Raw genomic sequence first — 72089 nt, 5'->3', positions numbered from 1 at the left:
CATATGCCTTGCGACGCATATTTTGTTGCTTAATAGTGCGATCTTCACATACAAAACATTTTGTATCCCTCAAATAGATCCAACTATTATCAAGGATAATCTTTCGCTTGGTCTCATCCGGCATGGTGCATACAATTGGCCGTTCTCCCGAGCGAGGAGCTCCTTGCTTCCCCACTCTATGTGCTCCATAGACCATAACTCCGGACATGCCAAAGTGGGTTTTGAAGAAATCTTCAATAACAATGGCAAGAGAAGGAGGTGTCTCTAACTTCTCTTCGAGAATTCCACGAATAACAATGTTCTTGGAACGTCGCTCCCGTTCCTTCAACTCCTCCACATCCACATTCTCAACATTCTTTGTTTGAACCATAGCTTGCATGAGTGAGGAATTAGAAACCACATTGCTACCACATACATCAGCCCAAGACTTGTTTGTGCATACATTTTTCATGTCGCATACATCCCGGCTCATAGAGAGAGAGAGAGAGAGAGAGAGAGAGAGAGAGAGAGAGAGAGAGAGAGAGAGAGAGAGAGAGAGAGAGAGAGTAGTGGATGATGGAGTAGAGTGAAAAAATGATACAAGAGAATCAAAAAGTAGAATCCATAAATGCCCTAACTTAAATGAAACAGGTAAACCATGAATTTATGCTATCAAAAATCAATACATCATAATCTTAGTATCAAAATTGACTTGTAAGAGCACTATAGTCAATGTGGGATTAATCAGTCTACCCATTTGTCTGCTTCTACCAAAAATAGACAAAATTTCACTTTGCTGGGAGTGAACAAGAACACCTCCCTCCGCTAGGGGGTATACTATTGAGGATCCCCTGTATAATGTGCATTTGGGGGGTATTTTAAAACACCCTTTTCTAACATTTTTGAATGAATAAAATGACCCCTTGTTTTTGGATGTTTTTCAAAATGGAATATGAAGACCCTTTTTCTAATGTATCTCCATTAGTTTTCCTAAAGTTTTTGCATTAAAAACCCCTCCTTCTGAACTCACATTATACATTAGCATGATAACAACTACATAGTGCACCCCCACAAGTCCATCCATTTTGCCAAAATGGAATATAAAGTCTCCTTTTGTTAATGTATCTCTATTAATTTCCTTAAATGTTTGCATTAAAAACCCCTCCTCATGGACTCACCTTATAGATTAGCATGATTAACAATTACATAGTGCACCCCCCCAAGTGCATCCCATATCCCCCAACAAATGAGGCTACTTTGTCTCTTTCCATGAACCCAGGGTCTAAAGACATTCCAAATACTAGTCGAAGGTAGGATATCAGCACCAAATATAACGGTTTTAGGTGCCATGATTCTTTGGTGCCACATCGAGTATTTAGGCTAAGCAGAGTGTAGATGGCAGGAGCAGCCGCCAGTTAAAGGAATTGGCGGGCAGCTGGGTTGGTAATTCCTAGGAACATTTTCTACTAAGATAATTCGCATAATGGACAATCAATTAGAGGTCCAGTCTGGAAGCTACATAGGGTCCACTAGCTCACTTTTGGAATCTTTAGATCTCTTGCTCTCTTCTCCTCTAGTGCTTTGTCTCTTAGATCTCTTTACGCTCTTGTATCTTTATAACCATAATTAAGCTCATAGTAGACTTGATTCACTTTCTTGTATTGGTTTACTCTAATCTTAATATATTCCAATTCCAATCTCCAATTTCTAGCTCCAGTGTTTAGTCTTATTTCTAGTTCAGTCTATATATTAGTTCCAATATTTACATTTTATTCCAATCTTGTCTGATCTAAAGTTCTAAGTTGATTTGAACTAACTCTAACTACCAACCTAGAATAACTGTCATAAGTGTTCATTCTATTTTGGCAATCACAATGGCCTAAGCTAAGTTGACCTTGATAGACAAACTATCTCCTAATTGGTGTTAGAGATATTAGAGATCAAACATGAAATCAAGATGAGTTTCACATCAAAAAGGCTAGCTCTACCAGATTCACGAATGATTCGGACCGTGTCACCGCAATCCAGGAAGATTCAAAGCGAGGCGTTGCTACTAAGAGAGAGCTTGGGAATAAGACATACATTCCTTTAGGACCAAGAATAGTTGATGAATCAAGGGATTATAAACATTCAACCCATTCCATGTGAAGGTGTGTAGAAAGACAAACCCAATTTCATGGAGATGGAAGAAGACACCGTAAAAAAATCTAACGACAACAATGATTGGGAAGCTGATACATACCATTATAGTAAAATAATATCTAAAGGTGGGAAACTAACTTATAGAACCAAAACTAATAACCGCAAACATTCTACTGACCTGAAAATCTCATTTTTAGTTTTATAAGGAGGCAAGAAGGATGACCCAAATTTCCACATCCAAGTCTTTGAGTAGTATTTTGAGCTCTAGTATATTGAGGAGGATGAATTGGGGGAATATTTTTTCCAAGCGCTAAAGGAGGCAACCAAAAAAAAGCACTACCATTATCCAGCTTTCCAACCCACATCCTATAATGATTTGATTAAATCTTTTTGAGTGGAGTATCAGACAATAGGGGTGACGCGGACATACTATGAAAACTAGATAAAAACAAGCAAGTCAAGTTTTGGTTAGAAGCTATGTGGAGAAGATCACGAAAAGGAGGATGTGAGCCTAGTTTTTGAATTGGTTCAAAAGAAAGAAGTTAAGGGACCAAGAGATTCTAGCACCCACAAATAAATTTAATGATCTGGTTTAAATAGCACTAAAATTGGAGTTGCAAGTCAAGAAGAAAAAAGGCCACAAGAAGAGACAATCTACTGATAATGAGTCATCAAGTCAGAGTCCAACACTTATACTTCCAGCTTATCTAAGAGTACCTCAGATGAAAAAGGAAAAGCCAAGAAGAAGGGAATTTAAAGGATCCAGTTTTTGTAAAAACTAAAAGAGACATTCTGAATAATTAGCATTACAACTCACTTACACAACACTGTGTACTCTCATGATTTCTTCTCAAGCGCATAACTCCCTTGTGAAGTGCTTGTTTGAAGTGTCATCTGCTTCATTGCATTTGAACTCAAAGCTCTTTGCGACATTGTGCTTTTCTTGCGGTAAAATTTTATTTTTGTTTTTGCTTACCGACTCCTTAGTCTGCTCATACCTATAGATTTCCATATTGCATTTTATGCATTGGAGGGGTGTAGTCGCATCATTTCTAAGATCTAGGGTGTATTTGGGGTCAAAAACAATTAGGTAAAAAATGCCTTGTAGATAATATGTGCGATTTTTGTAAGTAGCCAAAAGGGGTATTTAAGGGTTCAAGCAGGTGTCTTGAGATATTTTTGACCCATCCTATAACTTTTGTCTTGTTTAGATTCTGTTTTCTTGGTGAATTGATGAGATATGTTTGTGGTGTTGTAGATAGCTTCTACTACTAGACATGGAGTAGAGTATAGATTTGGGTGAGACAAGGATAGGGTGTGTTTTTTGAGATATTGACAACCTCTTGTAGCCTCCATGCACTAGTCCAATGGAATTCGTCCCACGACATGACATTTCTGTTCGTGGTTCTAACTGCCACTACAATAATATAGTGAGGCTCTGCATTCGGAGAGCTCCACATTTTGGAAACATTGTTGGGGAAGAGGTAACCAACCTAGTAAAACCTCAGTGCTCAGTGTTTTTGTCCAAAATGTTCTCTAGGTTTGCCTAGAGTACCAAAAAAAAAACCTTTAAAAAGCACACGATTGAAGTGTGTCTACTTCCACTGTGTACAAGTGTCTTGGGAGAATTTGTACTCATTGAGGACTTTTAGGCTTGGATTAGGTCAATTTTCAGTGGTTGATATCTTGGACTATGTGAGAGTCTAAGGATTGATACACTTTTCAAGTAGAAAACATAGAAAAACTAGTGCGGGTGGACACTTCCCACTATCTTTTGGTATATGAGATTAGGAGTAGGGTAAATAGAAATTGAACTTTCCAATCTGTCTCCCTCTCTGAGTTGATATCAATGAAGTGCTTGCATGAAATTTCAAATTTTCTAGGTACATGACTCATAAGGTGAGTTTAAAGCGTCAAAATAGCATTTTTGGTCATCATTGATCTTCGAAAATCTATAGCAACCCACGGGTAAGTCAAAAATCAACTTTCAAGAAAATTTTCAAAGTTCCACCAAAATTTAGCTTATTATCTTCCCAGTGATAGATGCATCCAAAAGCGAGTTTAATTGGTTTAAAGTGTTTGTATTAGCTTGTATAAAACCTGAATGTCATCAAACTCTCACAATAGTGCAGATTTTTTCCTCTACATAATAAGCACATTTTTTTCACGCTTGAAACTGGAAAAACTTTTCACGTGAATAGCTTGTTCGGATGATAAGGGAACACTTTTCTAAAGGTACAAGTAATTATAACTCCATTTGGATGCCAAATTTGGCCAAAAAAGTCCTTTCACTGAATAGACAGACGACTGAAGGTGAAAACACTTGAAACTAAACAAACCTTGACCAAACCTCTTGACAGGTCTTTACACATCTTGTTGCAACTATGGGAGGTGAAAGATTGGGTAAAAGTGCTAAAAATCACCACCTAGTTAATAAGTGTGCTTAATGTTGAGGAGGCTAAAAAAGAAAGATTTTATCTTTTTTCAACTTCACTAGTATCAAGATAGTGTAAGGAGGTTCCAATTGAAGTTTGGTAGAATTTGTACTTGTAAGTTGTTAGATAGGCTCACAAATAATTGAATCCAAACTGCAGACACAAAATTTGACTTACAAACCTCAAAATTGAACTAGAGGCTCTGATTGATTTTTGGTAGAATTTAGACTTGTAAGTTGTTAGGTAGAATCACAAATCTTTGAAACCAAACTACAGACACAAAATTTGACTTAGAAACCTCAAAATTGAACCAAGATTCATGAAACTTGGGTTGTGGCTTGATTAGAGTGTATACAACCAGTGCAAACCAAAAAAGTTAACACTAGGTTGGTAATGGGACACTTTTATGTCCCGGGACACTTTTATGTCCTGTTAAGTGACCATTTTCCTTCAATTATGTCAAGAGTTTCAAAATGGATTTTGAGGTGCTATCTGTCTAGAAAGTTGTCTCATGAGCTGAAAAAAACTCGACATTTAATTTCTTTGGAATATCAATTCGATCTTTAACCTTGTCCTTGCACAACATTTCACAACCTAAACTGTGTGAAAACACGGGTCTTGTTTTTTTCTTTTTTCAACTTTTTGTAACTATACCACTCTAGAATTCATGTTTGTGAGGTCTATAATGCTCGAGAACTATCTTTAGTAGTCCTCAACATGTCTTGATCCTTCTAGGGAGAAATAAATGTTAAAGTTGTAAGTTATGACCAAATTACAAAAATTGTCAAATCTTGTTTTTTAGCCAATTTTAGCTCTTCTATGATTTTTTTGGTGGCTTTCATGATATCCAAATGTAGTTTTGATTTTCTATGTCCCATATTGTAACATAAACCTAATATTCCTTGAGTTTTTGGGCACCTAATACCCTATTTTGCATAGTAGACAACGATGGTTGATTTTTTCAATTATAGAAGAAAACGAAACATTCTAGTATATCAAGTATAGCTTTTCAATATTGTTAGTTTCTTGTGACACCTACATGCATTTTGTAGGAAGTAACCATATCTAGTCATAACGATCAAATTTGGCTAGATATTGAATAGTTTCTATGGGATTCTACAACTCATAATGTTGAACCCAGTTTTTTCATGTTTGCTGTATTTAGCACTTCATCTTTGTCCCCAAGATTCCCCTTGGTAAGAGATGTATTATTCTTTTGACATGCTCCATGGCTCCTTATGAACCTAAAGGACAATAGGGAACTAAGAAAACATGCTTCTATTATTGTATTGAGAATGGCTATAGAAACTTTGATGATAGGTTTGCAGAATGGTAAAAATTCAACTTTTTTGTACGTATTTCTTTTGGCAAAACAAAAAATAGTGAGTGAGAAGCAATCATATCTTCTGATCACCAACCCATTGAAGTTAACTAGGGAATTTATCTCAAGTCCTACAAAAATCCCTAATCTTATTTTTATGCAACAAAACGTAAAAAATGACTGTTTTGATGAAAATGTACTGGTCCATCAACTTTGGAGGCTTGGTGTGACCAAAAGATGAGAAATTTTACAAGTTTCTTATTTTTTACATGTGTAGTAGGCCTTGAACTATAACCTCATGAAAGGATTTTACAAAATGAGTGGATCTACTATGGTTTTGGAGGTTTAGTTCAAAACCCTGAAAGGACACTTTTATGTCCTGTTAGGTTACCAACCTAGTGTTAAAAAAGCACCTCATTTTGACCCTAGAGATAATAAGCCTGCTTAATATCTCTTGCCCTAAAAATTGAACTTTTGCAAGTTTTTTCAAATGGGATTGATTCTAGGGTAGAAATAGAGCGCTTGAAAGAAGTTTCAACCAATCTAGACATCATTTGACTTGCATGAAAAATTGCATCTGAAACTGCCAGATATAAACAATATTAGGGATTGGGACCAAATTGACAAAATTTTGAAATACCCTCATTGAGGACTTATTGGGATTATACTTGACCAGTGTGGACAAGAAAAAGTGCAAAATTATCATTTTTTGGCCTAGTAGATAATAGGCGTGCTTATTATCTCCTACTAAGCTAGAGAGGTCAAATTTGACAGTTTTTGATCCAAACAACTGGTAGACACATTAAGAAACTAGCCTAGCAAGTTTGAAGTCATTTCAACATTTTTTGCTACTTGAAGTTAAGTTTTCTAGAATTGAATTTTGCGGATGAACATTGTGGTTGTTTTGACATGATTCAAGCAAAAATTTGCATCAAGAGTTCTTGTGTATTCTTGTGATCATTAGAGTAATGTATATACTCTTGATTTCACAACGAGATAAAAAATAGCGTGAATTGCTAGGTTGAATTCACAACATCTAAAACAGGTTGGTATTGGTACTTAAGGCCAGGTATTCATCTTGATTGAGAAGGTAAAGTCTTTATGTACCTAAGGTCAAAAGGATTTGTCGTGAATCAAGGTTATAATCGAGAGACTGAAAGTAGAGTATCCATAGAATAAATTGTAAACCAGGGGAAGCCTTTAGAGACTATAGGGGGAAAAGTGCTAGACACTTACATCGACTCAAGTTCCGAGATGTCTTCCTTTTCAACCCAATCGGGGAATGGAACCTCTCTTCGGTTCAAACACATTTTGACCTTCTTTAAGACTAACAAGCATGGGGCTGAGATTTACTTGGATCCTAACAAGGAGCATGTAGTAAGGGTAGATGACCATGTAGTTGAGTTTGAAGAGGAGGTTAGGGCTAATAAGCAAGATACCTTCTATATGGACCAAAACGGATTAGAATACCTCAGAATACAAACTTGACACTATAGGCCGATGGGGATTAGAAGAAGAGAAAACGTCGTTGGTAGAGTTAGAGGGATACAACTTGATATATACCAAACCTCCAAAGCGCATACTTGGATTTTATTGTTGGGAGGACAACAATATTATGGATTTTGATGAAAATTGGGGTAGAGACACGGAAACCACTATTAGTCGGAGAAGGGCGGGTGACACTAGGACAAGACGAGGTCCACATGAGTCACACCTACCAAGAAATTGGTTTGAAGGCTTAGAGAAAGAAATAACGGCCTAGAGATATGGTACGAAACATCACCATAGAGTCAAACCATCTGATTTTAAAAAATAGCTCAACAAATATAGTGGATCAGGGATCTGTATGACCATTTAGCAAGCTTCAAATAGATTCTGAGAGCTAAGTGCATAATAGACTTCCATACTCAGTTTGAGAAGCATGAGATGACTTTAAAGAGAAAAGATTTAACCTCCCCCATACCTCCTCAATGTATTACTAATTTATTGACAATTGCTATGAGGTTTCTTGCTACTTGTTCTAAAATGTTAATTAAACACAACAATGTGCGACACAAATCTATAATTTGAATAGAAACAGCGAGAAAAAGTTAGAGATTGTGTGAGTTGACTGAGGCAATACATCAACGTATTAAGCATGATGAAATAAGCATGAAGCACCTTCATACACATTTGGTGAGTCCATACATGCACTTGTATACAAAAAAGCAACCATCAAGAGGGTGTCTACTCAGAAAAGCGACATAGAGAGAGAGAGAGAGAGAGAGATGATGCTTTGGAGTTTAGATATTCTCACCATGATTTATAATTGATTAGGTGATGTCAAAAAGCTTCTTGCTTTACCGCAAGAGAGCTGTGATGAGAGCTACATAGAGGTTTTCACCACGAGAGCCTTTGGAGAGCCCATACACCGTGAAACGAGAGAGGAGGTAGTAAGCAAGTAGAGAGAGAGTATTCTTCTTCTTCTTCCCGTGAATGAAATAGAAGAGCTTATGGAGATGGTGATGAAGAGATTGCACCACTCCATAAAATAGGTATGTATTGCCTTGTCGTAGTAGATGCAACTGACGGCTCAAAAAACTGAGGTCTCTATGCCAATTTAAAACTCCTCCAGCTGGTTGGAGTGTGTCGTCCGGTGAGTCCCATTCATCAAAGTTGTGTATGTTCATGCAATTTGCAAGGCACTAAGGTTTACTATAGGCATTGTACAAAATTTTTACATGGTGAGGATTGTGGATTATGGACTTTCCAAAAAAGTCAAAGGACAACTTCAAAGGTAACTGACTAAAGGAATTTTGGTCATTGGTCTGGCAATGAGAGCCCCATACATTGAACATCACAATACTGAAATATCTCGTAGCCATACTAAGGGGAGTATGTTCCTAGCTCTCCAAGTTTCCTTTTTCGGTCTCAGGGTGAGTTCATAAACATGTATATATAGTATCTGGTTAGTAACAATGTTGTCCTTTTCCAACTTGGATTGAATCCATTCAATACTCCCAATGGGTGAGGGTTTGTGTTTGGGTAGTCTAAACTTGGGGTTTCCTACAACATAATGGTACCAGGCTCAGAATGTATTAGGCACAATATGATTCGTGGATAATAATCTTCTCTTCTCCTTCCCATCATGCATGGTCATGACAAGTCATTGCACTTTCACTCTTGTCTCAATATTCTTTTCCACTATAAGGCGAGAGAGTATATTCTCCCATATTCCTCAAGGTAAAATTTCAGTCATCTACACACACACCCCATCACTCAAGTAGTTAAAATGCAAAACACAAGATCCAAGCTCAAATATTATGACCTCAAAAAATTATGAGTCATATCAAAATCAAATTTTTATAAACATAAGAGGCAAAAATACGTATGGTGCCTTTAGTAAGATACATAAATGCAAAAGGGTCCTATGAATAAATTCTTGGTTCTTATAACCGAGGCTCTACCCTTATATCTATTTACATTGGAGTTTCAAATTTTAGAACTTCAACTTGTGCACTAAGATTCACGTCCTCCTTCTCATACCATTCTTCCCCTCAATATACGTCCATGGGCGATATTGCATTAAAGCACTTTACATGAGCGTATCGTTCATTTACATCATTTCTATAGAAATATATACTTCAGTTCACAACCATTGGATGTGCCTAAGCAAATTCACTAATACATCTAGGCTTCTTATAGTCATCAAAGGTAATAGTGAAATTGTGAGGATTGTATTTAAGAACAGGTTGGTAGACTCTATTGAACTAGTCCTTAGGTACATAATAGAATTGGATGCTTGTATTTAAGAACAGGTTGGTAGACTCTATTGAACTAGTCCTTAGGTACATAATAGAATTGGATGCTTACACTTGAATTCTTTCAAAATTTGATTATGACCAGAAGTTGTATCTTTGATTTAGCATGAGGGCCTTCTTACTAAGAATGATCTATTGGCTGGGTATGTCTAGAAGCAAGCATAGGTTAAGGTAAATAACATACCCATGTACTTTGACATCACCTTCTTGGATCTTTTCCTTGACCTAGAGTTGTGGTTCGCTCATATACCTATCAAACACGAGTCTGATATTCAGATTGGGCTTCAACATACAAGTCCCATGCTATGTAACTGTTTGGAACAAGGCAATCTCTAGCCCTGTTTGAAGCTTAAACCACTTCAACTCCCCAATGAACATTGAATTCAATTGCATAGTTGAAAAATACTTTTCATGCAAAGTCACTTGGGAGTTCATCCAGACAATTAAGAAGACCCATCTAAAACAAGACAAGGAGAGACAATACTTAGTACACATGTGGACCAAAACTGAGTTTATGCTCTTCATTTGTCAAAAATATTTTTGTATGATTTCATTACAATATTACTGATGTTTTAGAGCTAATTGTCTAAATGTTCTTTTAACTCTCACGACCGGGTGTTCTCTTAGATCTCTCACTAGTTATATTCTGGCTTTTCTTTCCGTATGACAGTTGCAAGAGCTTCAAACTCCTTTACAAATTTGGCAATCTTTAGCATTTGGGAGCACATTTACAAGTAGTAGAACATACCTTCTAGACCTAGCTACATTATTAGTTGAAGTAGCCTGAAGGTTGGAAAACCAGTCTCTTGGACTATCATCAATGTAAATAAAGAACTGACATAAGGGTTCTTGATGACGGGTAAGGTAACTATAGTCAACAATATTCCAGCAAGTTGTGTTTCCTGGCATTGCAAAGACTTTGGTCCCAATTTCTAATTAAAAGAGTTCCCTTGCATCCCTTGATAACTGCATTGCTATATTGTTGAATAATATGGCCAAAACCTCATTTTCCGTGCTGAAGCATTCACTAATAACCTTAGCAGTCATGTGTTACTACAAAAAAAACATTTAAAGAAATCTCAATATCGTTGTTGGACACTTCAATCACTTCACCATAACTCAAGACCACACATTCTCATACAAGAAGATAAGTCAAGCAGAATATACTACCAATCAATGCCACTCATAGCTGCATTGTGAATACAATATCCTTTTCCAAATAGCATGCATGAATGCATGTATGATGCATAACTAAACCCAACTAGTATGACGCTCCAGGCTATCCCCATAACCTTAACACTAGAATGGTAACAGGACACTTTTATATCCTTGGACACTTTTGTGTCCTTTTAAGTGACCATTCTACTTGAATTATTTGAAGAGTATGAAAATGAATTTCTAGGTGCTATATATCCACAAAGTTGCCTTATGAGCTGGAAAAAATTTGACATTTTTTTGGATTATTGATTTCACCATTAGCTTTACTCTTGCACAAAATTTTTGAACCTAAATTGTGTGAAACAATGGGTCCTGTTTTTGGCTTTTTTTTCAACTTTTTGCAACTATACCACTCTAAACTTCATGTTTGTGAGGTTTAGATTGCTAGAGGATAAGACTTCATAGTTCTCAACATGTTTTGATGCTTATAGGGAGAGCTAAGTGTTAAAATTGAAAGTTATGACCAACTTACAAGAATTGCATAATCTTGTTTTTTGGGCAAAATTAGTAGTTTTAAGATTTTATTGATGGCGTTCTTGATATCCAAATTCAATTTTAATTGTGTAAGTGTAATGTATAACATAAATCTAATCTTACTTGAGTTTTGGGAGACCTAATACGCTATATAGCATAGTATATGATGATGGTTGAGTTTTTTGATTGCTAAAGAACACGAGACATTTTAGAGTAGCAAGTATAAATTTCTCAATATTGCTAGTTTCTTAGTCCAATTGTGTGTATTTTGTAGGTAGTAACCATATCTAATCATAAACTACAAACTTGGCTAGATATTGAGTAGTTTCTATGGGTTTCTAGAGGTCATAATGCTAAACCCAGTTTTTTCGTGTTTGTTGTATTTAGCACTTTATCATTGCCCCCAAGGTTCCACTTAGTAAGAGATCCATTATCCTTTTGACATGCTCCATGGCTCCTTTTTAATCCAAAGGCCTAGAGGGCACTAAGAAAACATGTACATAGTATCTGTATTGAGCGTGACTATAAAAATTTTGATGATAGGTCCGCAAAATGGCAAAAATGCAACTTTTTTGTACCTATTTTTTTTCCCAATAAAAAATTAGTGAGGTAAAAGCAACCATATGTTTTGATCATCAACCCATTGAAGTTAATGGAGCATTTTATCTCATGTCCTACAAAAATCCCCACTCTTATTTATATGCAATCAACCATAAGAAATTGTTGTTTTGGGCAAAATGCACTGGTCCATCAACTTTGGAGGCTTGTAGTGACCAAGGGATGAGAAATCTTACAAGTTTCTCATTTTTCCATATGTAGTAGTCCTTGACCTATAAGCTCATGAAACGATTTTTCAAAATGAGTGGATCTACTATGGTTTTGGAATTATTTTTCAAAACCCTGAAAGGACACTTTTATGTCTTGTTAGGTTACCAATCTAGTGTTAAGCATCGACTCTAATACCATGTGAGAGATACCCCTTCCTAGGGGTCTATGCACAAAATAACCAATTTGTACCTTTATACAATTTTCAATATAGTCATAGTTGCGGAAGAATTTACAAAGGGGAGGAGTTATCAACACCTGACCTAGCATGGAATTTATGCCTTGAGACGGAATGCATATAGAGACACTTAGCGACTAGTGCTATCTCCGAATCGGTGTAATGAATGAAATCATACTCAAGAAAGTTTAACATTGTGGAGAGTTAATATAAGTGTACACCACATTGCAAGAATAAAGAGAGAGAGAATATAGTGGAGGATGAAATAGAGTATGCAGAGATACAAGAGTATGATAACAAAGAATCTATAAATGACCCATCTAAATGAAGCATGCAACCATGTATTAATGCAATATCAAAATCTAGGTATACCGTAACATCAAAAAAATATAACAAAATAACTAGTAGACCACCAGACCCTATGCAGGGATCAATCATTTCACCCATTGACTTTCTCTCTACTATGGATAGAGAGAATTTCACTTTGTCGTGAGTGAGCCAAAACACCTCCAACCGACCGGAGCTAGACGGAGCCAGACATAGGCTGAGGATGCTTCGCCTCCCTCCATGAACCCAAGCTTTGAAATGATCCCAAGTACTAGCATGTGGTAGGATATCAACACCGACCATCTTAGTTTAGGCGATATGACTCTTTGATGCCCAACAGTGGTTGTTTAGGAAAAGCCAAGGAAAGATCCATGACGTGTTAGCCATGTAAGTTGTTCAACCCCCGACCCACTAACCGTGTAGATGAGCCTAACAGAAAAGAAGACCTAGGAAACACCCCCGATCCACCAAATCCCCAGGGAAACGATCCTTTTATCTAAGGCTAAGTGATGTAGGTGATCCTAGTCTTGTAGTGATGCTTCCATGAGCAACATAACACATGATCCTAGTCTTTTAGTGATGCTGCCATGAGCAACATAACACATGAGTCCAATCACAATAGCATCTTCCATTTGCACAGAGAATCTTTTTCAAGCAGTCAGACTATATAGGGTCTCTACCCTTACACGTCTACCATAAACCATCCAAATCACTTTGTGATCCAGTCCGAAAACCATAAACCATAATCCAATCACATCACATGGGTGAGCACTCCACCCAACATAGGGTGATGCACAACCAATCGGGCATAACCACTTTAGAACATAACATGGCTATAAAATTTTTGACATCATACCCATATCTAGATAAAAAAGTCCAAGAGCCACATCGGCTCTCACAATCAAAATCGCAACCATAATCCATGAGGGATATCAATCCTTGACCATAAACCATATTCCATGCTAAACCAACTCCCACACTTTGAGTTTGACATTACCACTGCAATCAAACTGAGCCCACATACATGGACCTTAATACATGAACCCTTTATGCATAAAATAAATCCAACCAAAATCTAAACATGATACCCAAATCCAGTTTTGATATTATCCAATCATGCATAAGTGATGCACCATATCTGCACTTCACCCTTCTAGCACATAGAGCTAGTTTTGACCTCCTAGAAAGGTGGAAATCAATCATACACATGTATCCATGAGGTTCCATACATCATATGATATCATTTCATTCGCATAAACATGATGCAAAGCAGCTCTGACACTTAGGTCAACCATAAACCATAACTTCACATATATGTAGAAAAAAAACTTTTTGCCACTATTGGGTGCATACATAACATGAAAAGGAAAGTTTTTGACTTGAAACAAATTCATCAAGATCAGCTCCATACCATAGACTCACATCACTTTTCCCATATGATACTCATGCAACAAACAAGGACACAAAAAGAAAGCCACTTTTTTCATATATGTCCGTACCGTTCGGGTTGACTAACCATATATCCTCACATAAGTTTTTGGATTACGGTTAGTCTCACCAAATTAAATAAACCATAAATCATATATAAACAGCACGATCAACTCAGAATGTCATATGGTACTTACCCTTGGTAGCACCCTTACACGTGTAGGTAAACCCGGTTATGGAATATTTAATAACAAGCATTCTTGAAGTGATAACAAAAACCTAAATACATTTATCATCAAGTTTAATCAAGATTGAATTGGTTAAGTGGGTTTGCTCATCCGATGAATCTATATAGTGGTCTCCAAGGAGCATGGGCTCCAAAAATTTGACTTGTGGAGTCGTGTGTGATTTTCTAGTTACACTTGAGAGAGAAGATGTTCTAAATGATGTGTTTTATCTCTTATTTAAAGGGTTCAGGATGATTCATAATGGTTTCTGAGTTATGACTAAAATAGTGCTCCTACCGCTTATGTGACGTGAAGCAAAAAGAGATTTTTATGTTCACACGTGACCATAATCAGCATGATAAACATGATGAAATAAGAATAAGGAAACTTCATATGCACTTGGCAAGTCCATACATGCACTCGTAAATGAAAAAGAAACCACCAAGAGTGTATCTACTTAGAAAAATGACATAGAGAGAGAGAGAGAGAGAGAGAGATGATGCTATGGAGTTTAGAGCTTCTCACCGTGCTTTAAAACTGATTAGGGGATGTTAAAAAGGCTTCTTGCCTTGCCGCAATAGAGTGATTATGAGAGTCACGTAGAGGTTTTCACCATGAGAGCTTTCGGAGAGTGCGTACACCGTGAAACGAGAGAGGAGGTAGTAAGCAAGTAGAGCAAGAGAGAAAGAGTATTCTTCTTCTTCTTCTTCCCATGAATGAAAGAGAAGAGCTTATGGAGATGATAATGAAGAGCTTGCACCACTCTGTATAATAGGTATGTATTGTGTTACGGTAGTAGACCCAATTGACGGCACTGAAAACCGAGGTCTCTATGCCAATTTACAACTGCTTCAATTGGTCAGAGTGTGCCCCAAGCTAAAGATAATGCTACCTCTTCCTCTAGGAATAGTTGCATAGCTTTTGGGACTTTTCTAAAATCATGGCCTGATTTTGGGGTTGTCCACTCTCCCACTTACTATTCAACTTTTATAGTAAAAATTGACTAACCAGCTAGTATCCCTGCAATTAATGGAACCAAGACTAGACTATGCCGCACCATGATGCCCCGACATAATTCCCGTACTATCCCGATGTATTTGCAATACTTCTTTTTATAAATATAATTCCCATTAAAATTTTGTTTAATCCCGTTTTTTCTTTGGGTGGTCATTTAGAGACTAAAAATAATATTTTTATGTTTAGGTCATCCTAAAAGTCAAGTTGATTTTCAAAAATTCCAAAAGCACAAAAGCTAAAAATAGCGTTAAATTTTTTTTAAAAAAATTCTAAATTTGAACCACGGGTTTCCCTTGTCCATTGCTATAAGAAAGCGGACGCGCTTTTCACTAGAAAGCACTAAAAATAGAATGAAAAGCGCTCAAAAAGCAATTTTTTACAAAATTGAATCATAGCTTCCTAGAACTCGTAGATTAAGGAGCCGACCCTGCTTTTTGAAAAAAAAACTTAAAAGCATAAAAAGGATTAAAAAATCTAAAAAAAAAAGTGAAGCTTTCCAAAACTTTACCAAACATCTGTCTGACCTATTAGAACATAGAAATGACCTTGCTTTTCACTTTAGAACCTTACAATAATATCAAACAAGCACTTTACACCAGAATCTGGCAATACAAATATTGGAATCTATTTTTCTTATTTTTAAAAGAGACCCAAAATTTGGGGATCTTACATCAAAAAACACTATTGGCACTATTTTCTTGCATTTTGTGCACATTAAGAAACATGTTGATCTAGAGGTTTTTCCTAATAGATGGACAATACCGTGTCTCCAAGTGTGTGTGCATTTGAGAAGGGTTGAATAGTGCAAAGAATGAGTGCTCTTCTTCAAAACCTTTGAAGAAGGGGAAAATAATGAAAAAGAAAGGAAGAAAGAAGAGGAGGAGAGGAGGAAAACAAAGAAAGATGTGTACAACTTTTGTTCTCTTTATATAAATCTTTTACATAATGTGTACACCTTTTCTTGTCCATACATAATGTTGTCTTTATAAAATGACTGGCTAAATATGTGCTCTTGAATGGTTTAGTTTCCTTGTAGAGGGATGATGGTTTCTAGGGTTCTTACAAAGGATTGTAGAAGGTGGATGATTCTTAAGGCTCATTTCCTTGGGCTTCTCCTCTATATCTTGCTTTGCCTTTGTATCTTGCACTTCCTTCTCATATTTTGTATCATGCTTCTCTCAATCATCTATCCCTGCCTTCTCTTCCTTTGTATCCTACTTATCTAAATCATCTTAATCAATCTTCTCATCTTTTGTTCCTCTTGATCACCCTTTGGCTCCTCTTGATCATACCTTGGCTCCTCTTGATCATACCTTGGCTCCTCTTGATCAACCTTTTTCTCCTCATCATCTACATTGTCCTTATCACCTACCTCCTCTCTTGATTCCCTATTGGTTTTCATCATTTGCAAATCTCTCTCTCTCTCTCTCTCTCTCTCTCTCTCTGTGTGTGTGTGTGTGTGTGTGTGTGTGTGTGTGTGTGTGTGTGTGTGTGTGTGGTGTGTGTGTGTGTGTGTGTGTGTGTGTAAGTTTGCGGTGTTCATATCATTGTGGTTTGCGTCCTAGCCGCTCAAAGCTAGGTGGTGCCCCCTGTTCTCTTTACTGTGGGTGGTAGGCTCGAGGCACGCCATTCGTCCCCCGACGTTTCAGAGGCCGTCGAGGTTTGGGGTTCGCTTTGCTCCTGTTATTTGGTGCCCCCACGGAGGAGGGCTTCTAAGACCCTTCAGTTTACAATGCTAAAAGTGATGCCCACTATCAATCATGGACGAATGGCTGAAGGAATTTTCTAACTGGAGGACGGAAGAAGAGAAGACGAAGGAGGCACTAGCCACCTTCATTGAAGTACTATTGCCAGGCTGCAATGTCATCAGTATTCAAGAGGTAAATTCTCCATCTCGTGTTGCGCGTTCTAACCACCATAAATTGAGAGCATCAGGTGGGAGATCGGTGAAGTGCCATCACTGTTGTCAACCAAGACACACTGTCAATTAGTGCCAGCAATGAAGGCAGCGAAAGGGCTCAAATCGTCTACATCGACATTCATCGCGAAGAAGTCATTCACATCAAAGAAGGAAAGAAAATGGTGAGGCCTCTTTTCCCTAAAAAAACTGCAATCAAAGTTATAACTCCAAAGTGGCATAAAGGGGCTGCTCAAGCCAAAGGTAAGGAGAAGTTAAGCCGGCCTGGAAACACATGACCCCAAAGGGAGAAGCATCCAGCCAAGCAATTGCTTCAAGCTCAAAAAGCCGGGTTTTACCTAGCATGCCAAAGAGGAAGTCATTCAAAGCTAAACAACGAAAGGTCGCCTACCGATTTGCACGACGCATGCGAGTGCTACCAATCCACTTCGACAATCCTGAAGAAGAAGTGGTAAGAAGATTCCCATGTCCTAGGGAAGAGTGGTTCGGCTACTGCTCTCGCTGTTTTGGAAGGCGGGTAGAGGATCTTCCTCCTATCCCTGTACAACGTATCCTGAAGAATCTCTCTACCACGGGTGAAATCCAGTGGGCTAGGGACGAGTTGCAACTGAATGGGGTAGAATTCATGCAACACGCCGACTACGAAAGTTACCTGCAATTTCTACTAGCCAAGAGGCTGGGAGTAGTCAAACGCATAGCCATCACCCCGTACGTGTTGAGCAACGAAGAAAAGGTAGAGCCCATGAAAGGGGACGACCCCTTGTGGATGTGCCGACTCATCAACACTAGCACGGTAAGAGTATAAGTAAGTATTCCACCCTCTATGCATGATGAAAAACGGGCCGATAGCATTCCCGTTCAGATTCCTGCAGCATATGCATGTGAATATCTGTGTAGATAGGAAAGTCTTCTACCAACAGAAGATCGTATACCTATTCGGTGCAGCGGTACTAGGAGAAATCCTCAATTCTCCAAACCCTATCATTCTCCCCATATTGGATTACCATCATTCCTTTAATGTTTTTATCTTTATCATGTTTTAACCTATCCACCCAACACTGTAAAAAGCCGCTATGAGCTGCTACTGTTGTTAATGTAATTTCAAAAAAAACAAAAAGAGGTTTTTAATTTCTTAAGTCACTACCATGGCAAGTGTTTCTTTCCCCACGTTCAGTGGAAAGAAGGGAGAAGATCCCACCATCGACTTTTTGGATGACTTCGACATTGCTTGTGTCGTCTCCAACAAAGATGACGACGCTTCACGACTTAGAATTTTTCCTCTATTGATGAAAGTAGAGTCCACGTCTTGGTATAATGCATTGCCTCAGGCTACCAAGAATGCATGGGATGTATTAAGGGCTGCTTTTGTAAAGAGGTTTGGTGGAGGCACAACCTCGGAGAAGCTATGGCAGCTACTGACGGAATTGAAGCATGGAGGTCTGCTAGAGTATACCACCTACGAGTCCAAATTTGTGGACTTATGGGAGAGATGGGTTGCCTCACTGGAGGAAGACAAAGGAGCGCCTAATTTCCTAAAGAAGGACCGTTTCATTTGCTGGTCTATGGTCGCCGCTTAGAGAGAAGGTGAAGGGAAGGTTTCCTGCAACATATGAGTTGGCAATCAAAGTAGCCCGCCTTAAAGACAAGAAGCTGCACATGCAAGCAAGATTAAATGAGTCAGAGGAAACAAGATCATCCCGACCAACCCCAGTGACTACAACAGCCAGTCATAAAGCCCAATCGCAAGAGGCATCAGAAGAGCAGCAAGACCTGCTAAGTCGCATCACCACCCAACTAGAGATTTTATCTGTGCATCTGGTGCAGCAAGGGCATGCACCTGTCAGGAATCCAGAACAAGGAAGAGGACAATGAAAGCAGAACCAAGAGTACCACTATTACAACTGCGGGAAAGACGGCCATGGAATGTACTACTTCCCACACCCAAGGAGGCAGAATCTCAATAGAGGGGGGAGACTGAATTAGATATCTCCGCCAAGAGCAAGACCACCACCACCTAGGCAACGAGGACCAATCCCACTGGTCCAAATCATTTGACCACCTGTACAATAGCAGCCACCACCCCAACCTCTCATTCCACCACTACCCCCACCACCTGCTGTGAACCAAGCGGTGAGTGTTATTAGCTTGGAGGCTAAAGGGAAGGCAAAGGTAGAAGAATCAATTCGAGAGAAGCACAAAGGGAAAGCGAAGGTAGAAGAAGTGGATGCTATGGGATTGAAGCGTGCCAGGCACGAGGAAGCATCTCAAAGAGAAGAGAAGATGAAAGGGAAGGCCGAGTCTAGCAAGCAAGCAGCTAAACCGCGGCGGAAGATAGACATCATGGACTTCTCACTAGGTGAGTATGCAAAACCCTATGAATTAGTTCAGGATGTGTTAATGCAGGTCCCGAAGATAACTTGGCCCCAATTACTCCACCTTGCACCAAGGATGAGGAGGCAATGGACAAAAATGGTAAGTACCAGGAAATCAAGGCCCAGGATAGCTGGGGCTATCTCTGGAAGGGATCTCGACGACATCCTACCAACCATGGATGCCCACATCAAGGGGCAACGAATCTCAAACGTCTACATAGATGGTGGCGCGCAAATATGTGGCATGAGTGAAAAGATGATGCACCATCTAGGTCTAGAGGTAAGTAGGTCGGCACCCTGCTGAGCCAAGATGGCAAACAATGTAAGAGTGAAATGCGTGGGCATTGTAAATGTGATTAAAGTAAAACCATTCAATACAGAAGTAGAGGTAGACATCTTCGTCATGCCACACAAAGGGGAGGGCTACCCCATCATTCTTGGGAGGCCTTGGATTATGGCTATGGAAGCTAAACAAGACTGGAGCACCGGAATGATTCAGATGAAGGACGCTAAAGGGAAGTCCATATTCTACGACATGAGGACAGGAAAGCAGCACAACACGATCTTGGCGGCTTCAGAAGATGAGTTCACCAGCAACTATTCATCCACCTCAGGAGAAGAGACGACCACCACCGATGGGAGTGATAGTAGCATCGAGGTGATGGGGGTCATTCTTAAAGACCCAAAAAGATTGACACAATCTGAAACACCCCCGATAAACCAAGAGGAATCATCAGGTATGCAGTCCTTGGAGGATGCAGGTAAGTTACAAAAAATGCTCTCAAATGAGTTAACAAACGAAGAAAGGAAGGAGTACGTTTCCATGCTGGGTAGCTTCACTACTTTGTTCATTGATGGCTATGATAAGATCATAGGAATTACAGTAGTGCAACACCACATAAAACTCAAGGAAGGCAGTAAACTAGTAGTACAAAAGCTCAGAAGACTTGGAGTAATCCAACAAGAGGCACTACTTAAAGAAGTTAGAAGTTTGCTACAAGCAGGTTTCATCTACCCTGTCAAAGACTCAGAATGGGTCTCCCCAGTAGTAGTCACACCAAAAAAAAATGGTAAGTGGAGAGTCTGTGTGGATTATAAACCTCTCAATGAAGCCACGAAGTGGGATCACTTTCCCCTCCCATTCCAGGATGAAATACTCAATGAGGTGGCAGGTCACGAACGATACACAGTGTACAACGGCTACTCAGGATACTTCCAGATTAGCATTGCGGAGGAAGATCAGAAGAAGAAAACCTTCATCACACCTTGGGGATGCTTTGCCTACAGAGTGATGTCGTTTGGCCTCACTAACACCCCGGCCACATTTCAACGCTATGTGACCTTTGTTTTCCAACCCTACTTTGGAACATCAATACGGGTTTTCATTGAATATTTTTGCATCTATAGTTCACGAGCACTTCATTTAAGAAAAGTCTATGATGGCTTAACCAGGCTGCAAACCTTGGGTGGCCAGCTCAACGTGGATAAGTGTCACATTGGTGAAAGCAAAGTCACTCTCCTTGGCCATGTAATTTCAACAAAAGGGATTGAGCTGACCCTAGCAAGATTCAATCCCTGGTATCTTTGTCATCACCCACCACCACTAAGCAGCTGGTTTCTTTCCTTCAGAAGGTAAGATACTTAAGCAGGTTCATTCACTTTCTATCTCAAGTGGTCCTTCCCCTACAACAACTCACCCAGAGGGATGTCTTCTCATGGAGTGAAGAGAATGAGCAGTAGTTTACTGAGGTAAAGCAAATCCTAGTTAAGCTTCCCACTATTTCACCTCCTAAGTGGGACGAGCCATTTTATGTGAACCCTAGTGTGGGAAGTGATACACTCGGAGCCGTGCTAATGCAAAAGGACCCCCAAACTTCTTTCATGCATCCTATTTACTTCTCTAGTCGTGTCATGACCCCGTCAAAAAAGGGATTTACCAAAGTAGAACACATGGTTCTGGCACTAATGTTTGCTACCACAAAGTTTCGCTCCTATCTCCTACCTAGACCCTTTGTAATCCTGACAATGGAAGAGGTTTCCCATATCAGTAATGCGGCACATGGATGTCTCATCTAGGATCTCAAAGTGGTTAATTAGATTACAAGAGTTTGACTACACCATGTAGGTAGAAAACTCCACCAGGGCTAGTTTAGTGGGAATTCTCACTCATCGCCATTATGAGAAGAAGTTGAAGGTAAACACGGAAGCAAAGGAAGAAACACCAATGGTAGAGAGTCCTAGGCTGGAAAGAGCTCACTCTCTTTTCTTTGACGGAGCATACAAGAGAACAATGGACCAGTCTGCAGCAGGCATAGTCATTTTCAATGAGCAACAAGAAAGAGTATTCTCCATCGGGCAGTTATTACACTCCCACTCCAACAATGAAGCAGAGTATGCAGCCCTAATTCTTGGGTTGGAACAATGTATCTCACAAGGAATTCAGCGCCTAAATGTGTTTGGCGATGCTTTGCTTTTGATAAGGCAGATAAATGGCACCTGGGTTTGTAAGAATCAGGTTTTACTTGGTCAACTATGCCAAGTTAAGGATCTTCTATGGATGTTTGAAGCAGTGAATCTATTTCATGTCCCCAGAGCAGAAAATCAGGAGGCAGATGCTCTAGCTAAAGAAAGAATACAAGAAGTCCCCGTAGGAGCCATCAAACTAAAGCTACCCCTCTTTCAAGGTAGTGATGCTATTCCTGATATCATCAGTTTTTTAGATACAGGAGAATGTCCGGAAGGATACACCAAAGGCAAGAAACAGTGGCTGGTAAGGAAGGCTACTAGATACTGCCTTGTAAACGACCACTTGTATTGTAAGGGCAAGGATCAAATTCTCAGGCGGGTACCAACCTCCAGTGAGATCAGAGACATAATTTCAAGCTGCCATGATGGCATCTGCGGCGGTCATTTTGCTCTAGATATCACCAGTAGGAAGATTCTACAGGCAGGATACTCTTGGCCTAGCTTGAACAGGGATGTACACCATTGGTGTAAAACATGTAAGGCTTGTCAAGTGACCAGTGATCGCACATTAACCTACGAGCCACAAACTATTTGAGAAATGGGGAATAGATGCAATCGGTCCTTTACCAAGGGCTCAGTCTCGTAAATTGTACATCATAGTGGGAGTAGACTACATGACTCGATGGGCAGAAGCAACAGCCACCACCCGCATTACAGCCCAAGAGGTAGCAAAGTTCATTTTTGAGCATATCTGTTGCCGTTTTGGCACTCCTCTTGAGATAATATCAGATAGAGGACCAGGATTCAGAGGTGATTTGGTGGGAGAACTGATGAAGAAGTTAGGCATCACACGCCAACATTCCACACCATACTATCCACAATGCAATGGTCTGGTAGAGAAGGTAAATGAAATGATTTGCAAAATCATCACAAAGCAGGTGAACAATCACACAGGGGACTATGATAAACATCTCATGGCAGCTCTTTGGGCCTACAGAACAACGTTCTGAACATCACTAGGTTTCACCCCTTTCCATCTAGTTTATGGGAAGGAGGCAATTCTACCCATTGAGGTACAGATAGCCAGCTTACGAGTTTTGGCCAGCCAGATACACCGTCCAATTGTAAATCTCAGAAACCATATCTTGGATCTGGAGAGACTCCAACTAGATAGGGAAGAAGCAATCAATCACTATGCAACACAGGCAGAACGACGCCGGCTCACTTTCAATCAAGGGCTTAAAGAAAAGGGACTGGAAAACGATATGTTAGTGCTGAGATACGACAACAGATTTGACACCAGAAAAGACAAGAAATTTCAACCCAGATGGGAGGGACAATTCATCATCAAGAAATGCTATGACAATGGCAGCTATAAGCTGATGGAAGCAGATGGGAGAATTCACAAGACTAGGGTCAATGGATGGAGACTGAAAAGGTACTTTCTTAGGTTTGATCCAGAATTTATGCTGGACATTCCAGAGGAGGGAGAACCCTCTAACTCCACAACTAAAGATGCAGAGGAAGGGCTAGAATCATGAATGCCTCTAGCCATATGGGAGGGGTAATGATAGCCGGCTTGCGAAACCATGCCCGTGAGAACCACACCCTAAGGAAGGGAGGGGTTTTGTTGCCAAGAAAAAAAAAACACAAAGAAAAGGCCCTTGCCACTCACCATACCCCCCCCCCCCCCCCCCCCCCCCCCCCCCCCCCCAAAGTTAACCACCGGTGCGGCGCCGCCATATTGGCCACACCCCTCCAATATCACCACAAGACGATCTCTCTCTCTCTCTCTCTCTCTCTCTCTCTCTCTCTCTCTCTCTCTCTCTCTCTCTCTCTCTCTCTCTCTCTCTCTCTCTCTCTCTCTCTCTCTCTCTGCCCGGCCCCGCTCATATTCTCTCTCTTCTACACACCTACTGCATCATCCGGCCGATAGGCACCGTTGGTATCTCTGCCACACTTCACCCGGCAGGCCACCATAGATAATATCTTCTCTCTCTTTCTCACCCTCTCTTCTCTCTCTCCTCTAACCCCCATCATATCCTCCCCCTACCCTATCTCCTCCCAACCCCTCTCACTCTCTCTCCCTCTCCTCCCTTGGTGGGAACCACCCCCCCCCCTTACCTACTCCCTCTCTCTTCCTCTCGTTGACTAAAACACCCCCCCCCCCCCCCCCCCCTCCTTATCGTGCCTGTTGTCCACTACCCCCACCTCCTGGGCCTTGCGCTCCTCTCCTCCTGCCACACACAGTTCTTCCATACACCACACCCTAACCCTATCCCCTCATCCCCTCCCTCACCATCTCCCCCCCCCCACTCTCACTCTCTCTCGCGCCCTGTCTCATCCGCTCACTGTCTGGCTCCACACCACCGCAAGCTCGCACTCCCTATATCACTGTCGCAACCGCACGCTATACACACACACACACACACACACACACACCCACTGCAATACGCACCCACACGCTCACACACGCACAAACACCCCCCCCCCCCCCCCCCCTTTTCACCATCCTCACCCCCCCCCCCCTATCTCTGTGTCGTCTGCACTGCCAGAAATCGGAAAAAAAATAGATATATATATATATATATATATATATATATATATATATATATATATATATATATATATATATATATATATATTGCATACATTCCCCCGTTTCCACGCACGCTCATGCACGCACATTCGTTTATATATATACACACATACCCACTCATACACCAATACGTACACACACACACACGCATATACGCACCACACACAAATACAAATACAAAAAAACGAAGGAGGTTTACGACTACGACATCGACAAAAAGAAGGAGAACCCAAAGCACGCGCCGCCAACAACAAAAAGAGGAAATGTGCCGAAGGCATGCCCCAGCCGACCCCGAAAAGAAGAACACTCTACACCGACGCATCGACAACACACCATTCGCCGGCATTACGCAACCATGCCGCTATTTTCAATAATTTATAGGTTATTTTCATCATTTCTTCAGTTTTCACCCAAGCCGTTGTAAATTATCACTTTGTACTCTAGGTGATGGTCACAAAGGCCCACCTAGAGATTCTCATCTTTTAATAACCTCCCAAAACAAAGCAAGGGTGAACCACACGAGGCCCACCACTTGCTTTGTCTCTCCGATTAAGCTTACCCTAATCACACCGGGATTACCTTAATCCAAGCAGCCAACACCTATAAATTAGCACTGAGAGGTCACTATCGGGGGGGGGGGGGGGGGGGGGGGGGAGTCAACACTTGATAGAGTGTAGTGGGAAGAGTTAACACTATCACCATCACGGGGAGGGGGCTTGTGTGTTGGGTTTTCCTTGGGAATTGTGCCATGCGAAGGGAGCCACGTCCATCTCTCGCCTCCAATGGTCGATGCATATGCGTATACACACTCTTGATAGCAAGATTCACAATCATTGAGTCGTCTTAGAGAATGTACCAAGTAGTTTGCACCACCTCTTCTCCCTACCTCTCTATCACCACGGCGTGCCATTTGTAAATACTGCAGAAATAATTATCCCTCACACCCTCGGTTCATCATTTGCAAATCTCTCTCTCTCTCTCTCTCTCTCTCTCTCTCTCTCTCTCTCTCTCTCTCTCTCTCTCTCTCTCTCTCTCTCTCTCTCTCTCTCTCTCCCCGTGTGTAAGTTTTCGGTGTTCATATCATCGTGGTTTGCGTCCTAGCCGCTCAAAGCTAGGTGGTGCCCTCTCTTCCCTTTACCGTGGCAGGCTTGAGGCGCGCCATTCGGCCCCCGGCGTTTTAGAGGCCATCGGGGTTCCAGGTTCGCTTTGCTCCCATCAGTATCTTAGAAAGGGATTGCACATACGAATCCTATGTACCTGAACCCTTTCTAGAGCATTTGTTTGAGCCATTTGAGTGGAGTCAAATTGTAGCAACAATGGATGTATGTGTAAATATTTCTATGCCTACTCAATTTTGCAATGAGGATAGCTATGACATAATTCCCATACAAATGATCTCAACCCTTCACATTGAAGACAAAATTCAAGAATCCAAGGACTTGATTAAAGCTCAACAAGTCTTTTCAGATCTCTACTATGATGCAACCGCGATGAGTTGAAAGAACATTCAGCTACCTCATATGATTCAGGATCAGAAAAAGAACATGTGAGAGCTAAACTATTCATAAAAGGAGGGGAGGAAAAGTTTTTTAACTTTCCAAACCAGAAACCTAGAAGACAGAAATGGCATAGAAGAAAAAGAGACACAAGAAACTTGAAAGTTAGATCTATGCCATCAGTCTCCAGTAGAACACAGTTTTTGATGCAGATAGATGCACATGATAGTGTCAAAGACAAAATCACTGGTAGATATCCTTTAAACAAAAAGCAAAAAATATCAAAAACATCAAGAAAAACAAGAAAGGAAACTCAAGCAAAACCTAAATATCAGGACAAGGATTCAACCATGACACGAGTTGAACGGAGAAAGAAGTATCAAGAGCTGAAGAAATCTCTAAAGGAGATGTATACAACTGAAATGAAAACCACTGAAGAGGAAGATAAAGATTTAATGAGTGTTCCATCCCATTACAAGAGATATACTCTCCAGGACCGAAAAATCATAGTCAAACAACATGTCAAGGAACTACAGAAACAGGGCGAATCCTACAAAGGACCTAAAAACGCAAAAAAGATAGATCTGGCCGAACCAAGAGAAGAGCCTAGACCGGACTACATTGCAAACGACTTGATGAAGAAGAAAATATTTTGTTAAGCTAACTAAAAGAATATCGAGATATCTTTGCTTGGTCTTGTAAGGATCTCAAGGGTGTTGATCCAGAAATTTGTCAGCATACCATACCTATGAGAGATGATGCGAAACCAAGCAGACAAAGGCCATATACGTATAATGAAACATTTGCCAGGAAGATCAAAGAAGATATTGAGAAGCTAAAGGAGGCCAAATTTATTTATGAAATTGAACACACAGATTGGGTGTCTCCAATTGTGATAGTACCCAAGAAAAATGGAAAATTAAGAGTGTGTGTCAATCTCAAGAAAGTGAATGCAGCTACCATTAGAGACAACTTTCCTCTTCCAATTACTGAGCATGTTTTAGAATGAGTTGCAGGAAAAGAAGCTTACAACTTTTTAGATGGATTTTTGGGATACAATCAACTTTTGGTTGACCTCAAAGATCAACATAAAGCTACCTTTGCACAACTGAATAGGGTAATTTTGCCTATTGGGTTATGCCTTTTGGGTTAACTAATGCTCATGCCACCTTTCAAAGATTGATGAGCCATTATTTTAAAGAATATCTTTAGAATTTCTTGGAAGTATACATGGATGATCTATGTGTACATTCATCAATCTAAGCTGATCATGTTGAACACCTCAAAAACGTATTCAAAAATTGTAGACTTTATAGGATTTGCTTAAATCCTGAAAAGTGCACATTTATGGGTAGACAAGGAAAAATTCTTATAGTGTCTAAAAATGGCATAGCTACTAATATGGATAAAATTCATGTGAATGCTGATTTGCCTAGACTGACAATAGTCAAACGGGTTCAAGCTTTCATGGGACATTGTGGATATTAAAGACGATTGATTTACATGTACACTGTAAACCCATGTACAGCTTGATTATACTCTTTGCATGGACTGATGAGTGTGAAGAATCCTTCATGAATCTTAAGCAAGCTCTCACTTCATCTTCAATATTGAAAGCAACGGATTGGAATAAGATATTCCACATACATGTAGATGCTTCCAATTTTTCCATTGGGGGTATACCTCAACTAGGAGACGGGAAAATTGATTTTCCTATTTCTTATGCTAGCAGATAGTTGATATATGGTAGAGAAAAACTATACAACCGTCAAAAGGGAAGTATTAGGGATGATCTATGCCATAAAAAAGTATAGAAGTTACCTATTAGCTAACAAATTTGTGTTCTTTGTGGACCACCAAGCCTTATTATACTTGGTCAACAAGCCATGCAACACAGGAAGAATAGTGAGATGGTTCATCATTCTTTTAGAATTTGATTTCACTGTAGTTGTGAAAAAGGGAACCACTCATCAAAGAGCAGATCATTTTTCAAGGATTATATCAGGAGAACCACCAATGGGAGTAGACAATGATCTACCGGATGTATATATGTTCTTAGTTGAAATGATACCTCGATGGTCGGAAAACATGGTATCCTTGATGGCCATAGCTCAAGTGGATTTGCAAATACTACTTCCTATTGCAAATACTACTTCCTATTGCAACCGGATTAATTGATCAATCGGCTATGTGTCAATTACTAGCTGGGAGCTATACAAAAGAAATCGAGATGGAATATTGCTTTTATGCATTAATCCTGAAGAGAAAACCCAATACCTAAGTCAAGCACATATTACCCATAGTAGGACTTCACTGTGTCGAAGACCAAACTATGAAACGGATCTTGAGACTTGGAGTATTTTGGCCAACTATGAGGAATGATGTTCACTCATTTGTGAAAAATTGTCCTCAATGCCAGAAACAAGCACCCATAGGCTCATTTAACATTGTTCCAAATATCACTTGTTCCTAAGTGGAGTAACTATCTAGTTACTTACTTATCAGATCGAACATTTCTTAAGGATATGAGCAAACACCATCAAAGAGCAATTGAAACAGAAGGAAGAGATTATGCTCTTATTGGAAACCAATTGTATCGAAGAGGTAAGGATCAACACCTGCGTCTTTGTGCAAATGAAGACGAATATATTCCCATTATAGAACAAGCACATGTTGGATTAGCTGGAGGTCATTTTTCTAGTGAGACCACTGCAAAAGCAACCTTAATGGTAGGCATATGGTGGCCAACACTTTTTGCAGATGCCAAAGAATATGTTTGAAGGTGTGATGCATGTCAACAAGCAAAAATGCCAACCCGTGTGAATATCATGCCTTTAAGACCAATGATGGGGGCTAGAGGTTTTGCAAAATGGGGTATTGACTTTGTTGGGCCAATACAGCCACCTTCTTATAGAACCAAGCTCAGTATATAATTGTAGCTACAGACTATTTGACCAAGTGGGCAGAGGCTAAAGCAACTCAAAAGAATGATGCCAGAACCACCGCCGCATTCTTGTATGAGAATGTGTTCACAAGATAATGATTGCCAATAGAAATTGTCAATGATAGGGAAACTCATTTCCTCAATGAGGTAATTGACTATCTACTTAATGAATTTATAGTCATCCATACAAATCGGCTCCCTATCACCCACAAGAAAATGGACAAGCTGAGCAAACAAATAAAATTCTTAGCTCGGTATTGACTAAAGTGGTTAGTTCAGGAAGGAAAAATTGGGAAATGAATCTCCATGCCACTCTATGGGCTTATAGAATTTCATTCAAGACAGCTTTAAATGCTACACCCTTAAACCTTGTTTATGGTCTTGATGCCATACTGCCGATAGAATTTCTATTTCCGACACTAAGGGTAGCTAAGAATCTTGAATGGACTATTAGAGAGGTTTGAAGATCTAGAAAAGATTGACGAGCAAAGGCTAACTGCTGTAGCTCACATCTATGCACAAAAGCAAAAACAAAAGTAGTCTTTTGATTCCCATCTGATTTAAAAAATCTTCAAAAAAGGGAACTTAGTTTTAGCCTATTCCCTTAAGCAACACATTCCCAAGTTTAAGCAAAAGGAAAATGGACCGTTTATCATTGAAGATGTATCTCCAAGTGGAACAGTTAAGTTTTCCTCCCTAGATGGTGAACCAATGGCTAATTGGATTAGTGGATGCCATTTAAAGAAGTACAATTTTCCACTAACCAATGAATTTCTATAAAGGATGCATGCAGCAAATCAAATAAAGATAAAAGGACAGTAGGTTATTGATGAATCCCAAGAGTAAGCTTGGCTTTGAGTACTCAAAAGGAAAGTTGCTCTCAAAAATCAACAAATACCTATTTCCATCAGCACTATGGAATTAGATGGCCGCCTATGGGAATTACAAAAAGATGCACTGTCAATAGATGATGAATGGTTAGATGGAATGGACCTTCACATCAAAGCACAGTTGAACAATCATAGCAGAACTACATTGGTTGATATAAGAGCTCGAGTAAATGCCATCAGTTATACCACGTACAAGAAAGCAACAAGTGAATCTTTAACAGCGGGAATATTGACTATTAAAGGATGCAACGAGAACCAAACACAAACATTGAGAGTAGTCAACTCAAATGTGATAGTACATGGATGTTCATGCCCACATAATTTGTATGCTTACCAGATGAACACATGAACGAGACAATGGTTCTTGGAATCTCATGGATGCAGACGTACAACGCAGTACCAGATTGGGATACCAATGAGCTCAATCTATCACCTAAAGGCGGACAACTCATTGTTCCAATTGCACCAAGCAAGGAGGAATGTAAGGGAGGTTACCAGCAGAGAAAACCACAGATCAATCAATCTTCTCCATCCTAAAGACAAGACAATGCTACAAGTAGCATGCAAGGAGTCAGGCAAATTTGGGTACCAAAAGCACAGCTTAAGGACAAGCCGATTCAAATCTGTGTGCCCAAAACATCATCTACTGTACCAAAGACATTTCCAAGGTTCAAAACACAAAAAAAAGCATGTTCAGGCATGGAACCTAAAAAAAAATGGATTTGGAAGAAAAAGGAGCACTTATCTTCTCCACAAACTGTAAAACCAATGAAGCAATGAAGAGTTAAGTCTCAAAAGACTCAACCACAACATTCAGATCAAGACAACCAAGATATCAATGGCGGGTCAAATCTTGACAACCATCATTATTGATACCGATAGCTCAGTAAATCAGCATGCCGAAGTATCCTGATGGTACAATAAAGCAAAGAACACACAAGCTACAAGATTTGCTCTTTGGAAGACAACAAAAAACAACCTCAACATCAAAAACCCTTGAGTTAATTACTCAAGACCCCAACTCTTGCACAACATAATGGTTTCAACTGCATTGATCTTCAAAGCATGATAGAGCCAACCAAGGCTATGCATACCCATGCACACAGTCGTCCTGGAGTACGCCATCTAAGAGGGGTAGAAGGGAACTAAGTAATTAAGGGCAATGGGCAATGTTTGAAGAGGGAGAAAAAAGTTTGATGTTAACGTGTGATTTTTTGTAAAATTACCTAATAATTCCCTTAACAAGTGATCAACAAGAAAAATTTAACTGATAACATCTCCCCGATGAGTGTAAGTAGTGTATATACTATCAAAAAAATCATCAAAAACTGCTATTTTTATTTTTTATTTTTTTTCTTGATATTGAGACTTAAAAATGGAAAAATCCACCAAAAAAAATAATAAAGCTGTGTTTTTCAATGGATTTTCTTAATTCTTGGATTTTCACTTTGCTTTTTTAGCGCATTTTGTTATTTTCTTTGATTTTTTCAATAAACAGGTCAAAAATTAATAACAAATAGCAAATGAGCTCAGATGGAGAAACTGAAGATACGTTGATGATTAGAAGAACAAGGCGGACAAGCACAAAAAACTCCAATAAGATCGACAGATGGAAGCGAGAAGCCTAAATTAAGCTACCAAGGCCTACTTTCGCAAATCTTGCAAAATGAGCTACCGGAATCCGATTTAAGAAATTTTTGAGTCTAACATAGACTTCGCGGTCTAGTAGGACTAACAAGGGAATTTGGGGAAAAATAGTTTGGGAAGTCCGAGTCTAGATATCCAAGGTAGTCCACTAGTCGCCCTTGGAGAAGAGAACCTTCTTCGCACGCGATTTCCAGAGTCCACAATCGCCCATTTACAGCGCCGTCTCACACGAGACATGAGGGGTAAGTTATATGATTATCAATGATTAATTCTATATGGTCGGTAGCAAGTATAAGCTCAAGGGGAAAACCCTAGAAACCGAGCAGTACACGAAGTCCTACGACCAAAAATTGACCATAGCGGACTGTCAGCTCAACCAAATTGGATGTCACTTGAATTGTAGCATGCCCCCATATAATAGAACACTTCTATATCACTAGTTGACCATTCGACAGGGGTTGAGGGGGGTCCCAAGTAGAAAAGCTAGGTTTTTGCCAGATGCCAGAATTGGATTCTAACTCCACAGACAGCTTGTGGACTGGGTCTATACACAATGTACATGGATGGTTTCATGAAAACAATCAAGGCAAAAGCTGTCAAAAAGAAAAAAATAGTTCGAAGGCTACAAAGCGTCAAATTTGATATATGAAGTCAAACTGACCCCAAATGGGCCAAAACTGAATGGGTAGCATCAGGACTATGTAGCAGACAAGTCCATAGCTTCAAAAGTGATTAACCAACTCCACAGACCATCTACTCACAAAGATTGTTGATTTCAGAGTCGACAAAGCATGAAGTGATGCCAACACGACAAAATTTTACCAAATTCAATTTAGGACTTGTTTTAAGTGTATTGAATATGTTTAGGTCAAAAAATTGTCAAGTCTAGCAAAATAATTGACAGCTGTAAATAATCACGAGTATTTACTTTTGTAATTTTTTGGCTTCAAAATGATAACTTCACTTCATCTATCACTTGTCCACACCTATTACATGCCACATCTCAAGTATGAGCCAAAATGATCAAGAAAAACTTGGAAATTGTCAAAAACCGCAAAGAAGTCTTTCCAATCCAATTTTGGAGTTATCTGTCACATTTTTTGATCCACATCACCCCATACCTCACACACAGAGTCTACATCATTCCTAGAGCCAAGTTGCACCAAAAAATGTACATTTTGATGAAAAAGTTAATAATTGTAATTATTTACTTTCTTGCCAAAATGGGGGGAAATTGCAACTTTGACCTTATGGGACCAAAGTACATGATGTCCCAAGTCCACTAATCAAGTTTGAGCAAATTTGCATCTCAAAATCTCTTTATATCTACTGTTTCAGAGATTGAAAACCTAAATCTGGCACCATTTCCACCCAGTGTACTCAAATGAGCCCACACTTCACTCAGAGCACCTAAATGCTATATATTTCAAGCCTATGATGTCAAAAATGCAAAAAGTTGGAAAAAATCCTCAGTTGTAAATAATCGTGATTATTTACTTTTGTTGAAAATTTTTGCTTGAACTTTATGATTTTGATCTTTACATGTTTTTAAACATCTATGCATGTTCCAAAATTGATTTGAAGCAAATTGGACTCAATTTGTTAGCAATTCAGACTCAAGGGCATTTCAGAGCGGAATTTGCAAATTTTTCTTTACTGTATTCACTTTACAGAGAAGGCCAAGAAAAGGGTGTCCCAAAAATAAAAGTTGCAAGAGCTGCCACCCTACCAACTGGACCCAAGTTCAGTAAAGATGGCCAAAGCAACATACTTGTCAAGAGAACAGCTTGAGGAAAACAATACAACGGTTTTCTCTGGCAGGTTTAAGAGTGACGAAGAACACCAAGTGGAACTGCAATTTCTCCCAAAAGAGATATATGATGTAGCTACTAAGCCAGACACAAAAGAAGCCAATAGAAGGTTGGGCCTCAGAGACTTCTACGACTAGGAATCATGCGGCGTAGATTTCCAGAAAGCCTATGAGCTACTGTCTACAATTAAAGAGGATGGATTAGCCCAAATCACCGACCAGCAAGGGTAGAAAGTCAAAGTAGTGATCACAAAAGAGATTGTGGTTGAGGCACTAAAGTTGCCGAAGGGATGACAATGTGGGCCTGAGACAGAAAGAAAGTAGGCACATTCACCAAGGAGACTGCTGCTGCAACTTTTGCCGAACTCATCCAAAGGAAAGTGAAAGAACCAACACGTCTGTACCATCAGCACTTCCACTTTTAGCAAAGAGACCGCCACGGTACACCACACCAAATCATGCAGTTGCGATTACCTTCACCCAAGTGTTGAATTCAACAACCAGGCAACCAATTGATCACGCGTAGTATGTGCTGACAATGCTGAAGGGCACCAAGAAAGAAGGTAAAATCACATATCTGGGGGTACCTGAAGTACTGACAAGAATAGCCTATCATGCTATTGGCATGGTCGACAATTTTCCGCCAGTCCAAGATCAAAACACATGGATTTTGTCTGCACAACCTTCTCCCAGAACCACACATTCATCAAAGAGAGTTTATAAGTCAGTGGTCAAAAGATCCCAAGAAGCTCATAGGAGCGAGAAATCAGACAATGAGGAGAGAAGGGCCAAAGTTGAAGAGATGAAGAAGAAAGCTGTAGTTGCACACCAAGGAGAACCTCAACAAAAGAAGACGAGGTTTGAAAGAGAAAAACAAACTTATGAAAGAAGCCGCCAAGCTGCAGGTGAGGACCCAGAAAGATGGATTCTGAGAGAGATAAGGGGACCCACAACCAAAAACCTTGCAAGGAAAGAAGCGGAGGACCCCACAGACTTTCTTGAACGAATGTACACAGAGGTAGAAGCCCTAAAGTTAAAAGAATCTCAAGAAGCTGAGAGGAAAGCAATAAAAGATGCAGCAGAGGAACAAAAACAAGTGGAGGTTATGGAACAAAGCAAGACACAGCCAGGAGGAGATGTCTTCGAAGCCCACTTCACCCGCTATGGAACAGGTAGACCATCCAATGCCAAGTCCTCGCTCCTCACCCACAGCAAAACCCAATGGGGATAAGGAAGCCAAAGAAAAGAGCCGACAGTAAGTTTTGAACAACCAAAGCGAACAAAACAAACAGAGGCCACACCTTCTACAACCACCCAACAAGAAATAGCTGAGGTATCCACGAAGCCTCAAGAAGCAAAAGCAGCCGAGGCAACCGCAACGCCTCAAGAAGAGGTAGAACATCCGCCACAGCCCGAAGCAACCACCTAAAGAGCCACAAGCTGAAACTATTGAAACATTTAGGTAGCCTACACAGTCTGAAGAATGGGAGACAAACGACGAAGTCATCATCCAAGTCAATGAATATGCCAACATTAGGAAAAATATGGACTCTCCTTGGGCCTTTTTGATTTGTGAAGGCTTAGGGGAGAACCAATGAGAGGGCTCTTGGGATATCACTTAGAGGGGGAGGAATGGTAGGGGTGCAGCCTAATTGTCTCCCTCTTCAATGCTTGGTTCTTAGAGAGAGGTGGGAGGGAGGCGGGGGGGGGGGGGGGGGGGGGGGGGGGGTAATAGGGAGAAAGAGGTGTCATAAAAGAGGGAGGGACCCCCCAAAAGAAAAAATGCGCAGGCTTAAAAACCGTAAAAAATGATTTTTTTTTTTAAAGTGTCAAAATTGACTCATTTGCCTCCAAAATTGTCCCAAAACATAAACTAACTTTAAAAAATCAATTTTCCTCTCCAAAAACCACTTTTCTCTCCTTCCCTCACTACTTTTCTCTCCCACACTCTCCCTCCTCCCATTCTCTCTCTACAGTCAAGACAGCCATAGCCAAAAGCTTTCCACCACTCTCTTCCTCTCTCCATAGCTCCCTTCTCTCACACCTCCATCAACCCTCTACGGTCCCACACCCCATAGCCCACAGCTCCACTATCCTCTCTACCTCTCACTCCTCCCCTCTTTCTCTATCTCCACTGTCAAAGCCACCATAGCCACCATAGGCAGCTCACCTCACCCTCCCCTCAGTTCTTCATTCTCTCTCCACAATCCCCACACACAATAGCCCACATCCTTACCCACTTCTCTCCCTCACCTTCCTCCCACCCATTTCCAATCCCTTCCTAAACCCAACTTCCGAAGCATGTCCACCGCTAATACGCATAGACGGCCCAAACCAGAGATACAGAAGATTGTGTTGTACAACACAAAAAATTCAAAGGGGGGATGGATCCCACAGGTATTCAAGAAGGGTTCATGGGTCTACATGCAACCGTCCAATGCTGAACCTCATCGCATACGATGTCGAGGCGTATTGGAACGCCATTGGAAGGGAAGACTATTGGCATTCAAAGAAACCAAGTCTGGAATGGTGGTCATTGTGCAACACGTATACAGTGCAGCTGAGATCTACCTGAAGAGAGCTTCAACTCAATTTTCACTTCATTGTAAGTCCTCATGGTTTAGCTATCCCATGCATATATCATGTTTACGTGCATGCGATCATTATGTTTGACTAAGGGCATCTGTAAATATGTTTTTCCATCCATCTTAGTTGAGGAGCAGCCGCTTGAGTGTCTCTCAGGCACGTTTATGGTTGTGCATGCTCACATTGGGGAGCTTATGTTTCCTAATGTCTCATCGAAAAAACTTATCGAGCAGCGAATATTCATGTACTCCCACAAGTACGTGGTGCCGAAGTCAAGCCAAAGCTATGGTAGGTTAGAAGCCGTGGAGACACCCTCATTGCAGAGTGCAAAATGGCCAATTCCAGACCATTGGGCCTTTCTTTCTTTCAAAGCGCAAGGTGCTGCACGATTTTCAAGGGTCCCTAAATTTTGGTAAGGCAACCAAATCGGTGGGTCTCAGTTGGCATTGTCCCATCCATTTGTTTGTGCATGCATTTCACTCTCTGCCGATTGTAGAAATACCGACAATGTTTGTTTGCAAAGAAGTTGACATAGATGCAATGGACACCATTCTAGGTGTATTGGGGCTATGTTGACGGTTTGCATGATGGTGACCGTTACAAGTGCAATGTGTCCCCCACACAGCTTTGCCTTCGATATTTGAAGGCAAGGTGCACCTTGTATGCACGGTTTAGCTACAAAAGGTGGATGCACAAACGTGGCAAATGGATACCCTTGCAGCTGACAGTCGAAGAGGTTCAATCCTTTGAAATTCGTGTCCGCATGCCCAATAATGAGGTGGAGGTGGTTGCAGTGAATCTTCATTGGACTCTTGCCAATCTTCAGGAACACTTTGTCATAATGGGATTCGAGGATGTCGGCAATGCAAGTTTCAAACTAAAACAACGCAAGGTCTGCTTTGTGCTTCATTAGCTACCTTTTCTTTATTTTTGTGGGTATTTGTATTTTGATTGCCCATTTTTTGGTTGTGTAGATTGGAAGGCGGATGGAGGCCACTATGCTTGTTTACAAAGATTGGGCTACAGACGAAGTCATCTTGTCTAAGTGAATTGGCTTGTAACTTTAATCGTTTATATATTGGATATTTTATTAAATATTTTGAAAATTTTTAAGGTGTTGTACTTGATTTTGTACTTGAGTTTTAAGGTGTTGTGTAAATTTATTTTTAAAACGCATATTTTTTATTTTTTTCGAAATGGAATATGCTATATAAGGGGGACCACCTCCTCATTTCACCATTTTCATCCCAGCATTGCAGAGAGACCTAGCATACCCAATCACGCAAAGAGAAGACATGGCTGCTACTAGTGCTTTAGATGCATTCCTTACTGAGACTGGGCATGCAAATCGCCCTGAGCTTCAAGAATTTTTCACAACCCAACCCGATTTGGAAACCACCTTGACCCTCCACTCTCAATCTCTTGAGCACATTACTTCATACATTTCCACGTGCATGGGGAGATTCATTGTTGAGTTACCAAACCGGCAAGGGAAATGGGTCCCTGAGGGCTTTCTGCACCACATCTACCAAGGGGACAGGCCATTTCATCAACGGCTTGCACGCTTTGCCACCATAGCACAACCCACCAGACAATATGTGCGGCTTGAAGCTGATGATGTGTGAACAATGCGTAAGGGAAGGATCGAAAACACTTTTTTCTCTGTCCAGGCCATAATGATCTTCCTCCTTCATGAGTTCCCAGCAGGCCCTGATGTAGTGCTACCACACTTGCAGATCGGCGGGGTACTGGCTGATGTGAAGGACCCCAAGCCCGCGGCCATTGACACATCCACAGAGGAGAGGACACTTGCCTTGACCTACCCTGTAGGGATTCAAGGCCTCTTGGAGGCCTCTCCATCTGTCGGTTCATCCTCGGGACCGCTAGAAGGAACCAGCACTCGAGATGCCATCCCTGAGGTAGAGATTACCTGCTTCTCCTCCATTGTGGTGGGTGGGGAGGAGTTTGTGTTTATGCACGATCTGGAGAAATCCTTTGAGATTTTCATGGATGAGTGTTTCACCATCCTCGATGCCCATGGCAAGTTTGAGTTTGATACCACCACCTCCCATGACGATGATCTCCTACTGCCCATGGGGAATACTTTGGCGGACATAGTGGCGATCGCACAAGCCGAGGTGGCAGCAGCCGAGTAGGCCAAGGTCTCTGAGGAGGATTTTGCGGCCGTGCAAGCCATGTGTTTGGCAAAACGCGCAAGAGTGGATTCACCATCTCCTGCTACAACACCTGTTTTGCTTGATCCAAAGGGGAAGTCAAGTGTGGATCTTTACTTGCACCCGGATGCTGATGAGGAGGATCGTAGACAAGAGGTATCAATGCTCACTTACATTTGATTGTTACAAATGACTTTGTTAATGTTATATCATAATTCTCTGCCATATTTATCACAAAACCTATGTTTTGCAGGATGTTTTGGAGGTTGACGCCTGGGCGCAGCGGTCAGGGGGGAGGAGGACGCCGTTCGGACCTCAAGCGGCAGTTGCTCACTACCTCGGCACACTTCTGACTGGTGTCATGGTGTTTGTGCATGCCGACTACTCTCCCAATGGTCGCTACAACATTTTTGCTCGCCGTTCACTCTCCAAGGGGTTGTGCTTAACAACCCTTGACCAATCGGCCAACTTTGTAGTGCTTGTAAAGAAAGATTTTACAATATCCACTTTCGGCGTTAACTTTTGCGGGCGCCTTATCGCCCATGTTGGCATGAACCAAGCTGTAGGGGTTAATGACACCCAAGAAATCACAACCACTTTACTTAACAGGGAGCCACCCCAAAAGGCCAAGCGCCAAAAAATTGTAATTCGAAAAATCCTAAAGCAAAAGCCGGATATCATGTAAAGAATTGATTTTTGTAATGAAACTACTTTTTGGTGTCTACGACTCTCTTACTTGCAAGTTTTTGAATTTGTTATATGTTTGGCTTCCATTGTGTATGATAAGCACCATAATTTCTGATATGACTACTAAAGGGTTTAGCAGGCCTTAAAATTATTAATATGCATACTTTGTTATATGTTAGGCTTCCAAAGTTATTGATTTGCCTACTGAAGGTCTTGGAAGGCCCCAAAATGGGCTGCCTCAAGGGCGCGCATTTGGGCCTTCCATCAGCAAATGAAAGCGGCAAATGCGCGCCCTTGTGGCAGCTCATTTTGGAGCATGTAAAGCCCATTTAGGAGCATACCCAGATACATTACATGTGAAAAACCAAAAGACAATAGATAAACATGTTTTGGCAGCTCATTTGGGGTAATCTCAAGCCCATTTTGGAGTAGACCCAGATACTTAAAGTTGTAATACAAAATCAAAACAGGAAACCATGTGGCATCTCATTTTGGAGCATCTCTAGCCCAGTTTGGAGCATAGGGCCAGATCCTTTACAGTTGCAACAACCATCCTTCAAATTTCTATGCTACATGGACTAAGGGGGGATGATTTCCAGATGCATCTATGCAAATTGAAGCATTGAAGCAAATGAAATATCCTTATTGCTTGTTAAAATTTTCTGGAAACCATTGGAAAGGACTTGGATGCCCTAAGAAAGGCTTCCACAAGGGCACGCATTTTGTCCATCCAGATGCCTCTGGAAGCCCCAAATGTGCGCCCTTGTGGCAGCCACTTTGGGGCATTCCAAGCCATTTTCAAGTCTTTCTAGATGCTTTTTCCATGCAGTAGTGAGTTTTTCCTTGCTTCAATGCTTCACATAGCATGGATGCATCATGAAGTGCATGCCCCACTTAGCCAAGGTGCTGAACGTAGGCAAGTTTTCACAATAACAAGCTAATGGCTACATATATACAAAAGAAGGTAGACAAAACATGGACCAGTGCTACATCGCATGGTACAGAATTAAAGCAATACAATGCACAGAGTGGGGTATACAATCAAAAGATGCTTATATTCAAATTCTTTCCAATACAATGCACAGAGTGGGGTATACAATCAAAAGACGCTTATATTCAAATTCTTCCCAATCTTGGAAGTTTCATAAATACAAAAAGGTTTGATGCCTAATTACAAGCTATTCCTCATGGCGCAAACGGTGAGCCTAGCTGCATATCCTTGGGAATAATGGTTACACGCTTTCCATGGATGGCACATAGGTTCGAATCCTCGAATATGCTAGTTAGATATTGCTATGCTGCCTCTTGGACTGCCTCTATGGCCACGGCGCCCATCCGAAACTGAGTGTTGTACAATTGCAAAACCTACCTGCATAGCCTTGCAAAAGGGGCCCTCCAAATCAAGAGCTCGGTGCTCTTCTGACAATGGCGAATCTCCGCAAAAGCACGGCTACACTTTTGCACCTTCTGAGGTCGACGGGGAGGTGCATTTGTTGCACGAGTTGGGGCAGCTTGCTTCCTCTTCTTGTAGACAATGCTCTTTCTCTTTTTTGGCCGCACAGGCACATTAGAAAATTTCGGAGGTCATTTGGAGGGCCTTGTAAGAAATTGTATTTCTCTCTCTAGAAACTTTTTTTAAAATGCACTTGCACCTTGTGAGTATGTCCAAAAGGACAACCGGACACTCTGAAAAGTAGATTTATATTCCCAATCGTCCTTGAAAACGGTCACTTTTTTATTTAATGCGAGCGTCTTTTTCAGGAGGCAGGTGCGGCGCATTCAATGCAGCTTACGTCATCACTGAAAGTTGAAAAGTCACAAACTGTAAAATAGTGATAGATTTTGAGGATTTTGACACCACCAATGCATCCGGAACGCCAAAATACCTTAAAAGTGAATGTCTACTTCTCTCATTCCGACATCCGGAGAGGCAAAAAATGTCAAAAAACCCCCAAAAATGGGCTTTTTACTAAAGGCGCGCAAGGAGGCATTCTAAAATTTTAGAATGTCCCTCTGCACGACGTTAGTACAAAGCCCATTTTTGGAGGTTTTTGGACACTTATCTTTCCAAAAAGCCCCTTTTTAGAGGTTTTTGGACATTTTCCTCTCAAAAAGCTCCCTAAAAAAAAGAAAAAAGGGCCTTTTTACTAACGGCGCACGAGGAGGCATTCCAAAATTTTGGAATGCCCCCTCGCGCGCCGTTAGTACAAAGCTTTTTTTAGTGATTTTTTGGACACTTATCTTTCCAAAAATCCCCTTTTTAGAGGTTTTTGGACATTTTTCTCTCAAAAAGCTCCCTAAAAAGAGGAACAAAAGGCCTTTTTACTAACGGCGCGCGAGGAGGCATTCCAAAATTTTGGAATGCCCCCTCGCGCGCCGTTAGTACAAAGCTCTTTTTAGTGATTTTTGGACACTTATCTTTCCAAAAAGCCCCTTTTTAGAGGTTTTTGGACATTTTCCTCTCAAAAAGCTCCCTAAAAAGAGGGAAAAGGGGCCTTTTTACTAACGGCGCGCGAGGAGGCATTCCAAAATTTTGAAATGCCCCCTCGCGCGCCGTTAGCAAAATGTTCTTTTAGGGGTGTTTGACATTTTTGGCCTCTTTGGATGTCTAAGCGAGGCAATTGGACATTCATTTCTAGGAGATATGTGTGTTCCGGACGCATTGGCAGTATCAAAAGTTTCAAAATCTTCCACCACTTGATAGTTTTGTGACTTTTTGAGTTCTAGTGATGACGTATCCCGTATCAAATGCACCGCATCTACCTTCTGAAAAAGGTGCTGGCATTAAATAAAAGAGAGTGCTCGTCTTCAAGGACCACTAGATTATTAAATGAGGAGAGAGACGCCTTTTATATTTTTGTTAATATCAATCTATTTTTCTACGTAACGTAGGCTCTTCTCTCATTGGAGGAGCTTATTTTCCTCTCTCTACCAAAAGGCCCTCCAAAAGACCTCCGAAATCTCCTAATGCTTCCAACACCTCATAATCTGATTCCACCCACTCTCCATCTGATTCGTGCTCTTCACTATTGAGCGGATGTGATGGTGTAGGTCCACTCCCTTTAGGGAGTGTCTTACCCCCAGTAGACATGTGAGCCTCATAAATTTGTATTTTGACGCCAACCAATGGGAGATCTTCATCCGTTTGCGTCTCTTTGGAGCCTTCTGACGGCTGCTTTTGGTTTTTTGTTCCTTTGCCTTGGTCACTCTCATCCTCCCTGTTGCCATCTAAATCGTTGGAGTCCGATGAATAGACAACAAGGCAATGCTTCCTTCTCTCTTTTGCTGCTGTAGAGGACTGGCCATGCTGATTTGAAGCTCCAGCTTCTTCTGTGTGGACCTCACCTTGAGCTTGTGAAGTTCGAGCTTCTGTTGCTGTACCTTTGAGTCGTTGGCCATCCGGCCCCTCTGGATATGCAATCCTTGCTGTTTGTTTTGTTCTTTCCATGGTAGCACCTAGTAGGGAAAATGAAAAAATGATCGCCTTCAACCTTTAAATAGGGTTTTTTGGGATTTGGGTCCTTTCACACTATGCGGCCAATTAAGTGAAACTCAAATAAACCAATTAAATTTAACAAGTAAACCTGGATCATGCGGACGGCTGACGCGACGCCCAAACGCTGCCTTTTCGATACTTAGTTGCATGCCAAGCTTCATGGCCCACGGACGCTCGCGAGCATTTTTACTTCTCGGATGCTGCAGTACGGGAGGCATTGCGTAACCGCTTTGCTAACATCAACTCTCTTGCTTTCTCAATAGTGCAAGTTCTCCCAAAGGTGTGCCTAAAAAACCAGTTAAACATCTCTTGGAGGTAGTTGGAGTGTGAACCACCACCACCATGCCGAGTATTCTTGAAGTAGACTCCTTTTTCTCGATAGTGGGACTTCTCCATGCCTTGTGTACTCCATATATCAAGCGAACCATACCGGTCCATGAAGTATGCACCATGCGCATAGAGAATGTGCTAAAACAACCAAAAAGGAGATAAGCCAATAGAAAAGTTGTATTTTCAAAGATTGCATATGTATTAAGTCCGTTAAAACAAACCATGTAGTGTGTAATCTTGCTTTCAGACCATCTGTCCTTAGTGGCCTTTAAGACATATTTAGGAATTTTCGAAAATATTCAAGTCCCATTTCTTTTGAGGATACTTGAAATCTAAGTAATATTGTGTAGTTTTAGCCCGGGGAGATCACCTAATAAAAATATAACCTATCACGTGAGTTCAACAGAGGGTATTTAATGTTCTTGAAACTTACAGAAATATATATACAGAAGGGCATTATTTCTTCAAATTTGAAAAAAACCTACAGATTTTAAAAGGGAAGGGTACATTATATTCCTAAAAAAAAACATAGATAAGGGATTTTACAAACATATCTTGAACGCACGTGATATGGTAGTTTTACACATACTGAACCCCCCCAGAGTTTTAGCTAGCATTTTTATGATCACTTAAGTGGTTATGGCATTGAAATGTATCCCTCCTTCAACAATTATATGAGTGTTTTTGCATAAAATTACATGAATATATAAATCAAATGTGGCAACATTGGAAGAATTCCCTTTAAAGTTATTTTGCACTATCACATTTTCACGTGAAAAAAAATACATGAAATGAACAGATTTTCATTGCAACATTGATATGATTTCATTAACTAGAATTGATGGGATCCCAAAAGAATGTGGTGCTTAGAAACACCAAGATAACAAGTGATATTGATATAATTGTACTTTATTATCAAAACAAACAAGTCTAGCAATACTAAAAATAAACAAATCACATACTGCAAGAAATTAATAAATCACAAAAAAATTCGGTTATCAATAGTTGTGAAATAAAAAATTTAAAGGTAATATAGGAATTGATGGTATCTCAAATAGATGAATAAGTGTGAACCCAATATTACCATTTATTTCTCGCTTTAGGTACACAGACCAAATGCCATCATACTCTCATTCATGAAAATGTCTTAACTTTTACTCTCTTTATTGATTCAATGTGTAATCTATTTCACTATTGCTAGATTGTTTCACCATAATAATTCAAGTAAATCATGCTTCCCTTTACATAAGCTCATCCAAATAACCATGTCATGATTTTACTTCTTAAAAAGGCTAATGTTATTTTACTATACAATTGTGGAGGAATGAAACCAGGATATTAAGTACCCTTCCCAAAGAAAATTAGCACCATGCCAATGACTAATTTTAGTCATATTGGAAATTTGATTTGATATTCTCATAACCTTCCAACTCCAAATACAACTCTCTCTCTCTCTCTCTCTCTCTCTCAATCAATAATCATACATACTAAAAAAATGCACATTGTATTTAATAATACCTCATTCATGCATGATAAATAAGACATGCAAACACCTTGATTACTCGATGTCACTTTTTTTAATCAATCAAAGTGATGTAGCCTTGGAAAATAGTAATAATGAGATGCAATTTATAACCTCATATGCATAGATGCAAAGGGGATTTTAGTAACCTTTCTGTTAAAAGAAGTGAATCCAAAGTATCACTACTTTGGTTAGAAACATTGATCTTTTTGGATAAAAATACACACCTCAAAATTATTCACAACCATGATATCTCACATTAAGGTCTCAACGATTCACAATGGTTGCTTAAACCTCATTGGATATTTAGCGACTTGCAATCGCATTTGATTCCAACTATGTTGGAATCAGATTATGCAAGCGCCCAAATATTGTCCCACCCATAGGCTCAAAAAAATCCTTTTATATCTTTGTATCACCCATAATCCTCCATATCTCTTTTCCAATTTCTCTTATAACTCCTTATTTGCAGAGGACTCTTGAAGGTTTTCACTCCAATGATTCTCATTGAAGACACACAATGGATCCCTTTGGAAAAAAAATATCTTGAGATATTTGTAGAGGCTTTCTCAACAAGAAGCCTTTTGTTCCTCACATGCATCACATTTTTAATGGTTTGTTTAGAACTAATATCCTAACTGCATGCACTAATCTTAAGCAAAGAGCATAACAAGTTCTTGTGCTACTTCACTAGTGTCAAATCTGTCCCATCCTTTGTGCATTAGGCTTTTAACAGGATGGTTTCTAGCAAAAAAAGATTCATAATGGTTAGGATGTGCACACAAGTAATCTTCCCACATAGCTAGCTATAATGAGCTCAGTAGCTTTAGGCTAGTCTCACATGATAGTTCTACATCAACTTATGGATGTGAGTCTCAAAATTACATTTGAGTTTCAAGAGATAGAAACCTAGAACATTGAGTATGAAAGCTCATATCCTTCATTTGTATTAATATATGGATGTCATAGGCAATAAAGTTGAACCTCCCTTACTGAAAGCCAACTTGCATATGCTATTCCACTATATGGGGTTGAGGCTCAAAGCTTTAGTCTGAAGCTCACCTACATGTGTTATAGCAAGCTACATTGAGCTCATGAGGCTAGACTCTCACTCTAATGCTACACAAAAAACCTTGAACTTCAAGTATAAATCTCCAAATTGTTATTCTAAATTAGCGTATGAATGTGGGTCTTGGGTTGAAAAAAAAGATTGAAATTCATGTACAACTCCCCACATGTTTTTCCTCAATTAGCATACAAATGTGAGTTTCCACTCAAGAAGAAGCTTGAACTTTACTTCAAATCTCCATTATGGATTTCTCAAAAGAAAATATTTAAGTTTCAACATCCACCAATCAAGACCCATGAGTCACTTAAATTCAAGACTCTTTCTCTTATGAGGTAGAGCCTCAAACTTAAGTTTGAGCATCTACCTTAGAGAAACCTTAGAAGATTGGACTTAACTTCCAACCTCCACTGTAGAGGCTCAAATTTATAAATTTGAGCCTCTAAAGAAGCACAAATTTAGCCCTTTGCTAAGATTAAGTTCAAGCCGCTCGCTTTGAGATTTCTTAGAAGCTCGATGTTAAGTTTGAGCCTTCTCTAAGTAGAAGCTCAAGCTACTTAAATTTTAGCATATATTAAAGCACAGTTCATGCCTTTATTAAGGTCAATTTATAATGTCTCCCTTCAAAGCTACTTAGAGACTCTAACTTAAGTTCGAGCCTCCTTTGAAGTAGAGTCTCAAGCTAGTTAAATTTAAGCCTCTAATACTAAAGCACATGTTCAAGTATTTACTCGTTTTAAGTTCAAGACTCTTCCACCAAAGCTTCTTATAGGGGGCTCGAACTTAAGTTTGAACCTCCTTTAAGGTAGAGGTTCAAGTAGAGGTTCAAGCTACTTAATTTTGATCATCTTGTGAAACACAAGTTTAAAACCTATTTAAGGTTAAGTTTAAGCCTCTCTCTTTTTTTGAGACTACTTAAAGGCTTGAACTTAAGTTCAAGCCTCCTCTTAGGTAGAGAAGGAAGTTGCTTAAATTTGAGCCTATTTAAAGTTAAGTTCAAGCATCTCTTTGAGGCTACTTAGAGGCTCGAACTTAAGTTCGAGCGTCATCTCAGGTACAAGCATAAGCTGCTTAAGTTTGAGCCTCTACTGTAGCAAATATTTTAGTCTTTACTAATGTTAAGTCCAAGACTTTCTCTTTGAGGCTCAATTTGAACATCCTCTAATGTAGAGGATCAAGCTACTTAAATTTGAATCTCCAAAAAGCAGAGGTTTAAACCTTTACTTAGGCTTAGCTCAAACCTCTCCCTTCGAGTATGCTGAACTTAAATTTGAGCCTCGTCTAAGGTAAAGGCTCAAGCTTCTTGAATAGGAGCCTCTATTGAAATACAAGTTTGGGATTCTACGTCAACTGCACCTACTTACCCCGCACTCTAAAGCCTATACATATCTTACATGCCACTGGCTCACCTAGACATAGTCACCTATCATCACGAATACGAGGGCTAGAGTTGGCAAGGTTGATCATCCCATGTCTTACATGGTTGCCTCTAAGTGATCCTTGTTGGAGGCAGGCAACAAAAAACCTGTCATACCATGCCACTCATGTGGTCATAGCTCTAGTAGGAAACTAGAGGGTGATTGGTGGCTACCTAGTAAACGCTTTTGAGTAGTGTCACCAAGCAGCTGCATGGAGATGCTACGAATCAATAAGTACTTATGTGTTAGTGATGCAATAGGCGGTGGTGGTTGATAGTAGGTGGGAGGTTTAGTGGGGTATGAGGAAAGACAATGCTATATTGCCAGCAAGTACGATGCTACAAGAGATGATTTGTGTGTGGATAGTGCAATTGGGGTGCAATAGGAAATGGTTTTGGCTAGCAAGTGGGAGCCTTGGAAGGTAAACAAGTAGCAAGAGGGATCTCTGGCGGCCAACTCGGGTAGACTCGCAGCACGTAAAGGCGCAATGATAGGCCCCTTTAAGTCATTTGTCGTGTTCCCCATAGACCTGCATTCATCCAGATGGTAGTAAAGAGGCTTACCAGCACTAATTGCTTCCGTTTTAGAAGATTTACGGCATTCAAGTAGTTGTGGGTCCATCCTCTGGTGAAGCTTGCATAATTCAAAGGAGAAGGTCATCCTTGTGGAAAAGCTCAACCCCTGCAAGCGGCACTATAGAAGTCCTCATCTTCACATGCTTCTAGAGGTCTCCTGCCTTTTGTAACCAAACTGTGTGGGTTGGATTTTACAATTCCTTCACCATCATTACCAGTGTGTGGTACCTCAAAAGCTTGCATCTCTGGGGCTATGCTTTCTGGAGCATCAGTGGAGATGCCATCGGATTGGCTAGATGCAACATACAGAGGGGCCTTGGGCATAGCGGCATATGGCTATGCATGGTACCTTGCAAATGCTGCCCAGCACGGGGTGGGTGTCCCTTCAAGACCACTGCAGAAGTCCACACCTTCACACAGATCCCCTGCACTCTGCATGATAGCGCGGTCATCACCCAAGGCCCCCAAATGGAACACCCTTTATAGGGTCTTGGGAGAGCCCTCATACATGCATGTAGGACCCAAGTATTCAAAGCGATGGCTAGCTCTAGAGCAGGTGATGACGTAAGGTGTGACGCCTAGATGTGTGGTTTAATTTGAATTTTGAATTCAAATCTAATGTTTCTCTAGTGCTTGTTGTTAAGCCTATTAAAACTAACGGCACCTTAAGTTGAAGCTTGCAACCATCCTCTCGAACTTAATTTTGTAGGTCTAATGCTACACCTCAAGCCACGATCTTCAAGTACACAAGAAGTTTTCTAGGGCTTTGACACGGGACTCATTTCGATACGTGTCTACAATTCAGCAATGCTCGTTCTAGAGTTTGGTGGTGTGCTAGCATATGCAATTATCACGGGTTTTTGGATGCATTATTCTACAACTCCATTCTTCACTACCTATAAACATTGATAGCACACCGAGCTAAGCATGTGCACCAACTCATTGTTTGTTGCAACACAAATCTCCCAAACAAAATATGCAAGCGAAGTTTGCACATGCAATTTTGAAATTATGAGTGGGAAGGTGAGTTGGATTGGTTTGGAAATCCACAATGCCTTGTGTGGAAGGCCTGTTAGACACTTTTTTGGATGAAAAAGGGACTATTTTTCATGTATCACCCTTCAGTGTTCAGTATGATGATGAGCTACTGCTAGAAAGGAACCACATACCTACATAGTTGTGGTAGGGGTAGGGACAAGAACTCATGGTATTGTGGTAATCCATGTTGTGGAAAGTATAATGGGAAAGCACCAAGAGCTTGCCCCCATTGTATTTGTGGTAAAGGACAAATTAATATGTTATCAATAGGGGATAGTGATAGAAACTCATGACGGTGTGGTAATCCACAATGGGAATGCATCAAACATTTCTTGTGGTAGTATAAATGATCATTAGAGTCCCAAGTATCCAACCAAGGTATCTCAAGCTATCTTTAGATGCAACATGATATTGTCTAAGACATTTATGTTTTGAAGTGATAAAACTTTGCTTTAAATCTTAAATTGTTGTAACATTTCTAAGAACTCTTCCAAGTAGTGAAGTACCCATTTCTTTTTAATGGGAATCACTTGGATATTTTCATAAAAAATATATGGATTGAAGTGAAATGAAAGGCGAGTTGGGATGTGACAGGTAATACGAAGCAGACGTCATGCAAGACAAAGCAAGTAATACAAGGCCGGCACGTGCCAAATAAAGGTAAATGGGGGTAGGTTTTTTTAATGTCTGCTCTCACAGGTGTTGCATGGAGCTACACAAGGTGGAGTGTCTTAGACTAAATTTTTCCTTGTTGGCGTCAGGTTGTGAGCTCAAATATTGTCAAATTTGGAAAAATCCTCTCGTGGGATTTTTGTAGTGAAATCTTAGTGGGTCAGGGGAATCTAGAGAGAGTTGATCTAATGAAACAAAGTGGAGCTAGTAGGTTTTTGCTTAATTTTTCAATTTGAGTTTTATGCTCCCAAACTATCTTGCATCACTTCACCAAGGTGAAGGAGATTGGTCTTATTGTTCAATGTCAACATATCTCCTAAAACAATCATGGCTCCACTATTTTTTGTTGATTCTATACAAGATGAGTTATAAAATCTATCTAGCGTGATTTTTGCTTTCCACTTACTACATACAAGTTAGGATCAATGCATCTCTAGCTTAGTTCTTCTTATGGTGAACGTTAAGCTCTCTATTTTTTTCTTCAAAGCTATGTGCGAATGAAACATAGCTATTACTTTGAAGAGTTAGCCTTTCTATAATTTTTTCTCCCACACACAAGCTATGACCACGTTGAGTCTCCTATAGTTTTGTTTGGAATGTCTATATTATGAGACTTTAACCTCTAAAAAACCCTCTTTCTTTTTTTCCTGCAGATCTGGTTTGTACATGGATGAGTCTCCACTCATACATGTGAGCATAGTCTACAAATCACATTTCCAACCATGCTTCAATGAGTTAGAAAAATCTAACATATTATGCTCTAGTGTTGAAATGAATACAAGAAAATTTCTCTCTTATTTGTGCATTTTTTTCCAAAAGTCCTAAGTTAGTGTTTTAGTATTTCAAACACTATTGTTGAAGAGAACCTTTAAAAAAATTACCATATACTGAAGGATGCTCCACAACTTTCTTATCTGGAACAACATAGCACATGTATTATATTCCACAAGAAAAACTTGTGATACAAACAATTGTCCCAAATTTATGGATTTTTCCCATAATTCCTAAATATGTGTTCTTTGTGAATTCATAAAGCACCTTCTTGAACTCCTCTCGCTGCTCAACGGTGGTGCTTGAAAGATTCATCAATTGCACAACCTTTTGAAAGGATGACCATACTAGCTTGCGTTGGTTAGCAACCTCCACATTGGGATCTTTGTCATTTGTGCATGAACACAAATCTTTCCACAACTCCCACCGCTTCTCACTTGCTAGATCGACACTTGCCTTGGATACCTGCATTGGAGACTTTGACATCTTCTTGAAAAATCGACGTGCCTTGGCTCCATTCATGGAAACTTTCTGTGCCACCTCATATGTCTTCTCCCTACAAGTCTCTGCTACAATGTTCACCCTTGATCGGTGACATCCAATCTCATTAAGGAGCGTCTCCACCCCTTGCAAGGAGTCTTTTGACCGTTGAAGGGGCTTCATTGTGAAAGCATAATCAATGTGATGCTTAAGGATCCTATCAAATATTCGCATAAACGCATGCAATGTGCAAAATTGAGCATTGTTGAGGGAGAAGGGAATTATGGGGTTCCACCCAGGATCTTTGCTATCCCTATTGGGCACCTCTAGCATATCACATGAAAGAATCGAAGTTTGCCACTCCCTATTTATATGTTCATCATTATCTTCGTCCTGACCTTCCACTTGAGTTGCTCGACTTGTCTTGTGCCCTTTCACACAAAATGAGCAGGGAAGTAAAGAATTTGCACCTTTTTTGCATCCAAGCATGCACTTTATGGTCTTTAGATCACCACCTAAATGCTATTCAACATCAAACTCCCCATGTCCTAGAACCATGAGCTTATCACCGTTTATTTGAGCTTTAATGACCTCTGTGACCCATGGAATTCTACTAAAAATTCATGCAAGGACTTCATGTGCCTCTTTCGGAACTTCAATTGCACCAAGCCACCATATATCCTTCTCTGATTGCACACTAAAAGAGGGCTTTGTCGCTTTACTCGAACTGCAAGATTGCTTGGCATAAGCTAGGGCTTCATTCATAAGTGTGATGCTCATTCTCTCCAACTTTCTCTCTTTTACAATTACACACTCATCCAACTTCAGCACAAACACAAGCTTACCTTCAAGAACTGCCAACAATATAAAGCCTCAGAATGCATGTTATGACACATCATAGAGCATGTAGGCAACCCTAAACTAACCTGCATCACTCAAATTGTTGAAAACAGCCATGGAATGCTTCAATCGTATCAAGTCCACAAAGATATTGTTGAATTTGGTGTAAACAAACCCTTCGGTATGCAACACACTGTTAGAAACAGCACCGCTTCCCTTCTCGCGGCCCTTCCTTCCTTGTGATTTTCTACGGAGCGGCTGAAGAGGCATCGTGTCTTCAATATACAAGTAGTCCCCTAATCGGTGAACAACATCTTCATTTGACACCCTCTTGGCAATCGCCACTCTGTGAGGAAGTGGGAATAGGTTTTCCATGACTCCTCGACTTCTTAATGCATCTTTTAACACTTGATGTATTGCTTGATAGCCCTTTGTACTAATCCCAACATCATCACAAATATCCTGAACATCTAGATCAGTGATAATATTAGAAAAATCACTAAGAAGTCTCTTAGTGATTGCGTCTTTTAAGTGTTTTGCCTCTGGAGCATCAAGCATCCCAATAAAGTCCTCTTTGTTGAAACGAGAATGAAGTAAAGAAGCCCGAGCTGACGCATTCTCATCGCCGCACGTTTCTTGGACGAAGTTCCTACTACCCAAAACAACAATGATGAGCGGTATTAGACGTAAACAACATGAGGGGTAGAACATCTTACCTCATAGCTGTCACCCTTCGTTTTCTTGCACCACCACGTGGTGCAAGAGTCTGAATTTCGGACAGCTCTCGTTTCCTCACCCTACCTCCCATGGCATACTCTTCATGTGTGAAAGAGTATCCTCAAGCTTTTTAATTACATTTTCCTTGGTTGCGATGGGGTGTGTGTGTGTGTGTGTGTGTGTGTGTGTGTGTATGTTTGCCTAAAAAGTGCTTAACTTGCATGATTAATTCAATGTTTGATTGCATATTGGACATGTGTAATGGTTAATTGTTGCATTTTTTAGCTCAAAACAGGGATTCACACTCTAAATGCGTCAACTTTTTACCTAATTTTACCTATTTTAATTGTCTAGTTTGGATTTTATTGATAAAATTATTCAGCAATTGAATCGATGTGATTATTGTGATTTGATTTGGCTCCACTAATCCCCAATGTGTGGAGAATTTATGGGTATTTTTTGGATAATTTTTTTAATTTTTTGCTAATTTTGGCATTAAATTTTTCTTAATACCGTAAAAATTTTATATCTTGTGATCTTGACGAAGTGTTTTGTGTGCATATTTATGGTATCATTTTGAGCACATTTGTGCCCTCCCTTGTCAAGTTTTGAGCGTTTCGCTATTTTCGGAGGCCAGGTTGTATATTTTGTTGTAATTAACATTTTTGACAAAAACTTCTATTATTGGTGTGTTTATGCGAGTGTTTGATTGTGATTGCCGATGATTTTCCAAGATTTTTAGAATTTTTGAGAATTTTCTAAATTTTATTGGCCTTTTTCTGGATTTTCGGGTGATTTTTAACGTTTTCGACTAATTTTCGGACTAAATTTGGCTTTTCGGACATTAAGAAAAAAAATTTAAAAATCACTTCAACGTGGACACCGGCGGTTGATCACGAGCTTGAGCAAATTCTTTGGCAAGTTTTTGACGTTCATGCGGACTCAACGAGTAAGTTCGTGTTTTGCGATATATAAAAACGAATTTCGACGACTCGTGTGTGTGAGAATTGCCTCTTGCAATGATTAAAAGCTAAATAATTCAAAAAAAAATCCCCACCTCACTCTCTCTCTCTCTCTCTCTCTCTCTCTCTCTCTCTCTCTCTCTCTCTCTCTCTCTCTCTCTCTCTCTCTCTCTCTCTCTCGTACTTACTCTTTCTCTCTCTTTCTCCCCGTGCCTTTTTAGGCGCATAATAAAACCTTTCTCTAACTTCTCTCTCACTGCCCGCCACTTGACACCACACACACACACACTTAATCTCTCTCTTTTGTCTTCTCCCTCTGCTATTGCCTTTGAGGGCCCACTGCATACAGGCTCTGACTCTTGCTCTCTCCTTGTCATGACTCGTATACTCTCACTCGGTGCCCCGCTGTCGGCGCTGACAAACTACTGCGTCAGCGTACAGCCTTGCTGCCCACGGACTCGCACGCTCCCACAATCGCTGTTGCACAACCCGCCTCGCTTTGCATTCGCTGCCACGTCAGCACTGCTCAGCGCGTTCCCATCCTGCACATCGCTGCTATCAAATACAAAGTTATCGCCATCAACATCATTGTCGTCCCGCCTTCGTCGCCAAAAACAGGTGAGTTAGTACGTTTAATTATTTAATTATTTAATTATTATTTTTTTAGCTTTTAAAACCCACACAAAAAATATATATATATATATATGTATTTATTTATATTCATATATATATAATAAAACAAAAAATTACACAAAAATTAGAAAAACATGCATTAAAAAATAGGAAAAAAACTATAAAAACAATAAAAAAACCAAAAATTCACTAAAAAAAACAAATAATGGTTTTAAAAATTAACAAACAATAGAAAGGTCACTAAAAATTCACCAAAAAAAAAATCAAAAAAGTCACCAAAATAAATAAATAAATAAATAATTCATTAAAAAGTCAAAAATTGATCAAATAAATCACAAAAAAAAATCGTAAAATTTATCAAACACAAAAAAAAATCTATAAAAAATAAAAAAATTCACCAAAAAATTCAAAAAAATCCAAAAACTTTATTCATAAAAATAACAAAAAATATAGAAAATTCAAAACTTCACAAAAAATAATGCAAATAAGGAGAGAGGAGTGGGAAAAGAAGAAAAAAAAAAAACCGCCACAAATTCACATTGCAAGCAAGAAAGTCAAAAATCGAAGGAGATGATCAAAGGAAGCCAGACAGAAAGAAATCGCGAAGAAACTCATGAGCCACAGGCCAAGCAAACAGCGAAAAAGCCAAAAAAAAAACATAAAAAACATGAAAAATCGAGCAAAGCAAGCTGTGAGTTGGTCTTGTAATCCGAAAATTTATCAAAAAAAGCAAAAATCAAGGAGTTTGAAATCAAACGATCGAAAACCCATCAAAATGGAATCAAGCACATAAAAGTGTAGTTTGCAATGGAATTTTAGTAAAATCAAGCCATTAGGACAGTATCATGCATCGGGGCTAAAAATAGCAAATTTTGGGTTAAATTTAGCAAGTGCGAGTTGCAAAACTCGTGAGAGTTTCAAATTTGGACCTAGAAAAAGGGGAATCATCAACAAACAGTTGGTAATCATTTGAGCTGAGATTATCATTGTTCTAGCCAATTTTCAAAAAAGCTGTCACGATTCAGTCAAGGAGTTCGACCAGAAACGGGCAAGTGCAAGTAATTGCATTGCAAATTGAGCTTCTAATCGAACGAACAATGGCACAAATCACATTGGATTGCAGGTTAGGCTATTCAAGGCCCAGATTTTCATCATTTCAAAGGCTGCAATCAGTTTTGACACTTTTGAGCTAGAGTTAATCAACTCTTGTGAGTCTGAAGAGCACTCAATTACAAAAGTGCTTTGGCTAAAGTAGTCTTATCAAACCCAAGCCAAGAGAATTTTTGCTAAACAGCGTCAAAATCTGCTAGGAGACAATTTTTATAGAACCAACCGACATGGACTCAAGTCGAGCCCAGAATTCAAGTACATCAGAGCAAGCGAGTAGCAGTGGCAACTTAGGTACAAGTGCAACAGAGCATATTTACAGCTATATGGCTACAATGGAGATAAGGTTTTGTATACAGATTCAGAAGGCCAAAAGATACCTAATGAGCAGCAAAAGCAACACAGGAGCCAAGATCCTATTGATCAAAGTAAATCCAGATTCAGAGAACTCCCAAATGTTCACAGACTTCAGTGGAGCTAGGTATTGCAAGCTCAAAGACGAGGTGCAAATAGAAGGATCCAAGTGGTTATGTAAAAAGCTGCACAAGTCCGCAAAGCATCCATTTAGTGCATATGCAATCAAGATCATTGTACAAGGATTACAATGGGCGGATCTATAGTCGAGAGCCAGTAATGGAAGATCCAACAAATCAGCATCAGCCAATAAAAGTAAGTCTAATTGGAGAACCAAGTCAAAGGCAGTATAAAAGTGAGGATGAAGCAGTCTATAGCCTGATGCTCAGTGTTCTGAAAGAAGATGCCGACAACTTGGCAAGCACAGAAACAGAAGCTCCTCAGCAAGAGCTTGACATGACAAAACCAAATGAAATACCACCAATCATGGTGTATTTCTCAGATTGAGGACGAAAAGGTGGACATTCTTTTGAAGATTGTCCAAGAAATCCAGACAACAGAGACACATCAACTATCAAGCAAGGTATAGAGCAAGTTGGAAATGCAAATCTCGATATAAGTGCATCTAACTCATCACGTTTAATGCAATCAGATGATTCTGCATTACCGTTAGAAGCATCGATAAAAGCACTACAAGTTCAAAATCAGCATAAATATCCACAGGTACTTGAAAATCTTAAAATTGATTCTCTCAACAACAAACTCCTAGGTGAATTTGCTCAAGGTGTCTAGATATCACCAAATGTTGAAAAGACTGTTAGGTTTGTAAATGATTCTACATCCACTGCCACAAGTGTGCAATCATTCACAAGTCTAAGGGACACATCAAAACAAATGATGTTAGCTTTGTATGACACGCATAATTCATATGCACACTATGTAGACAAAAAAAGGCAATTGTAAAAAAAGGATCAACCACTGTTTGAGCGGTTCATATCCCAGCTCATAGAAGTGCATCCACTGATACATCAGAAAGGATGGTTCATTTCAGAGGATAGAAACTATTATAGCCCATCCTCTCTATAGCTGAAGAATATTACCTGAGTGAATCCAAAAATCTGTTTAGAGCCAAACTCTTCTCCATCAAAAATCAAGCTTCGATATTGTGACCAAATGAGCATATACTTTGACCAAAACAGACATAGATATATACGAGAGTCTAAAATTTATGAATCCTTGGGTCCTAAAACCATAGAAGCTCTATCAGGGCAAAAGATTATGCTATCTATATATTGACTTGGGGAATAATTTGTCATGTTTCACGGAGATACATAGAAAACTAAGCTAAATATTTACAGATGCCAAACATCAACAAGGCTACCCAAAGTGTGCCTTCACAGTCCCAAAAGGTGAGACTAAACTACAACCAAACAGTTTTGAACTCTCATAATGCAACAGGCTATAGTGATCACCCTAGGTGGGGGGAGTTGTAAATTCATCCAAATCAACTCTTGTACCAAGAACCACAATAGTAGTTAGAAGCCCTAAAGCCTCTATCCAACAGACCCCTTTGATGCAAAAACCATTGAAAGATGATATGGTTGTTGGAATTTTCCAACTGACCCAGATTCCATTAGATTCTACAGATAAACTCTTCTATGAAGATCATCACAACGGACAAAAGTTTTAGCTGATCTCCACAAGTCAAAGTCAAAAGCCAACAGATCCAATAGTGTTCAAGAAATTGCATGTGACCAAGCTCACGTATGAATATCGAGATGCACATGGCAATGAATATCATCAAGATCATGACCTTGTACAAACCCCTATGGATGGTAAGACTGAAGTCAAAGACTATCGGAGGACAATGCATCTCCTCAAGCTGCCAGAACAGGTGACAAAAAAGTCAAAATCGATGAAAGCTAAAGTCCAGAAGGATACACAAAGTTCACCACCGAAATCTCATCCGCAGAGACAAATTCTGCCAGAAAGTACATCGGATCATTTAAAATCAAAGGTCACTCAGATGTAGATAGACAATGCTCAACAATTGCAAGCAAAAAATACAATACTACAACCAATGGAGTCAACATCAATTGAAGCAAATGGTCAAACCAAAGAAGTTGAAAAGAAAGTTCAATCCAAGGACACTGCCAGAGCAAAAGCAGTCAATTCACACACAAATCGTGAGACTATCAAGTGAAAAATTCTTGGTGACAATGAAGAAAAACTCTCAATTGAAGTAAAGCTAGATTTTCAGCTAGATAAGAACCTCATGTCTTTTCGCACTTAGAAAAGATGTGAAAAACCACATCTAGAAGATGCTCCTGAATTTGTGAGTATATGTGGAAACAAACAAGCAGAATGGTGTGGAATCATCTCCACTACCATTGAAGTAAGTTTACAAAACATTATATCCCAATTCCATGTGATCATAGTAAAAAATGTACCTGATGGCCTCATATTGGTAAATCCATTATCTCATAAGGTTTTAGAGATACAGAATGCAAACAAGATGTAGTCTTTAGAGATAACCAAGAATGAAGACCAACAATGGTCATCCGCAGATGAAGCACAAAGTTCTCAAGCACAATTAGAATGGAGATTGATATCGAAGCAAATCTTATTGAAGATGATTCATCTCCATCGAGCAAAACTTTAGAAGAGCTTATAGCAGATCAAGCATCAAGAAGTGAAAATCAAACAGAACAAAGAGCAACCACGATAGCTATTGAGCAAATAATGACACCAAATCCAGAAGTAAAGAAGAAAGAGGTTACAGACAACCAGGAAGCAATAGAAAGTCCAAAGATCCAGACATTTCCATTTGAATTAGCCGATGTAAGTCAGAGTGGAACACACAATCTCAAGTAACCTTCCATAAAGACACATCTAGATCAAGATGAAACCACAACAAAAGCAAGACATAGATCTTCAATAGCACCAAAAATGAGAATAGCTATAGTCCTCAATAATACAATTGGAGCAAGTGCTAGATGAAATGCTCTATTGGATAAAGAAGCAAAGTGCAATATGGTTGCAGAAAACATTCAAAGAATTTTAGAGATTACTCTAGACAAGCCAGGTAACAGAGAAATCATGGGTAATGCTACAAGTCAAGAAGAAATGGATGCTACTCTTAGCATCCAACATCATGAAGAGCAAGTAAAGTTTCAAGTGAAGCCTTCAAAGGAAATGCTTGCAGATGTCATCCTTGGACATCAGTGGTTAGATGAGCACAAAGCATACAAAGAAGACATAATGCTATTACTTTCTTTTCCAAGTGGTAGCAAGCAACAATTACAAATACCATTAATGATAGATTCAGAGTTGCAAAAGTCACAAGAATCAACGGCAAATATTGCAAACAAAGGTAACTTGCCAAAGTGGACCTTCCACCAATTAGCACAAAAGGTGTGACAGCATATGCCTCCACATTAAAGGACCCTCATGGATCAGCTTATTCAAGCGAGTTAGGCTTTCAAAACTTCAAGTCAATGACTGACCCAACTGAAACCTTTAAGGACACACCCAAAAAAGCAAAGATATCTCAGCCAAAGTACTCAAGAAAGCAAAAGATAGTTAAGCAAGTGTTTGTTCCAAGCAGTTTAGTCAAAGTCAATGATCACGTTTGGATTAAAGACAGGACATCAACACAGAAAGACAAACACATGGGATGGATAGCATCACAATGGAGCTTAAAAGAGAAGGAGTACTATAGAGGTAGCAAACAGATATGGGTACCAAAACCTCAGGTAAGGGCATATGAAGTAACGTCAAGTCCCTCCCAAGAAAGAAGGCCCACAAGGTATCATATCCTAGGATACCTAAGAAGCAGGTACAATAGAACAACATCGAAAGATGCTAAAGTCTACCACAACTCTCTAGAGGATACATAACAAAGAAGGATCTCAAATAATCTTCCACTTGGACAAGGATTCTACACAGGTTATACAAAGATTTGGCTACCAATCAACCACAAGTCAACTGAAACTACACCAAACCTACATGAAGATCTCAAGAACTCAACAAGACCTACAGCTAAGCATAGTCAACAAAGGAGTTACAAAGGTCCTCAAGAGATTTGGATTCCTAAGTCTTCCAATGCTCCTAGTCAAAATTCAAATGCTGACAGTGAATAGAGGCCTACAACAGTATCAAAGACTCCTATCAGCAAGCCTAATTGGAGAATCAAACAGATAATGGAGTCTTCACAGTCGAAGAAGGACAACCCTACCAACACAAATGCAAATTCGAAGAAGATAAAAAAGGTATGGCAAAAGAAACCTTCAATGCCAACTTGATCCTTCACTAATCCTCTTTTTGAGAATTTGAGCTAACTTTTACCTGACAAAATGTTTGTAGTAAGCAGAAGCATGTAAAAAGTCAAGTCACCAAGGTGAAAAAAACACTCTTTGGCATAGTCAGAGTCGGGTTGCCGCGCGATAAAATGAGCAAATCGTTAGTCCCAAAGCTTCAAGTTGTAAGAAACTATGTGCTAACAGTCATAGTTATTAGGCTTACGCTCAAGCTGGAAGAGTTGAGCATATGAGTCAAAGTCTATTAACTTAATCATGGTGGAGTGTCGTAGAGTCCAACACTCACGCACAGTTCACAGTAAGATGAGACCACATATCCTCAACAACAAAAACCATTCTTAAAGGGGTGCTAGCTTGCAAAGCCATGTCATATGATTTTATAGCTACACCATCTTTTTGAAAAACCCCTCAAAATATTTCTTGCACAGCATATTATTTTCCATGCATTTCTATGTATGCATATATAGAAAGTCCCACCATTGGACAATATGCATTAAACACTCTTTTACTTCCACCTATGTATTTTGAGTGGATTACAACAGGAAAACCAATGTTCCATCATGCTACCCTCTCATATTTGCTGCCTTTTCAATTCCATATCTATTAGCAAATAATCTCTTGAGTACTTTATTAATATCTCCCACGCTAATAAGTACTCCAATAATGCGCGTATCCCAAAGGCACTTTTTTCCCACTGGGTTTTTTCCCTTTGGTCATCCAGGTATTAGACCCTAATTTAGATCCTCATTGTTCTACTTCCCTTGTACATACTTTTCATAAATAAACATCAACCTCATCCTCGGGGGGTGCACTAAGTGTTCATGTTACTGTATAACGTAAGTTCAAAAGGAGGAGTTTTAAAATGCAAACATTTTAAGCAATTTAACAAAGATACATTAAAATAAGGGGTTTTTATATTCAATTTTAGAAAAAAATCATAAAATAAGGGGTCATTTTATTCATTCAGACGTGTTAAAAAAGGGGTTTTTTTAATACTCCAAGAACGCATGTTATATAGGGGATACTGAATGGTGAACCCCCCGAGGCCTCATCATTATGCTATTATAACGGAAAAATACAGCATTAGATGCTGCAACAAATTGAACCTCATCAAAAAATTCAACGACAAATGAAGACGATCAGTCCATCAACAACCAATCAAAAACCTTCCACAGCCTTCACGGACACTTTTCAACAGTGTCCGAGGACGAGCAATAAAATTGGAAGGGGGGAATGTTAATTGAGCCGATGTCAATTAACAAAAGCTTCTAAAGGCCTGAGCCTTATGGATACACATCGAAGATCAACATGAGGAAGCAGTAAAGGTTGGAGTTACACATTTTTCACATTTTCCCAAAATGGTCATATATTGTAAATTCTCAATTTATTTCAAGCCATTGTAATATTTTCAATGTGTTACGAGCTCAATGGGAGTTCCAAGCTGTAAAGACCATGACAATTAGTGTGTCTAGGTTGCAGATTCAGTAAGTGGTGAAGCCTTAAAGGCCTTGGGCACCCGGACATTTCATATTTTACCCTAGGTATATAACTCGGGGGATTCACTGTGTATAAAACTACCATATCACGTGCGTTCAAGAAATGTTTGTAAAACCCCTTATCTGTGAATTTTGTTAAGAGAATAATGTACCCTTTTCTTTTAAATCTGTAAGTTTTTTTCAAATTCGAAAAAATAATACCCTTCTGTATATATATTTTTGTAAGTTTCAAGAACTTTAAATACCCTTCTATTGAACTCACATGACATGTTACATTTTTATTAGGTGATCTCCCCGGGGTATATAATGCAGTGTGTAAAAATAAATTAGGGTTCTCAAGCTCATTTTTTGAGATCACTCTTTGGTGAGAGCTCTTGAGGTGTGTGGATATGTAGTCCTTGAGCTTCTCCTTGCTCATGTGACTTGCTTAGCACTAATTAATGCTTAATTATTTTTCACTATGCCTCTCTCATACTTCTTATGATTGCTAATGATGCTTTGATTAGCTAGATCATAACTAATTAGTGGTTAGTCCCTCTCTAATCTTGTGTGATTGCCCTGTGCTTGTGTGTGAATGTAGGTTTGACTGGAGTGTGGTGCTCAATAGATCTATGTCTGTGCGGTTGTGATTAGTGTGCTTCATGTAGTGTGTTTGATTAGGTTGATTTGAGGTGAAGGGAAGTGGATGTGGAGATTGCCAAACATTGTGGCTAAGCTCCTCCATAGGCCGAGAATCTAACCTCATAGAGTCACCATTAGTGTTGCCATGATTAGCTCACTAATCGTCTGAGTGTTTCCATGCCCTAGCCGGGTAGCTCATCTCTCTGGATTGATAATTTTGTTGGTCATTCGAGCTATGCTACAATGTTACCCCCAACATTTTGCGTATCCGATCTTCTAGGGGAGCTACCCATGATCTAAATTAAATCTCCAAGAAATAATGAGCTGTTTTTGTATCTTAAACCTCAAGATTTGTAACTAAAACCTCTTTTTGATATGTAAATCTCTATTTGTTGGAACAAATGAACATGCCGGATGTTGTTGTAATTGTGTAAGTTTTACTGTCTCTCCCTCCCTCTCTCCGACAATGATAGAAAGAAGATGGAGAGAAAGAGAGATAATGAGAGAGGGAGGAAGAGAGAGAGAGAGAGAGAGATTGTGAAGCTAAACTCCACACAAATTTTCCTTACAAAATTAATTGTGGTTATAGTAGAAACTTTATAGCTCATCCGTCCCCTCAATCACAGGCACCATGTCATCAATTTCTTTGACATCATCTGAACATTCCAAATCAATATTTTTCGGGTTCCATTCCATTTCATCATGGGAGTTGAGCTCATTTGCAATTTATTTGTGTGTTTGAAAGTGTCCGAAGCTTTCTTCAATGGCATGTGTGGCTAACTTTGTTGGCTTATGCATAAGTCACATGTTACAAAATAAATACACCAAGTCTACGGCTCATTTAGGACTTGATTGATTTTGTTTTTCAGTATGCACAAAAGAAAATGAAAACCAATTTTTTCACAGCTACCACTTGAGGTGGAAACTGACAATACGCTCATAGCCACATGTTGAAGTTCCATTTTTTCTCCACCATAAATTGGTGCACTCATCATCTTGATAGCATCTATATGCCAAGGATCCCCAAACATTCCTTCTCTGCTAGTATAGGCCGTCTTCTATTTGTATGCCACATGTCCATCCACATTGCCTAATAGTTGGGTACACACTTTCCTGAAACCACTGATCACTTCATTGTTTGAAGATTAATTGTGCTTCTGAACTTGGGATCTAAGACGAACCCTGCTCCATGTAAAGGAGTATGCAGTTTCTCCCATCATCTTTTGACAAACGACATCATCATAGCTTTCTCTTTTCCTGCATAAGATGTACAGTCTTTTAACTTGTGAGACTTCCCAGGGGATTCACCATGGAAAACTTACTGCACCATGTAAGTGCAAGGGAGGGGGGTTCTTTACAAGTTACATAAGTGTATAAGCTAAGGGTAGGCCCCCAATAATTTATCTCTCAAGCTTAAAAATATGGGAAGGGGTATCATGTTTATTGGGGGGGGGGGAACCTGACCTGAGCTGATTACTTGTAACGATTGGTCACGGTGTGCACTAGATCTCAGATGAATTTAGGAGAAGGTTTTTTTCAGCTCACACAACAAATTTTCATCAAGCCGATCATAGAGTAGTGCTAATTTGGAGCAGGTCAAGGGTTGATTTACACCAGCTTTGGATGGGTCGGAATTGGACAAGTAGCCAGAGTGCAGGTTGATCGAGCACATAGTTTGAAAGTGAAACTAAGACACATTGAGGGTACATCTAGTTATCAATAGAAGTGATTACTTAGTACGTTGGAGAGGGGGAATGGGGAACACACCCGACACACAAACAATTGCCCCTATATAGCCCTGGGTATTCACAGCACCCCTGTCCTCTCAAAAACACCTTCAAAACAAGCAACTCACACTAACAGGGCCTCGCCTGCACTTCGCCCAACGCACAAACACTCTGCACAATCCTCAGACAACTACCATACCAATCTTCCCCGCTTCTCGCACTTCCACAATTCAACACCTCTCTCTCTTTCTCTCTCACACACACAGGAGGCCCGGGGGCCACACACGCTCACAAACACGGGCACCACACACCTGGGAGACGAGAAAAGAAGAAAGGGGGGAAGGGGAGAGAGACAATGCCAAAAAACGACAATGACAGCTTCTCCTTCAAAAAAGACAACTCATGTAAATGATCCACTTGGCCTGCTCTTGACCACACCATGGCTATCACCCATCCGTACAGAGAGGAATACACCTCCCTCGAAGCTCGACTCCGTCGACACCCGCCTCGACAGAAAAAGTCACCCCTGCCTTCATTTTGACAACAGCCTTTTCCCTTTGTAGTCTTCGCTAGCTGCCTCTCCTGCAAGGTCTTCGCCCTTTCAAGCCGCATCACGGCGATCCACCACCGCGAGCAACTTCGACTCCTCAAGCCCACGAAGAAACCTCTTCTCTCGCCATTCTTTTCCTTCTTTCCTCCACTTCTCCCTTTCCCTTTCTTTCCGTAAGCTTAAAAGCTCAAGCAGCCGAAAAAAACCCGTCAAAGAGGTTCCCCCTCCTTTCCTTTTTCTTTGTTTCTTTGTTCAAGGAAAAAATTAGACCAACCAAGCTTTCTTTTTTTTTGCAGTGGCTCCAGGTGCTCCTCTTAGCCTTCTCCAACAAAAACCATTTTAACCCTTTTTCCTTAAGTTAACTTTTGGAACACCTTTTCTTTTTCACCTTGGAGTACAGCCACTCTTTTATTTTTTTCCAACGCCAGCCACTACTTAGCTTTTGAATTTACAACCAAAGTTGTTGGTAGGCTCATTTCCCACGTCGTCGGTGCTTCTAAGTGCCCAAATTTGTTCCTCCAAGCCACACCTCTCGAGACCTTTTTCCGCATTCGGAACATTTCACATCCTTCCACCGCAAGTCACATAGTTGGAAGAAAATCAAGCTTGCCCCCTTCTTCTGCCGTGATTGTCTGTCCACTTGAAGTGGGCGCATCTCGATGCCCCTGACTCCGATTGGCCATCCGCCAATTTTGGCTGACCCCCCACGTTGCATGCGATTTTCCAGGACCCGAGCGAGCTAAAAGATATCTTTTTCATCATGCCTATCGACGTGGCTCGGTGAGCACGTACCCGACCCCCGGCAAATATTCCTCAGGCCATAACTTGCCCGTTTGAGCTCCGAATGGCGAACCGAAAAGACCGGCATGCTCCACAACTGAGCTTTACGCGCGTATCCAATGATACCAGTCTTCGCCACCTATCTTTACCTGCTCTGCCCATCGGGACCTGCGAAGCCTTCTAACTTCGGACTGACATATCTTTCACACCAAAACTCTGCTTGACGAGCTGTCTGGACGAGCTTCTAGAGCATCTTGAACACCACATTTCGGGGCACATTCCATGCATCTAGAACACTTGACGTGCCGTCCCAATTAGTCCACTTCGGAGGCCCCCCTATTCTTAAAAACCCCTTTAAGCACGCATTTCCGTTGCCACTGTCTTGCTGAGGTCTCCCACACTTGCTTTAGCCCTTTACCATGCACCTGTTAGCACCCTTTGCATTGCATAGCACACTTTATAGCACGGACCAACTTTGGTTGCACCATCATTGCCCACCCCCCTGTTGAACATTCATGTTCAACCAAAACTAGCTTTATTGAACTTGAAACTTGCAACACGCTGCAAACACTGAACTACACTGAAAAACACACCACCATATGTACAGTATGTATAATATGTACAAAATTGCATGTCTGTTACTCTTGAGTCCCTTCAAGTGGGTTGCCCAACCCCCCTGGTCACCATTTGATGCACATCGGGCACCACTCCCCTATCAAAGTACAGCTTGAGCCGTACACCATTTACCCTGTGCCTGAGGAGCTTACCATTGGCTCTCACCAGCTGATAGGTCCCATTCGGAAAGGCCTTTTGCACTTTATACGGACCCGTCCATTTCTTTTTGAATTTCTTCTGGAAGGTGAAGTCCAAGTAGCTTTCATAATTCATTACTAGGTCCCCTTCTTCTATCTTTTTCTCTGGAAGACTCTCATTGACTTTGGCCATTCTCCTTTCCCGCTACTTTACGTAGTACTCTGCTGCTGCCTCTCTATCCATATGCAATGCCTCAAGGCCGACAATCCTATCTTGTAAGATAGCTCGTGGAGTGGCATTGATGCGCCACATACCTTTCAAAGCACCCAACTGTGCATGCACTGGCAGCACTGCCTCCTTACCATAAACTAACTCAAATGGAGTAAAGTTGGTCGCCACTTTGTAGGACGTCCTGTAGGCCCATAGACACTTTTCTAGATTGATCTCCCATTCTGTCTCCTGCTTATATACATACTTCGTGAGCATTTTGATGATTTGTCCATTGGCACTTTCCACAAGACCATTGCATTGGGGATGATAAGGCGAAGAAAACCGATGTTGAATCTTTAGTTTTTCCACCAATGCTTGCATAAGCTTGCTTCTGAATCCTTGCCCTCTATCAGAAATGTGTATCCACGGCACTCCGAAACGGAAACAAATGTTATCGAAAACAAAGTGGGCCACAACCTGTGCATTTACCTCCTTTACAGCTTTGGCCTCGATCCACCTGGTGAGGTAGTCGATGGCAACCACGACATACTTCTTACCACTTGTAGACTTAGGGAGTGGACCGATGGCATCCAAACCCCATTTTTCGAAATCATTTTGAGCAATAATCGCTCCTTGTGACTCAGCTGTCAAACGCCTCTCTCCTATAGTCTGGCATTCATGGCAGGTCTTACACCAATAGTGTACATCCTTCACTACTGAAGGCCACCAAAAACCTGCTCTCAACACTCGAAACAGTACTTGACCTCTCCCCTAGTGTCCGCTCTCCTCATGACATTGCTCCAGTACCAAGTTAATCTCTTCTTTATAGAGCACTCTCCTTAGCACCCCGTCTCTGCCGTAAGTCATTAGGTCTTCACCTACTAGTGTAAATTTGCGTGCTTTCTGAACTATCCTCCTCCTTTGCAGTTTAGACAAACCTTGGGGACACTGTCCTGTATCCAAGAAATCTTCCACCTCCTTCAATGACTCCCTGCCTGTGTATGTGGCCGGGGCCACATATATACCTGCGACATGTACCTGCACCGTACTGCTTGCTAGTTGGTCTGCCTCTTGGTTGTGCTCTCTCTTCACATGCTTGAACTGGATTTCTCTAAAGAACTTCAACAACTTCTTGATGGCAAAGAACCAATGCTTTAAGGAATCGTGTTTTACTTGCCATTGGCCTAGCAGTTGATTGATGACCAATAACGCATCACCTTTGACCACCAACCTGGAAATTCCGAACTCGACGCAATGTTTCAAACCTAGATGGAGGGCGAGATATTCTGCTTCATTGTTGGTATGAACATCCTCCAAATCATAGGCTTTTGAGAAGATTACCTTGCCATGTGGATCATGTATCACCACACCTCCACCAGCTTTCTTTATCACCCTCCTATATGCACCATCAAACCACATGGTAAAAGCTCCAATCAGGTCAGGCTCCTCTTTGGCTTCATCTCGTACTACTCTTGGATAAATTGGCAAATCCACTGCTTTGCTGACCAAAATGTCTGCCAAATGGGACCTACTTGTGTGGTCAATTTTGAACTCAAACTTGAATTCCTGCAACTCCATCACCCACTTCATGATCTGCTTTCCTAGCTTTAAGTGTAACACCACTTCAGGCAACAGATTGTTAGCCGTCAACACATAAAACTTACGCACAATGAGGTGCACTTTGAACTTTCTACAAGCAAAAACTAAAGCCATGACCCACTGCTCCGCTTCAGTGTAAGTCACCTCTCCAGGACTTATCACCCTGCTTTCAAAGTAGATAGGCTTGTAGTTCCTTCCTACCTTCTGCAGTAATACCGCCCTAATAGCCACGGTACCTACCATCATTGACACATAGAAATCATCCTCTTGGTTTGAAGGGCACAAAGCTGGCAACTGACACAAAATTTCTTTCACTCTGTCAAAAGCTTCTTGAGCATCTTCATCCCATCCAAAACCATGCACTTGTTGAGCCCTCTTTTGGAGAGGATACACATACTGTGACAACATCCAGAAGAAACGCGACAAGTACTTTAGCTTATGTACAAAGGACGGCAAGCCTTGCGCACTAGAGGGAGGCTCCATTAAGACTAGTGCCTTGAACTTTTCCGGATATGCCTCAATTCCATTTTGCGACACCACATGACCTAGCAACTGCGCTCCAGGTTGTGCTAACTTGCACTTCTTAGGGTTTAATTGACCTCCTTCTTCGTCCAGCCTTTGAAAACATAGCCGGAGCTTTGATAAATGATCCGCCCTTGAGTTATAACACCCAATGTCATCCATGAAAACTCTAATGAACCTTCCCAAGTAGGGACCAAACACCCTATTCATCCAGTCTTGGAAGGTGGCGTAGGCATTCACTAAACCAAACGGCATCCTACGAGATAGGCAAAGCACCCCCATGGAGAGATAAATGTCGTCTTCATCTGATCTTCAAGAGAAATCCCTATTTGAAAGTACCCTGAAAATCCATCCATAATAGAGTACCTCTCATGACCGGCCACCTGATTTAAGATTTCATCTTGGAACGGCAGTGGGTAGTGGTTTCTCTTGGTTGCCGCATTCAATGGCTTGTAATCGATGCACACCCACCATTTTCCATTCTTCTTAGGGTTGATAACCACTGGAGAAACCCACTCTGACTCCTTCACGAGGTATATGATACCTGCATCTAACAACTGGTTAATCTCCTGCCAAAGAGCCTCCTTCTGAATCTCCCCCAACCTCCTTAGCTTCTGCGCCTTTGGTTTGCACCCTTCTTTGAGAACTATCTTGTGCTCTGCACCCTTCGCTCCTCGTAAATCCTCGTACTTCGTCGCAAATAAATTCGGAAAAGAGGCACACAACCCAACATAGCCTTCTCTCTCTTTCTTGGTCAAATCTTCGCTTATCATAGCAGTTACCTCCTCTACACCTATGCCATGAACCTATGGTTGCACCTCCCCTTTTGCATGGGAGCCTTCAATAGTAACCCCAAACAAGTCGGCATCTATCTTTAGCATATCATTCTCGCTTTCCTCTTCCTCAGTATTTGTGTAGCCCTCATCATAGCCTATCTCGGTCTCATACTCATAGCTTGTCGTATCATCTTTGTCTTTTTCTGTCACAAGGTGGAAACGGCTCTCTTTGGTCTTCAAATCAAGCACCACATGTCTCCCTCTCTCCTTGTCAGGCAAGGTGAACACTCTGCTCCTCCAATCCTGCTTAGCCCCTATTGCAAGTAGCCATGGCCTACCCAAGATGATTGGATAAGCATTATCACCCGCTTTCATTACAAAGAAATCGATTAGGCACTCAATGCCCATCACTTTCACTCTTACGTCTTGAGCCACGCCCAAACACCTGGCTTTGGTATGGTTAGCCATCCTCATGCGTACATTTGATTTAGCTACTGCTTTGACCCCTGTTTCCTTCATTGCAGCTTCCGTCATGACGCAAACTTGTGCTCCACCGTCTATATAGGCTTGAACCTGCATCCTCTTTTCAATGACCGCATCCACTAGAGGAAGGACATCCGTCGGGTTACCCACTCTCAATGCCATGTTTTGTATTGCATGCACATTTCCCTTGGCCTTTGGCAGCCTCGTGCTGACACTTGTAGACCACTGTCTTCGTAGCTTGGGATTTAAAGCCAACAACTGACTAAAGGTAATGTTAGCCTTTTGATTTTGGACATCGCTTACCAAGTTATATTCGGGGTAACCGCGCCCTAGCTGAAAGTCTGCTTGCTTGATTTTGCGACGCCTCCTCTTCTTGCTAGTTTTTGGCTGCTCCTTGCCTTCGTACACCTTCTCTTTACCTTTACGGGCCCTCGTCTCCCGCTCGGTTTCTGTCTCCGTTTTCCTCCTTGCTCTTTTGTTAGCCAAAACTTCAACATCCTGCTTATCGACTCCGATGATATTCACCCTAGGGACTTCACCACCATCCTGAGGAGCTGGCGGCACCTGATTCTCGACTACCTGCTCCCTCGGGCCATTGAGTTGTGCTTGGCCTCTACCTCTGCCAAACAGTGGATAAATACCGCCTCTTTGTCTCAGCGGATGAGGGAAATCTGGCGCATAGTGTCCTTCTTCACCGCAATTGTAACACCAGCCAGGCAGTGGCCTTGCCCTGCCCCTTGCTCCTCTGGGTTGACCTCTATCCATCACGCTTAGCCGCAATTCCTGCATTTGCTCAGACAAATCTTGCACGGCTCGCACCCAATTTTGTGGCACAACGGCTACACCTCGATTTGCCTTGTTCTCATCATGAACAACATCCCTCGGACCCTGAGGTTGGACCATCGCCTCATAACCCGACACACCTTGTTCAATCTTCTTTTTTATTTTCCTGCTTTTTGCCTTTGCGATGGCCACTGCACCATTATAGTTTTCTGGGCTCTCAAAATCCACTTTCTCCCTCACTTTAGGATGCAGGCATGCCATGAATTTATCCAGTTTGAAGTAGTCGCTATTGGCCAATTGCATGGCACCCGCTAACTCTGCCCAGCACACTTCAAAACGATCCAAAAACAAACTGAACTCTTTACTTACATCCTGTTTGAGTGCCTTCAGTTTGGCATCCATCTCGACCGGGGACGCCTCTTTGCGGAAGTCATGTAGGAAACGCGCCCGGAGAGCCGGCCAAGCATGCCTCGGCTCACCTTCCAAAGCTTCGTACCATATCTTTGCTTTCCCGCATATCACCAAAGGAAATGTCTGCATCTTGCTGTCCTCATTCGGCATGCGCAGCGAGCATATACAACTCAAAGTCTACAACCCACTCATCAGGATTTTCTTCACCTGTAAAAATCGGCCCATAGCTTCGGGACGCCATGTCGACCAACACCAAAAACTGCTTTTTCTTCACTTAACTGGGAGCAATCAGTGTGCTCCTCAGTGGGGGCACCAGAAGATAGAGAGGGGGAATGGGGAACGCACCCGACACACAAACAATTGCCCCTATGTAGCCCAGGGTATTCACAGCACCCCTGTCCTCTCAAAAACACCTTCAAAACAAGCAACTCACACTAACAAGGCCTCGCCTGCACTTCGCCCAACGCACAAACACTCTGCACAATCCTCAGACAGCGACCATACCAATCTTTCCCGCTTCTCGCACTTCCACAATTCAACACCTCTCTCTCTTTCTCTCTCACACACATAGGGGGCCCAGGGGGCGCACACGCTCACACACACGGGTACCACACACCTGGGAGACGAGAAAAGAAGAAAGGGGGGAAGGGGAGAGAGACGACGCCAAAAAACGGCAATGACAGCTTCTCTTTCAAAAAAGACAACTCATGTAAATGATCCACATGGCCTGCTCTTGACCACACCATGGCTATCACCCATCCATACAGAGGGGAATACACCTCCCTCGAAGCTCAACTCCGTCGGCACCCACCTCGACAGAAAAAATCACCCTTGCCTTCATTTTGACAGTAGCCTTTTCCCTTTCTAGCCTTCGCTGGCTGCCTCTCCTGCAAGGTCTTCGCCCTTTCAAGCCGCATCACGGCGATCCACCACCGTGTGCAACTTCGACTCCTCAAGCCCACGAAGAAACCTCTTCTCTCGCCATTCTTTTCCTTCTTTCCTCCACTTCTCCCTTTCCCTTTCTTTCCCTAAGCTTAAAAGCTCAAGCAGCCGAAAAAAACCAGTCGAAGAGGTTCCCCCTCCTTTCCTTTTTCTTTGTTTCTTTGTTCAAGGAAAAAATAGACCAACCAAGCTTTCTTTTTTTGGCAGTGGCGCCAGGTGCTCCTCTTAGCCTTCTCCAACAAAAACCATTTTAACCCTCTTTCCTTAAGTTAACTTTTGGAACACCTTTTCTTTTTCACCTTGGAGTCCAGCCACTCTTTTATTTTTTTCGCCAGCCACTACTTAGCTTTTGAATTTACAACCAAAGTTGTTGGTAGGCTCATTTCCCACGTCGTCGGTGCTTCTAAGTGCCCAAATTTGTTCCTCCAAGCCACACCTCTCGAGACCTTTTTCCGTATTCGGAACATTTCACATCCTTCTACCGCAAGTCACATAGTTGGAAGAAAATCAAGCTTGCCCCCTTCTTCTGCCGTGATTGTCTGTCCACTTGAAGTGGGCGCATCTCGATGCCCCTGACTCCGATCGGCCATCCGCCAATTTTGGCTGACCCCCCACGTTGCATGCGATTTTCCAGGACCCGAGTGAGCTCAAAGATATCTTTTTCATCATGCCTATTGATGTGGCCCGGTGAGCACGTACCCGACCCCCGACAAATATTCCTCAGGCCATAATTTGCCCGTTTGAGCTTCGAATGGCGAACCGAAAAGACCGGCATGCTCCACAGCTTGAGCTTTACGCGCGTTTCCAATGATACTAGTTTTCGCCACCTGTCTGTACCTGCTCTGCCCGTCAAGACCTGCAAAGCCTTCCAACTTCGGACTGACATATCTTTCACACCGAAACTTCGTTTGACGAGCTGTCTAGACGAGCTTCTAGAGCATCTTGAACACCACATTTCGGGACACATTCCACGCATCTCGAACACTTGACGTTCCGTCCCAATTAGCCCACTTCGGAGGCCTCCCTGTTCTTAAAAAGCCCTTTAAGCACGCATTTCCGTTGCCACTGTCCTGCTGAGGTCTCCCACACTGGCTTTAGCCCTTTACCATGCACCTATTAGCACCCTTTGCACTGCATAGCACACTTTATAGCGCGGACTAACTTTGGCTGCACCAA

This window comes from Adiantum capillus-veneris, chromosome 26 (assembly GCF_014529385.1).
Source record: "Adiantum capillus-veneris isolate H3 chromosome 26, ASM1452938v2, whole genome shotgun sequence".
Classification (NCBI taxonomy): domain Eukaryota; kingdom Viridiplantae; phylum Streptophyta; class Polypodiopsida; order Polypodiales; family Pteridaceae; genus Adiantum; species Adiantum capillus-veneris.
This window is presented reverse-complemented; position numbering follows the sequence as displayed.